Genomic DNA, 56,234 nt, shown 5'->3' with positions numbered 1-56,234 from the left:
TAATATTTGCCTTTCTCTGACTTACTTCACTTAGTATGATATTCTCTAGGTCCATCCATGTTGCTGCAAATGGCAATATTTCATCCTTTTTTATGACTAATATTCCATTATATATATAATATTCATATATATATATACACACATGTATATGTGTATATATATATATATGCACAACACTACATCTTAAAGCAATCACCTGCTGATGGGCATTTGGGTTGTTCCCATGTCTTGGCTACTGTAAATAGAGCTGCTATGAACACTGGGTACATGCATCTTTTTGAATTAGAGTTTTTGTCTTTTCTGGATATATGCCCAGGAGTGGGATTGCTGGATCATATGGTAGCTCTATTTTTAGTTTTTTAAGGAACCTCCATAGTGTTTTCCATAGTGGCTGCACCAATTTACATTCTAAAGGGCGATTCTTGATTGAGCAATTCAGCAGCCTCCTTAAGCAGTCTCTAAGCAGTCACTCCCTACCTCTCCAGTCCATGTCACACCTGGTGCGGAGAGGATAACTTCTTTGGTGATTTTGTCCCTTAGGTGATGAAAAGCTTGCCTACCCAAAGTTCAACTTGCTTTGTGTGGTATAACAGCCCTTTAAAATAGACCCTACACCTATCCTTGCAGACTTGGAGTGATACAGTCATGAGCTAAAGGATGCCAGAAGCCTCTACAGGTTGGAAGAAGCAAGGAACAGATTCTCTCCTGCAGTCTCCAGAAGGAGCCTGTGATTTGCTACTTTACATGGCAAAGGGGACTTTGCAGATGTGATTAAGGTTACTACAGACCTTAAGGTGGGGGGAGATAATTGTGGATTATCCAGTGAGCCCAATCTAATCCCATGAGCCCTTAAAGACAGAGAATATTTCCTGGCTGCTGTCAGAGAGTTGTGATGATAGGGAAGAGTCAGAGAGATGCAATGTTGCTAGCTTTGAAGATGGAGGAAGGGGGCCAAAAGCCAAGGAATACAAGCAGCCTCTAGAAGCTGGAAAGGCAAGGAAATGATTCTCCCTCAGAGCCTCTTGAAAGGAATGCTGTCCTGCCATCACCTTGATTTTAGCCCAGCGAGAGACCCATACCAGACTTCTACATAATCGTAAGATCATTAATCTGTGTTCTTTTAAGCCACTAAATTTGTAGTGATCTGTTACGGCAGTAACAGAAAACTAACCAGAAACAGTGACCAAAGATGAGGTGGTGTCTGGGAAGAAGAAAACCCTTTTCTATCATTCCTGATGTAGTCTGCCTCATCCAGGAAATACTTGGCTTCAGTACAATTCAGAATATTTATGCTGGTCATTCTTTGGATCCAGTATGTTTGACAAAAAATACATTCCTGAATTTCTACACTAGTTTTGTCTTGGAGTAGAATATATTCTGGGTTGAGCAGTTGGAATAGTGTTAACATAGGGTGTCCCCTAGAAAAATGTGTTGAATGAAAAAATGAATGTGATCAAGACAGGCTCTGAAAGGGATTGTAATCATTTGAATTTTTTTTTTTGCGGTACGCTGGCCTCTCACTGTTGTGGCCTCTCCCATTAAGGAGCACAGGCTCCGGACGCGCAGGCTCAGCGGCCATGGCCCATGGGCCCAGCCGCTCTGCGGCATGTGGGATCCTCCTGGACCGGGGCATGAACCCGTGTCCCCCGCATCGGCAGGCGGACTCTCAACCACAGCGCCACCAGGGAAGCCCCTCATTTGATTTTAAAGTGCTGTTTAACACATATTCCCAAGGATTGCTGACCTTAATGTCTTTTTGTTTCTAGTTTATGATGGTCATAGCTCTATAGGTAACAATGCCAAGCTGTATTTTTTTTTTTTTTTTTTTTTGTGGTACGCGGGCCTCTCACTGTTGTGGCCTCTCCCTTTGCGAAGCACAGGCTCGGGACGTGCAGGCTCAGCGGCCATGGCTCACGGGCCTAGCCGCTCCGCGGCATGTGGGATCCTCCCAGACCGGGGCACGAACCCATGTCCCCTGCATTGGCAGGCGGACTCTCAACCACTGTGCCACCAGGGAAGCCCCAAGCTGTATTTTTTTGATACTAGTGATATAGCTAAATCAATAAGTCAAAAAATGCATAAAATCTTAATAGGAGAAATAATTATCGAATCATCAAGCTAGTTCAAAATAAGAATACAAATACTTTTCAGTATATATCAAAAAAAACCTTATTTGACAAAAAAAAATGTTTCTTAATGGCTGTTGGTCAAGGCAGCATCGAGAAACTTGAATGCAAATTCTACCAAATGATTTATCAAAAAGGGGTTTTGTTCTTTTTTTTTTTTTCCTGCAAACAAATGTGGTTACATTAACACTGAGCACATAACAAACTGGTTTGCCTGGATGTTTAAACGTTATCAACATAAAACTAAAACATATTTATCTCAAGATCTATTCCTAGTCCAAATGTATCTATACTAAGGCTGGAAGACAGAATAAGTATAAAACCAAAATGTATCTGTAAAGTAATAAAAATAATTTGATTGTTTTTATGCTGGAAGTATGTTTCTTGTTAATACAGCACATCATCTTTCTGATCTGCTACTGCTTGGATATTCTTAAGAATATCTGTTTCAGGCCCTCATCAGTGAGCTCTATGGAAATGAAGTCCAAGAATAAAGTCAAGAGTTGCAAGTTCAGGATGGGACTGTACAATAAAGTCCGGAACATCCGGGATCCTGTGTGTAATGTATTGAATGACTCTCATTGGCTAACCTGATTGGAATTTTTGTCATTGGCACGGAATCGTCAACAGGAACAACTGCATTAAGTACTGACTTCTCTTCTGGGGAGGAAGGTGTATTGACTATTTCAGGTGTAAGGCTTCCAAGTTTTTGTTTTCTCTACTAAACCTTATTTGAACCTTATTCTAGGTTGTATGTATTCTTGATCTTGATGATCCTCCATATCCAAATTCACTTGGCCATTCTGAACCAGTTGCAGAAGCACCAGAGGAATTTCTTTTGCAATCTTCTGCCAGCAATAATGCCACTTTAAAGGATTTCTAATATTAGTTGCTGAATTTCAGGTATACATGCAAAGAGAGTCACCCTTCCCTTAACAGACTCAAGAAACTGAGCATTTGTTGGGTTTGTTGTAAGGTCTCAATTCTCCATCATCTAAACGGAAACTGTTGCTTCACAGTTTAAGCAGAATCTGATATCTTGAAGCTGATTTTCTCCACTGATGCATTCAGATCGCTTACAAAAGGAATGACCCAATCTGTATCCTCCACCTGTAGATGACTTAGATTTGTCATCACCCGAAGCTCTTGAGGCTTAATTCAGAGGGACAGTCCCATTTTCCCTTGCCTCTTTGAAAAGTTCATTCACAATTTTCCCAGTAGAAGGTCAAATTATATGTAATCCACTGTACCCATGTTCACCTGAATAGAACCTTACTATGCAATGATGTGGTGGTCAGAACCTTAAACAAGTGAACATCTCCCCAATAGTGGGAAAACATTTGGGGTGGCATTTGTGGGCTTTTAAAGGCTGTAATTTTAGGTCTATCAGATTAGGAAGATTTGCATTTCACTTCATACAGTTCTGCTAAGGCCAATTTATTTCTTGATACATCATCTCTTTGATTGTTTTCAGGTTTTATTTTTTGCAAGCTCTTCATATTCTTATTAAATTCTGCAAATCCTGTGCTTTTGGGGGCCACAGCCCTGGAGACCTCCTCTCCTGACTCTGCAGGCTAGGTGCTGCCTTGGCCATTTTCCACCAGCTCCCTGGCTTCTTACCCTTTTAATGTTTCTCTCCATCCCCTCTCCCCCATTTTGTCCTACTCTTTAGTGTGAACAAATTTACTAAAGTCTTTGCTCACCATTGCTTTTAGCCTCTCACTTTTTTTTTTACGGTACACGGGCCTCTCACTGTTGTGGCCTCTCCCATTAAGGAGCACAGGCTCCGGACGTGCAGGCTCAGCGGCCATGGCTCACGGGCCCAGCCGCTCCACGGCATGTGGGATCTTCCCGGACCAGGGCACAAACCCGTGTCCCCTGCATCGGCAGGCGGACTTTCAACCACTGTGCCACCAGGGAAGCCCTCACTTCTTTTTCTTGGGCTCCTTTTTCTTGGTACTGATCTATCCTCTTTTATTATTTATTTCAGAGCAAGTCTGTAGGTGATAAACTTTCTGAGTCCCCCACTACAGAAAAAGTCCTTTTATTTTTGCACTTGAATGATGGTTGGGCTGTGTATGTAATTCTAGAGTCAAAGTAATTTTTCCTCTGAATTTTGAAAAATTCTCTCCCTTTGCTTCTTGTATCCTGTTTTTCAATGAGACTATATGATTCTCATATCTTTGTAGTTCATTTTTTTTCCCCCTCATTGGAAGTTTTCAAGATTTCCTCCTTACCATGGCATCTGAAATTGCCTCACACTAGATCTCATGTTAGTTTGGAAAAGGATCCTAACTGGCATTCGGTGGGGCCCTTTCAAACTGAAGATTCTTGCTTTTCTTCAATTCTAGGATATTTTGTTCTTTATTTGACTATAACTTCTTCTCATATTCTTTCTATTTTCTTCTTCAGAACTTTATTATTAGCTGATACTGAAAGTGTTAGATCGATCCTCTGTGTATCTTAGCTTTTAAAAAAATAAAATACTTTGCATATTTGGTGTTGTGCTATGTGATAGAAAAACATATTTACTCAGTCCTCCGGGTCACACATGTACCCTTTAGCTGTGCTTATTCTGATCATTCTTTTGAGGATTTTGTTGCTTCAGAATCATGTTCAATTTTTCAGTTGATTTAAAACAATCAGTGTGATATCCTTTTCCACTCAAGAATGCTACAACTATTCTAAAGTCTTGGTCTTGCTCTGTGATCTATTTCACTGCATGAAAGCTCCTCTATGCACTGATATCTCTTTTAAGATGTTGACTTTCTCCCAATGTTTGGTAATTATTGGTTGGAAGCTCATCCTTTACCACAGATTCCAGTCTGATTGTTTGTACACTCCTTGGCAAAAGGGGTATGAGATAATGTCATGGTGTACATCAAAACCTTGTCAGTTACTGTTGGCAGGGGCATATGCTGTGAGGTAGGGTGTTCTGGCAGCTCATCTTCTGCAAATGGGTGCTCCCTTTACCTCCTACGTGTCACCAGTCACCAGGAACACTGTCCTTTCTCTCCATCTAATGATCTTATATCCACTGCTCCTACCTGAAGGCAGATAATCCTGCTGGAATTTCTTGGCCCCAGGAGACAAGAAGGGGGAGCGTGTGTGGAATGGCTGACGTGCTGTGGCATGCTGAAAAATCAGTGCGCTGTGGATGGCTCCTGAGCCCAGGACCTCTCAGGATCCGCCCTCTCTGGGCACAGAGCGCTCTTGCGGCTCCTACGGCACTCTGCTGCTATGCACATTTTGAGCTGTGGTTTTCTTCTCTGACCAACTTGCACCTGCCATCCTTCTTTCAGGGATTCCTCATGATTTCTGGCCCACCACGGGCTCTCCTTGTTGTCCAGGATGATTATGAATTTAGTTACTTATTGTTATATGTTTTCTGTTATTTCTAACCACTTGGGATGGGAGGTAGAGGCTGCAGCATGTATTCCGTTTGCAGTTTTGGACAGGAACCATCTCCCATAGTACTGTCTCTACCATAACATGCATCATGTTTGTGATAGACAGCATAACGGCCCCTTCCCCCAAAGATGTCTATGTCCTAATCCCCAGAATCTGGGCAAATATTATACCTACACTCTAAATTTACACAATGTTATATGTCAAATTTATTTAGTTAAAAATGTTATGTTATATGGCAAGGGAGAATTGAGATTGTGGATGGAATTAAAGTTGCTAATCGACTGACCTGAGAATAGGATGGTTACCTCGGATTATCCAGGTGGGCCCAGTGTAAGCACAAGGGTCCTTAAATGGGGAAGATGGTGGCAGAGTCAGTGTCAGAGTGATGTGATGTCAGAAAGACTCAATCAGTCACTACCGGCTGTGAAGATGGAAGGGGGCCATGAACCCGGGAAGCAGGCAGCCTCTTGAAGCTGGAAAAGACAAGAAAACAGATTCTCCCCTGGAGCCTCCTGAAAGTAACAAAGCCCCGCCGACACCTTAATTTTTAGCCCAGTGAGATCTAGTTTGGACTTCTGATCTTCAGAACTATAAGATAATAAATACGTGTTGTTTCAAGCAACTGTTTGGTGTAATTTGTTACAGCGGCAATAGGAAGCGAATACAATGCTGAGATGTGATTACAGGAGTCTCTCTTCCACCACACTGCCAGCTCTTGAGAACAAGAGCCATACTGTTGTCGCCGGTGTTTACCCGGAATCCAGCACAGGATCTCGCACATAGTCAGTACTCAGTAAATATTGGTTGAACGAATGAAAGAATGAAAGACTGCTCTGAATTTGAGGTTCTACAGAGGCTCTGAGATTCCCAAGCAGGCTCTGCCTTTCCCCTTCCCCTGGTCCTGGAGACCCTAATCCCTCTGATCTTGCTTGTCTGCAGGTTTTATTGCTATTCCATTTGCAGCTTCTTCCCTTGCTGTGGACCATTTCTCTCATCTCTTCAGCCCTGCGTGTAGGCAGAATTGAGATGGAAGACACTTGGCACATAAGTACCTCACTTTACCAACAGGCCTTCCCTGGGTTATGCCTGAAACAGTGACTTTTTCTTCCTCTCCCAGACTCTGCCTGCTTTCTTCTCTTCTCCATAGCTGCCTCCATTCACATTTCCAATCAGGCTTTTGCTGTTTTCCCACCAGCTGGAATGGGGAATGTAGTTTTCATCTCATCTTTTCCTTTCTGTGTTCTGAATTAAGCACAAGGCCGATCTTTCTTATAGCCCTTCTTAACCCCCTTCTCAGATGATTCCATGGGTTTCCAGGCTAGGTAATGAAAAGAATTAAAGGCACCCTCAGGTGACCTCAGGTCTTCTATAAAGCCACTCAGGGAATCCCTCAATGTATTTTGTGCAGAACTGCAAATTCCTCTTGGGCTGGGTGACCATGGCTGCTGTTGGGTCACTGAAATATTGTTATTTTGTGGCTTTTCAGCCAGCCATTCTCAGGCTCTGGCTTCTCTGATTTCGCATTGAGCTTGGCTTCTGCCTCTCCAGCTTTCCCTCTGAGCGCCTCACATTCAGTCTCTCCTGGAACCAGGCAGGATGCTTGGTCACGGTCCAAAGCAGAGTTCTCATGCCAGATCTCCTCCAGTACTGCTTATTTGTCCCATATGTTTGATTTTGGTGACTCGATCAATGCCTGCACCAGTCTTTTGTGGCTCAGTCTGGCAGCAGAGCCAAGAGACATGGTATGTGGTTACTAACATAGAAAGAACTGCCTCCGACCACTCAGTCCTGGGGCTGAGGGGGCCAGGCGCACAGACAAACTAGTGCAAGCTCTTTTACCAAAATCTGTTTTTGGAGGTGATATGCACCTCTTCATTCCTTTCCATTGTGCCCCCCTCCCCTGCTGCCTTCCTGATCCATGAAGATACCTAGTTGAGGAAACAAAGAAATCATGCAATTTCACCCTCCCTACCCACAATGCAATTTCAAGTGTGAAATTTTCATTATGGAGGAATCCTTAGGTTTCGGTTATCCGATCTGCTGCAGGAGTCTGTAGCACCAGAGTGGTGAGGTCCAGATCAGAGACAGTGGCTCATGTCCTAAAGGTGAACTTCTGTTCCCCCGTGGGCAACAGTCCAGGGGATTGCCTGCTCCAAGGCAGCAGACACAAGCAAGCTTTGGACCGGGATGCTGAAGTTTGTATCCTCCGGTAGCTGACTTTGTCATTCTTGTATGAAGATACCCTCTCTTTCCTTCTCTCCATTCCTGCTGCCTAAGTTATAACCAGCACACCTTCCCTTACCCCTTTGGTAACAAGCATTTTGCAGATGCTACCCCAGGGAACTTAGGGGTGGCAGGGAAGCTACCAGTGGCAGCCGCTTACAACTCACTTTCCTCCTCACACAATAACGTGGGGCTGAAACCTGATGCACGTTTCTGATTTTAGGTGGAGTGTTATTCCTGTGGAATAAAACTCAGAAGAGTGTTTGTCAATTAAGAGCATGATGTCATGACATTTCTTTGAGGAACATAATTTCATTCATGGTAACTTGAAATTATGCAGTAGCAAGCCCTGTATATTACTTTCTAAGGATAATTTTTTTTGAAATGGCATTGCATGTCTTTTTAATAAAGATAATAATTCTTTAAGAGGTGAATTTGAAATTCGAACTTTAAAGAGTCCTTTGATTTAATTTTTAAAATAATGTTTAGCTCTTTAATCCTCCTGGAATTTAATGTGTGTGGTGTAAGGGAAGGAACTTAGTGTTTTTCAGATGGACAGCTAGTTGTCCCAAAACTATTGAACAACTCACTTTTTTTTTATACCATTAAAATCAATTTTATCATGGATAGTAAAAAAAAAAAATCCCCATGTAATCTTGGTTGTTTCTGTCAATATTTGTCCATCTCTTTGTCAGTATCATGCTGCTTTGGTTACTGTGGCTTTATAGGACATTTTGTTATCTGGTAGGGCAAGTCCCCTCTAAGTGCCTCTTATTCTTTTTTTCCCTCAAAGTTTCTTGGCAGTGCTCATATGTTTAGTCTTCCAGAGGAATTTAAGAGTCAACTTGTCAAGTTCCAAAATCTTCCCACTGAAATTCTGATGGAAATTGCATTAAATTGATATCATTATAATACTGAATCTTCTCATCAGGAACATGTTATCTTTCAATTACTTAGGTCATTTCTAATGTCCTTAAAGTTCTCCAGTTTTCTTCATATATATATGGCATATTTCTCAAAATGTTCTAGGTTCTCTCTTTTTCTGTTATGGTGAACGGATAATTTTTTTCCCTTTCAGACTTTAAGTTTTTGCAAAGGTTTTGTTTTAGTCCAGGTCCTTATGGTAGCACTTTACAAAAATACACTCAAACTAACTTAGGGAAGAAAAAAGGGGTGGGGTGGGGAGAATTCTTTGGAAGGTGGCCAAGGCCCGCCCTGCAGGCCAAGGGCAGAAAGGGGAGTGGGCCTCACACAGGGCTGGAGAAAAGAACTGCTTGGTCTCTTCTTGTTGCTTCTCTCAGGAGATGGTTTCCTCTTCCTCTGTAGTTCAGCTTTCTTTGCTGCTTTTTGTCCCCCTTTTACATTCAAGGGGATGCAGAACGAATATGGCTATAGGAGCTACCCACATGAATGGTGAAAAACGATGTGGGCTGGAGAGGCACCTCTGAAATTGATTTCAAGGCACTACAATGTCAGAAACATCAAAAGAATCTGTCTCTTCTTGTCTAAAAAGGATAGAATTAGCAGTAACAGTATGGGAGAACCCGCCCTCCCGGGTTCCAGGCAATTGCTAAACAGGGACTGACAATCATCACCCTTATGGGATTAATAATTCAACAAAAATATATTGAAACCTACTGTAGAACACAGGGAACCCAATGCTCTGTGGTGACCTAAATGAGAAGGAAATCCAAAAAAGAGGGGATATATGTACAGGTATAGCTGACTCACTTTGCTGTTCAGGGTAAACTAACACAATATTGTAAAGCAGCTATATTCCAATAAAAAAATAAATATATATATATATATCGAGGTCCTACTTTTACTTCATATTTGTATACTGCTTCACTGATCATGACGTGCTTCCTCGTAGTCCCTTTCGCTGCCTTTTAGGGTTTGGGCTCAGACCACACAAAGTATGCCACAGTCGCCAAACTGTGTGCTTTAGTGGCATAACTTGCCATTTCAAATAATTTGTCTTCAGAAAAGAAGATCCTTCAAATTTTGCAACTTGGGATAAAGATGACTATGACCTTATTGCTACTCTCAACTGGCTTACGATTCATTTTGAAAATAAATCAGAAAATTGGGCACTACATTAAAAAAACCCAAGCAACAAAGCCTCCTTGAAAACAAGAAATTCTGTTAAGAGACATTATTCTTAATCTAATTCTGCAGTCGATGTCTGTTATTTGACCGGGAGCCAGGTGAAAGCTACAACGGGAACTTGGCAGTCTCGGCAATATCGGTTACTAATTGAACGACCTTCCCAAGTAACCTAAGCTTTGTGAATCCGTTTTCTCATTTTCAAACCCGAAACAATAACAACTCTTAAATTCAGGTGTTAGAAAACAAAGTAAAAACAACAACAACAACAAAAAACAAAGGGCGAGGCGCACGTGGAGGGCTAACAATCGCTAATGAGAGAGCCCGATATTGATGAAGGAAAAAACAAAAGCGAGTCTGGAGCGAGATTAAGTAAAAACTGTCAAAGAAACCCCAGAGATGGCACCTCCGCCAGCTCCAGCTCTTTCACACAGATGTCAAAAAAAGTCCCTCCATGGCGGACACGCTCTCCTTTAATTGAAAAAGGAGTGTTCACTTTGGACGAGTCTTTTTCTTACTAACAGAAAATTCCTTTTCTCTAATCTTTGCTTCCCCGCCCAGTCTGCAAACAAGGAGTCAGATTTTCCTCACTGGCTCGGAGGAGCACCGCCGAGCCCAGCGGGCGTCTCAGCACGTGCGAAGCCCACAGCTGGGCGCGGTCGACGGAGGCCCAACTTGCAGCAGTGGTCTGGGCTCAAGCAGCTGCCACCGCAGAAGGCCCGCCCTCGACAGAACCAGCGGGCACCGCCCCCCATCCGACACGTTCGCACGACTTAGGGCGTGGTTTCCGGCAGCGGAGGCCTGCTTTACGGCCGTCCCTCCCGCGCGCCTTTCTTCCGGGGCGGGACTTCCTGCCCATTATTGATAGGTGCCGGGCTGCAGAGCTGGTGGCAGGATTATACAGAAAGGTCAGTCTGGCTGGCCAGACCTTATGCTCCTTGAGAGGGCACCAAGGAGGAGCTCTTACTCGCCCTCTTTTTTGTTTGTTTTTCTCTCCGCGAGGCCTCGGTTTGCGCGGACGTCTTGGCCTTTTGGCACTACCACCCACCTGAAGCTCTTCCGCTTCCTCTTTGCTCAGGCTCCGCCCCCAGCGTCCTGTGGCCATGACTACCGCCCCGCGGGACTCCCTGGTGTGGAAGCTCGCTGGGCTGCTGCGTGAGTCCGGTGAGTAGACTTCCGGTTGGGCTGGGGCGAGGTGGGGTACTTCCTACCTTCCAGAGACACGCCCAGTAAGAGTCTTGGGGTTACAGCTGTTTAGGGTTCCGAGGGTTTGGGTGTCGAAGAATTCATTTCTTTACTCCTCTGGGGTTTGTTCGTTCTGTTGTTCTTTGTCTTTGACAGTCTAGACCTTAGCCATCCTTCGAGGCCAAACTCCAGTGCCACTTCCTTCATGCGTTCTCTGATACTCTCAGAGGGAAGTGATGGTTACTTGGCCGTAAGCCCCTCGAGACCAAGGACTGGTCATAATCATCGTTCTGTGGCAAAGCACTAAGTTTAGCATAATTAAAAGCACGAGATTTGAAGTCAGACCCACCTGGGTTGGAATCCCAAGTCTTTCAAACTTGACCAAATTGTTTAAGTTTTCTGAGCCTTACTTTTCCTCACCAGCAGAACGACATAATGATTGTACTTATCTCAAAGGTTGCTATGGGGATTAATTTTAATTCACATAGAGCATTTAGAACAACGATTGCATATATAGTAAGTGCTCAAAATTGGTAGTAATTATTATAATTTCTTTCCTCGGAGCCTGGGCACAGTGGAGCCATAGTCGTTGTTCAGTAATGGATGGCATTAGTTGTGGTAGAACAAGTCCTGGCTTTGAAATCAGATGGGCAACTTCCTACCAGCTGTATGATCTCAATCGAGATTCTTCTTTGAAGTCCAATTTCCTTATTTGTAAGAGAGTGTTAACAGTGCTTCTTAGGAGATTCTGATGACATTTAAATGAAGTAACATATGTCTGGCACATATTACTCAACGTTAGCTGCCTTCCATCACTCTGCTCTCCTATTGATGGTATCTGTGGAATCTCTATAGCATTTTTACTTTCTGGCTTGTAGTATTAACTGTGCACATGTCTTATCTCCGCTTGTAGACTGGGAGGCTCTTTGAGGGTGGGGAGAATCCTTGAACCTTGTCTGTATCTCCTCAGTGTTTAGTACATAGAAAATCCTTCATACAAGGTTGTAGGATTTGATAATTTATTCAGCAGAAATCTGACTTGGTTCCAGGGGTTAGGGCTGATGGTGTGTGTGTGTGTGCGCGTGCACGTGCAGGGACACAAGTGACTAAAGAGGTAGCAGGAGGGAGAGTGTGGCAGTGATGGAATAGATTTGTATCTTGATTGTAGTGGTGGTTACAGGAATCTACATGTAGCAAAATAGCATAGATCTATATATACACGTTGCACCAATGCCAATTTCCTGGTTTTGATATTGTACTCCATATAAAATATAACCATTGGGGATTACATTTTAAAGGTATGAGGGACCTGTCTGTACTATTTCTGCAAAATCCTTCTAGTCAATCCTTATTTTTTCAAAAAACTTAAAAAAAATTCTCTTTGCCTACCTTGTAGTTGTACTTTTTTAGTTGCAGTAATGAATACCAAAGATGCCCTCAAGGATGAGAGTTTCATTGGAGAAAGCAGTTTTAACATGGAGAGCAATAACAATACCTTAGTGCTGTAGAGTGGTTATTTCCATGACATGCATTTTCACGTTGTTTGAAAGTTTCTGTAAGTGCGCATGTTACTTTTGCAATCAGAAAAAAAATACAGATAAAGCAATCAACTTTAATGTAAAATGAGTGATTATGGGAAAAAGTTCAGCAGTGTTGTGTGTTGAGGAAGCTTCCGGGAGAGAAGGTACGTCTCAAGATGGGCAGAGTGGAAGGGGGTGTGTCAGAAAATGAGGAAGCTGGGAACCAAGTCGACTGTATTTCCAGCACTGTGAGTAGGCCTGGCTCTTTTGAGCAGAAGGTGAAGGAATATTTAGAAAAGTTGGAGTTTTGTAGCGAAGCCGTCTGCTATATCAGGCTGAAAAGTTAGGAGTTTCTGAAGGTAGAGGGGAGCCGTTGAAGACTTTTGAGCAAGAAAGAGGTAAAAAATTTGATCCTGTAGTGGAGGATCGACGGTACGGGTTGGAGTGGGTGTGTGCTGGGGTCACAAGTCTTAGAATAAAAGGAAAGAGCCTTTTCTTATGTGCTCCTCCTGTCTGCCCCCTCCCTGCAGGGGATGTGGTCCTGTCTGGCCGTAGCACCCTGAGCCTGCTCACTGCCGCACTGCAGCAGCTGAACCACGTATTTGAGCTGCACCTGGGGCCATGGGGCCCTGGCCAGACAGGCTTTGTGGCTCTGCCTTCCCACCCCGCCGACTCCCCCGTCATCCTCCAGCTTCAGTTCCTCTTCGATGTGCTGCAGAAGACACTTTCACTCAAGGTTCTGGGGTGGGAATGGGGTAGGATATACAAAAAGCCCAAAAGAGCAGTGGAGGTGGGGCTGGGGGTACGGCATGAGTGCACGAAGTCTGCAGGGCCCGGATTCAGATGAGGTGAGAGCTGTGCTTGGCCGTGGTAGGGAAGAGAGGCCAAGGAAACGGACATGTGCTGGACCTCAGTGACCTGAGTGTTTTTTTTTGTTTGTTTGTTTTTTTAGCTGGTCCATGTCCCAGGTCTTGGCCTCCCAGGGCCCATCAAAATCTTTCCATTCAAGTCCCTTCGGCAGCTGGAGGTATGGGGTGTTGGGGGATGTCGGTGCACAAAACCCAGCATGAACAGCCATTTGGGCCAGAGAAAGAGATGTGGCCTCTTCTGGTGGGGTGTGGGGGGCAGACCTGAGTGTGCTGGTTGCTCTGCAGGGATGTGCCACCCACTCTCTTCCACCTAATGCTGCCCTGAACCATAGGTGGCTTCGTCATCTTTTCCTGCCTCCCTGTTGGGAGGCGGGGATGAGACCTCTGTCTTCTGTGAAGTTCAGTCTTCCTCCCTCCCTCCCTTCCCTTGCCCCAGCTCCGAGGTGTCCCCCTCCACTGCCTCCATGGCCTCCGTGCCATCTATTCCCAGCTGGAGACCCTGATTTGCAGCAGGAGCCTCCAGGCATTAGAGGTGAGGAGGGTGAGGGGTGAACGTGGATGCCTTGTCCTGAGGGACGTGGAGGACCAAGCTCTGGGGTTCCCCCTTCTCTGCAGCCTTCCTGCCTCCTGCCTCCCACCTCCCTCTGGACCCAGTGTCCTTGCTGCTTCTGCTGTGTTCCCGCAGCGCTCTGTGCCTGTCCGTATGTTTACAGTCACACCTAGCATATCGTATGCAATACCCTCATGTCTGCCTCCCCGCTCTGCCCACAGTGAACTCCTCGGGGACAGGGCCCTGGGCTTTCTTTAAGTCTTCATCTCCAGACTGAGCTCAGTGTATAAAGAGTGAATGAACGGCCGGCTGATAGAGCGTGGTCTTGGCATGGTAGGGAGGGGAGAGTGGGGGTAACAGCACCTGCCTGCCTGCGCAGGAGCTCCTTTCAGCCTGCGGTGGTGACCTCTGCTCCGCCCTGCCCTGGCTGGCTCTGCTCTCTGCCGACTTCAGCTACAACACTCTGACTGCCTTAGACAGCTCCCTGGTGAGTGAGCCTCAGAAGGGGCTTTGGGGAACTGAGGAACGCCAGGGATGGGTTCTTAGGGAGGAGGGCCAGTTGGCTGCCTGGGGGCGTCCCATTTTTCACTTCTTTTTCCCATCCCCCCTCAGCGTCTCTTGTCAGCTCTGCGCTTCTTGAGCCTGAGCCACAATCAGGTCCAGGACTGTGAGGGTTTCCTGATGGTGAGTAGGAACAGCCTGGCTGGCCCCAGCCACTGGGGCCTCTGATTGTTCTACTCTGACCCTCTCTCCTGGACTCCTTTTGCTCCCACCTTGCCCTTGCCCTCGCCCCCAGGCCCCTAACCCCCTCGGAGCCACATTCTGGGAGGTGATACTGTTTGGAGGCACAGATTCCAGCATAAGACAAAGCAGTGTTCAAATCTCAACTCCTATCCCTGTGTGATTTGGGACAAATTAGTTAGTCTCTCAATTTTTTTATCTGTAAAGTGCACGTGGTAGGAGTACCTACTTTTATAGTATTAAAATGATTGTGAACGGTATCTGATGTTACTTAGCCCAGTGCCTAGCTCCAAAAAGGGTAGCTTTCGTGGTGAGGATGAAGGACACTTCTCCCATGTCTCCCTGTTAGATAAAGCTGGATACTAGTTAAAATGGTAATAAACTATTTGTGATATTTAATTAGTAGTAAAACTATTTTAATCAGTAATAAGCTATTCAGCGTGAACTGAACTCAAGTTTGATTTGTGCATCGGTGGGCGTTTTCAACGGAGAGTGAGCTAGTGGAAAGGGGGACGATGGGGGGCTTGAGCAGATTCTCTCCTTGACCAAACTCTAGACGAGTTCCTCTGAAGTCAGGGAAGTGGAAATTTACAAAAAGCAGGAAACGGGCATTGGTCTGTGTGAAACATGTCTGGTTTGCTAACTGGCACTTTTCGAAGTCCCATTTGGAGGCTGGGAGACCTGGACCCTATCTTCAGGCATTGGCTGGAGCAAACTAAATCCTTCTGGCAGCCTTGAGTTTTTTCTGGGCAGCAGTGTAAGGGGACTGGAGTTGTCATTCTGGAGCTATCAGAAACTGGTAGATTTGTGCAAGCCTTAATGTGGGGGGAGGTGGGGGGGATGAAATCATTTGTGCTGACAGTCTGCAGTCTTTATAGGCCAAGGTTGAGGCCTAGTCGAGAAGAGGGTTCAGAGGAGCCTGACTAGAGTTTGGTCAAGGAGAGAATCTTCCTCACCCCCGCCCGCTCCCAGGACTTGTCTGAGCTCTGCCATCTGGACATTTCCTATAACCATCTGCGTCTGGTGCCGAGAATGGGACCCTCGGGGGCTGCTCTGGGGACCCTGATACTGCGAGGCAATGAGCTCCAGAGCCTGCACGGTGAGTGGGGGAGATGGGGCGGCCAAGCTGTAGGGGAGGATGGGGCAGACGTGGAGGGGAACGGTGGCAGTGTGAGACTCAGGGCGGCCTGGGACCCGTGTGCCCCCAGAGCCTCTCATGCGGCCTTCGGGCAGGTCTGAGGTGCCCAGGCTGGCCTTTCTGCTGTGCCCCCCACCCCCTCCACTCTTGCTCACCCACATGCCCCTCCTCCCCTCTCACCCCTGCCCCAGGCCTGGAGCAGCTGCGGAACCTGCGGCACCTGGATGTGGCCTACAACCTGCTGGAAAGACACAGGGAGCTGTCGCCGCTGTGGCTGCTGGCTGAGCTCCGCAAGGTGAGGACCCAGGAGCTAGCTTTGTGCCCCTCCTTCCTTCCCTCCCTCCCCCCCATGCTGAGTCGCTCAGCATCCCTCCTCACATGGGGGTGCCCAAGGCCTGCCTCAGCCTCCTCTTCCTGTCCCCAGCTCTGCCTGGAGGGGAACCCTTTGTGGTTCCACCCTGAGCACCGAGCGGCCACCGCCCGGTGCTTATCACCCCGTGCCAGGGACGCTGCTGCTGGGGTGAGTGGTCTTCCCGCATCTGCTCTGCCTTCCCTTTCCTGCCCAGGCCTCCCCAGTCCCTGCACCCTCTTGCCTCTCCACCCCCATCCCTAGGCTAGGGACCAAGGCCTCGGACCCCCTGCGTATCATGCTGTTCCCCCTCGCCGACCCTGCTGGTGCTTACAGGGCTAGGAGGACCCCCAGCCCTGGCTTGGGGCTCCCCAGGGCGTGTGCTCCCCACCGACACTACCCTCCCCTTTTATCTTCACTCAGTTCCTTCTTGATGGGAAGGCCTTGTCACTGACTGATTTTCAGGTTCGTGTGGTGGGAATGATGGCGGGATCGACTTGGGAGGATGTGAAGGGAGGGCACTGGCTGAGGAAAATAGAGGGCTGTGCGGGAGGGGGCCGCCTGCTCAGCTGGCAAGTGGGTCCCTTCTCTCAGCTAGCTCGGCCGGGACAGAGGTGCTCCCTGGCTCCGACCTCTTTCTCCTTCCTGTTGCCCCACTCCAGACCTCCCCATCCTCAGGCCTTGGCCCCATGGCCCCACCTCTGCCCCGGCTGGTGGGGAGTACCACGGAAACCTCCGGCGGCGCTGACTTGAGTGACAGCCCCTCGTCGGGGGGCATTGTGGTCCAGCCCCTGGTTCGTAAGGTTAAGGTAAACGGTGTCCTAGGCTGCCTCGTGCCCGGGGTTGGGTGCCTCAATGGCGGCTCTGGTTAGCCAATGCACTGGGAGTAAGTAAGGGCTTATCCTTGCCTGTGGGTGGGTATTTTGGGCAGGTTGGGTGGCAGGCCCCTGGCTTTCATAGAATGTGGCCCCTCTACCCAACCTCAGAGCCGAGTCCGTGTGAGGCGGGCGAGTATCTCGGAACCCAGTGATACGGACCCGGAGCCCCGGACTCTGGACCCCTCCCCGGCTGGTGAGTTAGCCCACCGCCAGCCCCCCTGCCCCCGTCCAGTGCGCTCCAGTCTTCTGGCTGGGAGGACTTTTATTTTTGGTGGAGTGGAGCATTGTGAGGGGCCTCGTCCTTCCTCTTTCCTTTTAGTCTGGGGAAAGGAGAAGAGACTGCTCCTGGGCAGCACTTTCCAAAGGGTTTTTCAAAGAACACTGTTTTTGTTGGATGTCAGAGGTCAGGTGATGAAAGGATTCCGTGGCCCGATCAGTCTGGGAAAAGCTGTGTTAGACGAGAGTTAAGTAGTTTCTTCAGGACGTCTTAGGACCTTAAATGTGCTGCTCGGTCTGTCCAGTCTCCCAAAGCAGCAGGTGCTGCGTGCTTCTGAGTCGCACGTGACCACGGTGTCCCACAGAAGGCGCTTTGGGCCGTGCTCCCTCTGGCCTGGCTCTCCCCCTGCCGTCGCAGCCCCTTTTCCTTCACCCTGAGGGGCACGCTCAGGAGAGGCCAGGGCCGCCGGGGACTGTGGCGGTCCGGGCTCGCTAAGCTGCTCTCCCCCGCCTGCCCAGGGTGGTTTGTGCAGCAGCATCGGGAGCTGGAGCTCATGAACAGCTTCCGGGACCGGTTTGGCCGTGACTGGCTGCAGTACAGGAATCACCTGCAGGCCTCCAGGACCCCTGCCCTAGGCACCCTGCGTCCGGGCACCCCGAGCCCAGAGACTGTATGCAGCCCTCCACCCCCTGAGACGGAGTCTGCACAGGAAGAGGCAGAGGAGGTCGGGGTGGAGCCGGAGCCGCGGGAGGAAGAGGAGGGAGGGGAAGAGGAAGAGGAGGAGGAGGAGGGGCAGGAGCCACGCGGAGTGGAGGGTGAGTGCGCGGTGGGCGTGGAGGCTGGGGCCGGTGGTGGGGTGCGTCTGGGAGTTAGGAGACCCCAGGTGCGGGGTGGCTGACCCCTTGGGAATGGACGGCCACCCCACGGGGGGCAGAGTCTTGGCTGCCTGTGTCTCCTTACAGGGTCCCTCTCTTGGTCTCTCCTCAGTGGAGCTCTGCCGTCCCATGTTGGTGTGTCCCCTGGAGGGGCCCGAGGGCTTGCGGGGCAGGGAATGCTTTCTCTGGGTCACTGCTGGCCACCTGTTTGAGGTGGAGCTCCAAGCAGCTCGAACCCTGGAACGGCTTGAGCTCCAGAGTCTGGAGGCAGCTGAGATAGAGGCTGAGACCCAGACCCAGAACGAGCCGGTGCCCGAGGTGAGCGATGGGAGCCGGGCTTCTGGAAGCAGTGCTGGGCTTCTTCGGGCGCCGGCTCTGACAGCATGGCGTCGGGTGCCAGGCACTGGGCGACGTGCTTCCCACACTCTCTCTGAGCTTAGAGCCTCGGAGGGGCGCTGAGCTGGGCAGGGTGGGCCCCAGGCGGCCTGGGAGGCTGGGCTGAGGAGCAGAGCTTCTGGGCTGGAGCATGGCGGTCAGCAAAAGCATTCTGACGGAGTCCAGAGCTTTGTTTTCCTCCACGCTCTCAGTATAACCCTCATCCCTCCGACCCCCTCTTCCTGCGCAGGGCTCAGATCCACGCCCTGGGGGCCCCGTCCTCGTTCTCCGCTTCTCCTACATCTGCCCCGAGCGGCAGTTGCGTCGCTATGTGGTGCTGGAGCCAGATGCCCAGGCCGCTGTCCAGGTGACGGGGCCTGGCGTGGGGCCCAGGAGGCTGCGGGAAGTTGGAAGCCCGAGGGCTGGGGTCCTGCTCACAACGCTGTTTGGCCCGCCGTGTTTCAGGAGCTGCTGGCTGTGTTGACCCCAGCAGCCACCTCGGGGAAGCATCAGCTTGGGGAGGCGAGGGACCCTCCCGGCGGCAGACTCCAGTGTCTGCGCTGTGGCCACGAGTTCAAGCCAGAGGAGCCCAGGTCGGGACTGGACGGTGGGGAAGGCTGGAGGCCTCTGTTCCGGAAGACAGGTACCAGCCCTGCCCTTGACCTCCCTACCCACGCACCTCCTGCTGCTTCAGGGAAAATGGTTTTGAGGTGGGAGTGGGGAGGGGGAGCCCTAGGGCAGAAAGGAGCGGGGACCACCTTTTCTGCGTGGAGGAAAAATTAAAACCCAAAAAAGAAAGAAAAGAAATTACATCCTTTTTCCCCCTTTAAAGTCAGGAAATACCGTCTCTGTAACTGCTTAAACATACCCATTAATTTTTCATGACTTGGAGCCTTCCCCTCCTTCTTTGGACTAATTGTCAGAAACTCTGTAACCCTCCTGAGCCCCCGCTGCGGCGCTGGGTCGCCTTGCCGCTGAGTACGATGCTGTGGGAGTTGGCTTAGACTGTCCTTCCCTGACTGACCTTGTGAGCTACTTGATACCCAGTAGTGCCTCGTGGCGTCTCTTCACATCCTGTTCTCTAAGACGAGAGGTTTTTCCATTACAGACCAGTCAAAAACTACGCCTTTGAAGACACTGAAGAAGAAAGAAATATGTTTGGTAACACCTGCGTTGAAATGTATGATTTTTTTTTTTTGCGGTACGTGGGCCTCTCACTGCCGTGGCCTCTCTCGCTGCGGAGCACAGGCTGAGCGGCCATGGCTCACAGGCGCAGCCGCTCCGCGGCATGCGGGATCCTTCCGGACCGGGGCACGAACCCGCGTCCCCTGCATCGGCAGGCGGACTCTCAACCACTGCGCCACCAGGGAAGCCCAAATGTATGATTTTTATTAGTCACTTTTCCCTTCTTGGCAGCAGCTGGAGCAGGGGTTTAAATTTTATTCAGAAAATTGAGCCCTCTCCATCCCGCACCCTGAATTTGCCCTGGCAGCCGCAGGCCCCCAAGGCCCAGCAGCACAGCGTGTGCAACGGAAAGAGCCCCACGCCGTCCCCGACCCTGTCTGTACACCATGGGTCATGTGGCCCTGGGAGTCCTTTCGGTGGTGGCATTCGTCATGAACATTCCTATGTGCTTCATTCTCTTTTGATTTGAGCCTCAGTCACCTCATCTGAGCAAAGAAGAGAACGGACTTGCCCCGTGGCGTTAGGAGGTTTAAAAGTGACAGAACAGCACCAGGCACAGTTGCCTGGCACAGAACCAAGGGCCTCCACAAATGGTAGCTGCCGCTATGACCCTCCAGCCATGTGGTCTTGGGCAGGGTGTGTCAGTCATTTGATCTTTGCTCTCCTCACTTGCAAAACGGGCTCAGGAGAGTTTTTGTTTCATTTTTTGTTTGCTTTTTTTTGCGGTATGCGGGCCTCTCACTGTTGTGGCCTCTCCCGTTGCGGAGCAACAGGCTCCGGATGCGCAGGCTCAGCGGCCATGGCTCACGGGGCCAGCCGCTCCACAGCATGTGGGATCTTCCCGGACCGGGGCACGAACCCGTGTCCCCTGCATCGGCAGGCAGACTCTCAACCACTGCGCCACCAGGGAAGCCCTCAGGAGAGTTTTGATACAACGTCAAAGGGTCTAGCACGTCCCCAGTGCGTTGTAGCTGCTCAAAGAATGTTTCCTTTCTCATCGCTGATCTGTGTCCTGGAATCTTTACCCGATTCCATTCCCTCGTCCTGACCACCCTCTAAGATAGATACCGTCATCATCCCCATCTCACAGATGAGGCACCAGGCACAGAGCACTTAGGTGACTTATCACAGTTGCTTGGATGACAGCCTTCATGTACTGGAGCCTGGAATCGGACCCTTATCTGTTGATTTGGGGCTTTCAGACATCAAGTATACGCCCAGCCCAAGGCTGTGAGAGGGACCCAGAGCAAGGCCTGGCTGAGTTTGGCCCTCTTTGAGACAGCCTGAGATGAGAAGGCAGGGTGTATTGAGGTTGTGGGCCGAGGCTCCGGGCTTGCTCATCCCTCACTGGGGCGGGGAGCGATTGGTCAGCAGCCGCTCCTGCATAGGGCATCAGGTGGGTTGGGAGCGCCTAGAGCTAGCGTGTGAAGCTGGAGATGGGGGAGTGGGAGGGAGTGCTGTGAGCACAGCAAGGGGGTGTGGTGCTGTGTGTGTGATTCATGGGACTGTGCCCATCCTTCCTCCAGAATCGCCTGCTGTGTGTCCAAACTGTGGTAGTGATCACGTGGTTCTCCTGTCCCCTGGAACCCCCAGTGGGAAACGGAGGCAGGGAGAGCAATCGCCGGCCCCCTCGCAGTCTCCGAGCCCCGTCCATGGCCCTCCTGGCCACAGTGCCTACGGCACCAGGGCCGGCAGTGCCCCATCTCAGGCACCGGCCTCCCGTGACCGCCACAGTTGGAGCCTCAGCCCCCGTGAGTCTAGGCGAACAGAGACGGGGATGTTCGGGGGAGGGGCGCTGGAGCCAGGGTGGCCGGTGCAGGCTGACGGCCCACTGCTTGCCCCCAGACCCTGAGCGCCGTGGCCTCCGCTCTGTGGACCACCGACTCCGGCTCTTCCTGGACGTCGAGGTGTTCACCGATGCCCAAGAGGAGTTCCAGTGCTGCCTCAAGGTCTGTGTCAGCCTGGCTCTGCCCTGTGCCCCCAACTGACCAGGGTTCGCGCCTGTTTCCACCACAGCAAAGTGTGTCCAGGCGGTTGTGCTGGAGCCTCCAGGTCTGGCTTCTGGTTTAAACTCCGGCAGCTGCTCTCAGTGTGGCTGTGAATATGTTTCTTGGTATTTGAGTCTCCGTTGTCTCCCCTCTACCACGGGGAGGATACTGCCTACCTCACGGGGTGTGGAGCACACGTGAGAGCCGATGTCTGCAGGCTGCGTGGTGCAGCCCCTGGCGCTTAGTAAATGGGGTCTCCGGCCATTATTGTATATCCCCCACGCCATCAGACCCTCTCTGTGAAGCTCTGAGCAGTTGCAGGGCACTAAGTATCTAGAGTACATGGGTCTCGCCCTCCATCTTCTCCTCTGGTGTGAGGAGCAGTCAGTCATGACGCGGTGTGAAGGTGCTGGAATCAGGCTCAGGCCGTAGAGGGGCATCTGACCCAGGCTGTGTGGGCCAGGGAAGCTTCCCCTTCCTGTGGTGGTGGCTAAAATAAGTCTTGAAGGATGAGTTACAGAGGAGGGAGGAAAAGAATGTTCTAGGACAAGGAAGCAGCAAATGCATGGAGGCCTGAGAGAGTAGCTAGTGGGGAGAACTGGCCATGATTGGGACAGCCACGGGGTGGGGGTCCTGAGAGGAGTCTGAACAGGCAGGCAGGGGTCATTCAGGAGCATTGTCTTGTGTCGGCCACGGAGTTTGGACTTGATCCTGAGTCTTGCGGGAGCCACTGCAGGCCTTGGAAGCAGGGGAGTGGCAACTGGTTTTTTGTTTGGGCACAGTTGTTCTGTCAGAGGGTGGATTGGAGGGGGCGAGATGACAGGCAGGGAGACCTGCTGAGAGCCTGCCGTGGGTCTGAGTGCAGGCGGGGCTGTGGGATAGAGAGCAAGGCTGATGCGCCTGGGATGGACGCGCAGTGTCACCGGTAGCTCGACCCTCAGCCTGGCAGCCGCCTCTCTAGTTCTCTCTGTTTCACATCAACGTCCTCTTCTCCTTAGGTGCCAGTGGTGTTGGCAGGGCACCCTGGGGAGTTTCTGTGTCTCGCGGTTGCGTCTGATCACAGGCTCTACGTGTTGAAGGTGACAGGGGAGATCCGGTGAGTGAGCGGGGCCATGGCCAGGGAGGGGTCCGTCCGGGGCCCCATGCTCTCACTCTGCTCTCACTCATTCCTGCCGCTCTGCCCTCACTGTCTCCACAGCGGGCCTCCGGCTGGCTGGCTGCAGCCGACCCTGGCCATTCCCCTGCAGGATCTGAGTAGCATAGAGCTGGGCCTGGCAGGACAGAGCCTGCGGCTGGAGTGGGCGGCCGGGGCAGGTGGCTGTGTCCTGCTGCCCCGAGATGCCAGGCACTGCAGGGCCTTCCTGGAGGAGCTTACGGGTGAGAGAGGGAAGGGGGAGGAGGGAGGGTGGGGTGGGGGCCGAGGGCCACAGCGCCAGCTCTGGTGCCCGCAGCGGAGACAGCCAGGTAACGGGACCCATCCCTCTTGGAAGTTCCGCAGTGCAGAGGATGGGAAGGTGTTGAGAGGTTGGGATGGAGTCTTTGAGGGCTCCCTGTCCCTGGCTGGCTCTGTCCAGATGTCTTGCAGTCTCTGCCCCCCACCCGGAGGAGCAGCGTCAGCGCCACGGAGGAGGAGGTGACCCCGAAGCATCGGCTCTGGTGAGTCGATAAGGAGGCTGAGGCCAGGCTGAGGCCCAGATGGCTGCTCGTGGAGCACAGGCCCTCTCTCCACAAGCCCCTGGTCGGGCCCTGAGCGCCCATGCCTCCTGACCCGGGCCTGGCCTTCTCCCCACTCTACCCCGTCGTGGTACTTCCCATCCCCTGGCTGACTACTCCTTCCTGGGCCTGCCGCCTTCTCCCCAGGCCGTTGCTAGAGACAGACCCTTCCTTGGAGCCTCTCCGGTTCTTCTATCTTCGGGCATTCCTGGTTGAAGGTGAGGCCACCGCCCCGGCCCCCCAGCCCCCCAGCGCCTCTCCATGCCTTTGTAGCAATTCTCAGTGCTGGGATGTGGACTTCCCACCCAAATAACAGCCTCGGTGTTCCTGGCCCCTCTCAGAGGGGCCAGGAGGCGCCCTGGGGCGTCCGTGGCTCAGAGACCTTTGCTTCTGGGCCCAGATCATCTGGGTCTGCTCCACCTCTTCCTTGTGGTGAAGATGAGAGCTGGTCCTTTCCGACGGGGAGGTGGGGTGGTCGGGCAGGTCCCCTTCGTCTTGGGCCTCAGCGGTCTTGGAGGCTGGAGAGCCCTGGCGTTTGGGAAAGGGGGGGCCTTGGCCCCCAGAGGCACAGGCCGTGTTGTGGCTGCCTCAGTGTGGTCACTCCTCTTCTGAGCAGCGCTGGGACACTGCCCGGGGGATCTGGGCTCTTCCATGGCCTTCTCCTCCGGGCCTCACCCTGCCTCTTTCTCTCTAGGGCCTTCTACCTGCCCTGTGTCCCTGTTGCTGACTCTGTCCACCCTGTACCTGTTAGAGGAGGACCCTATAGGGTCCCAGGCAGAGACCCCTCTTCCAGCGGCATCGGGCGAAGCCTCTGAGAAGGCCCCACCCCCCGGGCCAGGCCCTTCAGTGCATGTCAGGGAGCAGCAGGCACTCAGCAGCCTGAGCTCCGTGCTGCTGTATCGCGTGGCCCCGGAGCACCTGCGGCTGGTCTTCTACGACGAGGTGTGGGAGCGTGTGAGAGGGACAGGGGCTGTGTGTGTGTGTGTGTGTGTGTGTGTGTGTGTCGGGCTGTATGGAACTTACCACGGGCAGTCAAGGTAGTGGGGAACACAGAGGATTAGGGTGCAGGGAACCGGGAGGCTGTCACGGGGGGGTTGGACAGTAGGGAGGGAGGCAGTTGTAGGCAGCAGAAACACCCTGGACTTGAAGCCCAGCCTTGTGTTAGCTGAGAGGCCCTCCGGAAGCACCCGGCTACTTGGAGCTCGTGTCTGCTGGGGCCCGTGTGCCAGCCGCGCGATCTTTACAGCCTCCACGCGAGGAGGCACTGCGATTATTAGTCCAGTGACAGTTGAGGACACTGAGGCTTGGGGATGCCAACCAACCTGCCCAGGTCACAAGTGGCGGAGCCAGGACTGAAGCCCAGGCAGTTCCTTGGAATTGACTCCAGAACTGATGATATTCTGGAAACAGGAAGGATTAAAGAAACCAGGTGGTAAATGCGAAAGCCCTTTTGGGGCCTTCAGTCAAGGCTGATTGGGTTCTGTTTAAAAAACTGAGTCAGGATCTTTTATGGGGAGTGACACAGGCTTGGGGATGAGAAGAGGCCATGAACCAGGGAGGGGCAGTGGGTCCTCCTGAGGCCTTCCCTGCCTCCCCTGCTCTGGTGTGGCCCTTGTGAGTCTCACCTCACTACCGGTTGTCTGCCAGGTGTCCCGGCTGGAGAGCTTTTGGGCACTCCATGTTGTGTGTCCGGAGCAGCTGACGGCCCTGCTGGCCTGGATCCGGGAGCCCTGGGAGGAGTTGTTTTCCATCGGACTCCGAACTGTGACCCAAGAGGCTCTAGACCTTGGCCAGTGAGGCTGCCATGCTGGCCCCGCCCCCGGCCTCAGGAGCCATGGCTACAGATGTTCTCTCTCCAGACTCTGGCTGCGGACTTCTCTGGCCTTTGGGCACTGGTCAGCAAGGCCCCAAATGACCCACAACTCAGAGGCAGGGTGAGAGGACTGGTCCAGCCTCCAGATGACCTGGCCCGAGGGAATGGGCTGAGTGGTCAGAAGGAATGTTTCTCCTGCACTTTTTCTCAGGTATCAATAAAGTTGTTTCCATTCCGGATGCCATGGGTGCAGTTGGATGTGTCACTCGTGAGGCCTGCTGTTCCCCTACTACTTCTAACAGAAACTGCCCCTCCCATGGCTCTTCCCCAACGGACAGGCCAAGCAGCCTGTTTGAACTGTGAGACCCCATCTTCCAACCCTGCTTTTTGCCCCCGCTGATGGGATCCAGTAGGACTCCTACTGGAGTCCTCAGCCAGCAGCACCTGTCATGAGGCCTGGTGTGGAAATCACTGCCTAACAAAGAGCTGGGACACTTAACATTGTCACTCTCCTGAGTTTCAGCTGGGAACTAACGAGACTCTCAGGCCATTGGCAGTGGGAGCTGAATACGAGTGCGACTGGGGAGCGAGTTCGTGGAGCCGGGCTTTGGAGGGAGGGCAGCCACCTGGTGGTTTCCGTTCCTGCCTTCTTGTCAGTACTGCCTCACTCAGCCCAGGGGCCTGGTTGGGTTGACCCCGCTCCTTTCCCTGTGTCTCTGTGGCTGTGGTGATCGGTTCAGGAATTCCCATGTGGCCCGGTTTGGCCTACCAAGGCCCAGTCCTGGCCTTTTGCTGGAACAGCCGAGAAAGACGCAAGTTTCCCCCAGGAGGGCTGAGAGGATGACCCTGCAGCTGCTGGCCCTGAGGGGAGGTGGAACCATGCCGAGACAGGGAGGCAGAGCTGAGAGGTGGGGCAAGCAAGGCCAAGTCTGGGAGGTGTCCGTGGTGTCCTTGGGTCCAGAGTGACCGCAGGCAGATAGCCCTGGAATTTTAGGTTATGTGAGCCAAAGGGGAGCCCCTCCTTTTTTCTGTTCGGCTTAATAAGCTAATTTGAGCCGAATATGAGCCGCTGAAAGGGCCCTAACTACATACACCCCTATTCTGACTTGACCCAGCCTGAGTAGGGATCTGTTTCCTGCACCCAAGAATGAACACAAAGGGAGTAGTGGCTCCCACACGTTCGTGTAGAGAGGTCCTGGTAAAAGGGCTTGGGAAGGGAGTGTGGGGATTCCCGTTGAGCCCCAAAGCCTGGCTCTGGTTGAGTGTGTGTGTGGTTTTGAGAACTAATGGGTGGGCCTTATTTCGGGAGCAGGTACGTGCCAGGCACTGAGTTCAGTGTTGACAGTCTGCTCCACGCAGGGGTCCTGGGAGGTGGTGGCATCTTGTTACAGGTGAGGAAACTGAGGCCTAGAGGAGGTGGATGACTTGCCCAAGATCTCGTCAGTAAGTAGAGGAGACCTGATGAGTCCAGGCTAGTGTGACTTCAAACCTGCGCTGTCAGCAAACCACTGGGCGCACTGCCTGCCCCTTCACTGCAGTGCGTGGGCCTCTGTGCCAGCCCCGCTTAGAGAGGGATCACTGCGCACTTTATCCTGGGCTGGGGATCTCTGAATAACCGTACGCTTGTCTAGGACGGGGAGGCCCAGATGCACCATATTTGAAGTTTTTCTTTCCTCCAGAGTGTGGTGAGATGTTAGGAGAAGTATTAATTTATGGGTGGTTTTCACCCCTCCCAGCTGACTGGAGAGAACAAGATGCTGGATCTTGCAGTTTTAAGTGAAAGGGCTAAACTGTAAGAAGAGATTTGAAAGGGACCTTAACTAGATAAGAGGTCTGGAGGGGGAGAGGGGAGGGTTTTTAGAGAAGAGCATTAGAGGCAGTGTCGGTGCAACTCCCCTGACATTGGGGGGCTCTCAGGGCGGAGGGCCCTGTGCCTCGCTCCCTGTTTGGAATTAGGAAGGACAGTGACCTGTCAGATGCTCCCCAGGCCACTGGGGCAGATGGAGATACGGCAGTTGGGAAGGACCTGGAAGAATAGGGCTGGTGAATAAAAGCAAAAATAAATGAGACCTAATTAAACTTAAAAGCTTTTGCACAGCAAAGGGAACCATAAACAAAATGAAAAGACAACTCTCAGAATGGGAGAAAATACTTGCAAATGAAGCAACCAACAAGGGATTAATCTCCAAAATATACAAACAGCTCGTGCAGCTCAATATCAAAAAACAAACAACCCAATCCAAAAATGGGCAGAAAATCTAAATAGACATTTCTCCAAAGAAGACATACAGTTGGCCAAAAAGCACATGAAAAGATGCTCAACATCACTAGTTATTAGAGAAATGCAAATCAAAACTACAATGAGGGGCTTCCCTGGTGACGCAGTGGTTGAGAGTCCGCCTGCCGATGCAGGGGACATGGGTTCGTGCCCCGGTCCGGGACGATCCCACATGCTGCAGAGCAGCTGGGCCCGTGAGCTGTGGCCGCTGAGCCTGCGCATCCGGAGCCTGTGCTCCGCAACGGGAGAGGCCACGGCAGCGAGCGGCCCGCGTACAGCAAAAAAAAAAAAACTACAATGAGGTATCACCTCACACTGGTCAGAATGGCCATCATCAAAAAAATCTACAAACAACAAATAATGGAGAGGGTGTGGAGAAAAGGGAACCCTCCTACACTGTTGGTGGGAATGTAAATTGGTACAGCCACTATGGAGAACAGTATAGAGGTTCCTTAAAAAACTAAAAGTAGAACTAACATATGATCCAGTAATCCCTCTCCTGGGCATATATCCAGAGAAGACCATGATTCGGAAAGATACAGGCACCCCAATGTTCATTGCAGCTCTATTTACAATAGCCAGGACATGGAAGCAACCTAAATGCCCATCAACAGATAAATGGATAAAGAAGATGTGGTACATACATACAGTGGAATATTACTCAGCCATAAAAAAGAACGAAATAATGCTGTTTGCAGCAACATGGATGGACCTAGAGATTGTCATACTGAGTGAAGTAAGTCAGAGGAAGACAAATATCCTACCACTTTAATGTGGAATATAAAAAAAGGGTACAAATGAACTTATTTACAAAACAAATAGAGTCACAGGTGTAGAAAACAAACTTATGATTACCGGGGGGAAAGGGGTGGGGGGGATAAATTGGGCGATTGGGATTGACATATACACACTACTATATATAAAGTAGATAACTAATAAGGACCTGCTGTATAACACAGGGAACTCTACTCAATACTCTGTAATGACCTATATGGGAAAAGGATCTAAAAAAGAGTGGATATATGTATATGTACAACTGATTCACTTTGCTGTACACCTGAAGCTAACACAACATTGTAAATCAGCTATACTCCAATAAAAAGTAAAAACAAAAACAAAAACTGAGCAAGATCAAAAAAAAAAAAAAGAATAGGGGTGGTGACATTTGCTCAGACTTCTCTTGACTGGAGAAGGGAGGTGGCCCAGAAGATCCTGCAGGCCTGCAGTGGGGCCTGGAGGTCAGCTGAGAGAGTGCTGCAGGGGTCACTTCAGGAGAGCGGGATAGGCCTGGCCCCCATGTGGGGAAGTGACCAAGTTAGACTTGAATTGATTGAGTTTAAATCACTGATTGGGCTGAGTTTATCAGAATGTTACCAGGCTGACTTTTCTGTCGGTTAGAAATGGGGACTCATCACGAAGATAAAGTTGAGTTATAGAGGAAAAAGTTCTAGTTTTTTGCACACCTGAATTTGGGAGACCACTATGTTTCTGGAATTCCTATCTGTTACCTTTGGAAAGGTCAACACTGAGTGTTTGGAAGGTGTGGCCCTAGAGGGCAAGGGAAGTGGTTCTTTCACAGTGGTCTAGGGGGTGACTCCCTACCCATGACTAGAGGCATTCAACTTAGGGTTCCCCAGGGAGGGATGTGTTCTGATAACTTAGGCCTCACTGTAAAGCTTTGTTTTGGGGAAGTCCAAGGCGGGGGGGTGGCTCCTGGGACTGGGGGGCAGGGAGAAGACTTAAATCCTCCTGGGATCTTGTTCCACCCTTGACCCAGCCAGCCCTCTGCAAACCCTGGGCCCCGGCAGGATGGAACCGTGTGGGAAAGAATCAGTGCCACTGGAGGACAGTTACTCAGCGTCAGGCCCTCCTCATGAAGGACTGAAAGTCCCATATCGAGGTCCCTGGATTCCAGGGAGGGAAAAGAACGGCTGGGCCCCAGCAGGGGAGAAGGCGTTAGGGTGTTTAGGGCCACTCTGAGCAGCTGTGCCTTTCCTGACCTCCATGTGGGTCGGCTTTGTTCCTCTCCTGAAGCATGTGCATTACATACTCATTCATAAACCCACTGAATGGATGCATTTATTCATTCCTTCACTCCACAGAGATTAATAGGACACAGGTTCTATCGCAGAGTCCATTAGAGCATATGTCAGGGCCAAAGGTGTTCCCCAGTGGCTCATAAACTACTCCCTCGAAACAACTACATTCTCTGGGCCAGGACTGCAGGGAGGATGTGGTGGGGCCAGTATTTGAGGCTCCGTTAAAGATTTATAGAGGAACACTCCTAAATACTGATGAAGGTAACAACCTAACAGCTGTGGCTTAGTGAGCCCTTACTGTGTTCCATGCATTGTTCAAAGCATCTGATCTTAAGTGTTTCTCCTGTTCCTCTGGTTGTAAGATACAGAGCCAATAAGCTCAAGAAAAGAACCCTGAGTGTATAGACATGACCCAGACCTGGAAGGCTGGCACTGAGGCCCCAGAGACAGGTTTTTCCTGTCTCTTGGAGCCAGATGGTTTCTCTCTCCCATCCCCAGCAGGGCCCAGGTCTGATCTGGCCGGAGAATGGGGAGGAAATGGTGTGAATCTTGGAACTGGCCAGTTGGGAAAAGCTGGCCGGGGTGGAGGTTCTCTCAGCGACAAGCCTCCTTCTGCAGGGGTGGAGGGGCCCAGAAAGGATGGTGCAGAGTTTCAGGAAATAAGTTCACCTACTTCTGTTTTGTGCGGAGCTGGCCTGAATTTTTAATTGAAGCAAATTAAAACTTCCCAAAAATATTAGTCCACTTTCTTGGCAGTGTGCACACCCCCCTTCCCCATCAGTGATTTTGCACCATCTGCAAACAAGAGCCTGTGCTGGTCCTGACGAAAGCCTTCCCCAGCCTCTGGCCCAGAGCTACCTTTCGTGGAAGCCGGGCCCATCAACAAGCACATTCCCAGAAGCCCCATCAGGTCATGGTCCGGATGGGGCAGAATAATCTCCAGTCACTTTAGGGTCATCTGGAAAGCCGTGTGAGGCTGGGGGACTTGAAAGAGGAGCTTCTTCCATTTCCGTGTGCTTAAAATCTCTGGGCACATCTTTGTTTTCTGTAACAATTCAACGAAGTCCTCTGCGCCCTTTGTCCTGAGGATGCTCTTTGTTTGGTGAGCCAGAGGACAGAGGTGCTGGTGTTGCCTGCCGAGGTCATTACCACTCCTGGGAGCGTCTGACCTTTAGCTCTGCACCCCACCTGGAGGAGTTGCCGGGACACACCTCCTCCTCAGACCCTGCTACATTCTGAGAAACTGGGGCTGCTTGCCACTGACACTTGAGCACAGACGTCAGTCTGCAGGACTTGCCTTACACACCCTGGACTGACACCGGAGATCGATTTGTCCGCTCAGTCTGGCCTTTCCCCTCCAACCAGTGCCTATCGATTGCCTGTCTGGCCTTGGGCTTGCTGGCAGTGGAGGCCCAAGGCAGTGGAGGGAAAGGATTCGCTCCCTGAAATTGTACATAACAACATATGTAGAAATAAGCTGGGAGGGGATAAAATATACATTCACGTTTGCTTCTATTTGTGTAAATAAATTCTGGAGGGAATAAACAGATATTTGTGGTAGGGGATGAAGATAAGAATGAGGCAGAAGGGGGAGGGGGTGGAATTGACTTTTATTTTTTATTTATTTTTTACTTTTTAGCTGAAAAGTATTTTAAAAAACTCTCAATGTGTTATGATTCAAAAATTATATTAAAAATTTATATGAAGCCCTGGGGGGCGGTCAGTGGCCCAACTGAGTGGGGTAAGCTTTGATTCCTAAGACTTGGAAGAGGGGAACAGGTCAGCCTGAAGACCCATCCCTCTTTCTCCATGGGAGAGGGTCCATCTTTGCTGATGAATTATTTCATGAGGAGTGAGGGGTGATGTCCTTCTCTGTTGCCAAGATGCTGCGGTAGCTTCTGAGAAGACCCCGCCCAGATTGGTTAGCTGTGGCTGAAATTTCACGCGCCGTTCTGTATGGCTGCTTTGCCCATCTCTGGGTGCGTGCAGCATTTTGCATGCACCTAATCAAGAGTCAGTGTGTGTGATGGTCATATAGGAAAAGGCACAGGGGATTTAGACCCAAAAGATCCAGGATTATGGTTTAGTTTTGCATCTCACTATTTAACCACAAGCAAGCAACTTGCCCTTGCTGCTCTGTGGCTCCTTCATCTACAGTGAGGAGAGGAGACTAATCCATATCTTATCCAGGTCACCAAATTGTTGACTGCAGTGATGTACATGGAAGCACTATGTGAATCATAAAGCCGTAAATAAATGCTGTTTTTAAAAACCCTGCCTGTTTGTTATTACAACCTGCTATGTTGCCTAGAAATGCCCTTTGTAAGCGGAGAGGGAAAGCCTGCATCTTCCTGCCTGTGTGTTTATGAGTGGCTATTTCTCCAGTGTGCTTCAGAGGGAACCTCAGACACTGCTGGGGATGTGAGCAGACCATGGCATGCTTTCTTCTTGGCCCATCTTCAGTCATTTGATCATCTTGGACTCAGTGACTTCTACGCCCTCCACAAAAACATTCTTCAGTTTATTAGTTACTATAACTACTTGTGTACTCGCCTTCAATGCCACAGACATTACTGAGCTCCTAAAGTGTGCCAGGCTCTCTGTGAGAGGAGGGGGTGGGATATGAGGATGAACCAGACATGCTCTGGCTCTCAAGGAGCTTACCGCCCGTGGAGGGAGTGGGAAAAAGCACCTTGGAGCTGGGTCATGAGGACAGGAAAGATTATGGAAAGAGACTATCATCCTAACAGCCGTTTTGGAGCATCTACTTTGTACTAATCATTTCATTGACATCATTGCACTTGGTACAACCTTGAGGGAAAAGTGTGATCTCTAGTTTACAGGGGAGGAAGCTGAGACTCAGGTTAAGCAAGGTGATTGTCACCAAGGGGATGCTGGATCTCCAACGCCAGCCCTTCTTCTCTTTCCCTGAAACCTTATTGCCTCTTAGACCTTCCAGGGTGCCTACCCTCTAGTCCTTTTCAATCTGCCCCCTTGTGGCACCAGGTTCCAGGGATACCGCATCCTACCACCATCCAGACCCTCAGCACCCAGATACCTGTGCAGATGCCAATCTTTCCTGCCACGGGGCCTTTCCCGAGCTCATCCTTCTGCCCGGGATGCTTCTCCTGCTTCCCCAACTCACCCCTCTTTGCATGGCTGATTCTTTTGTACCCTTCAGGTCTTAGTTTAATTGTCTCCTGTTTACAGAGCACGTTCTTAACTCTGCTACCTGAATGTTCCCTGTAAATGGGCTTCCCCCCGTGGCGCTTGCCACATGTCATAATTATAATTTATGTTTTTGCTTGTTTGTTGTCTGTAAGCTGCCCCAGGGCAGGGACCATGTCAGATTTTCTTCACTGATGTATACCCAACACCTGGAGTAGAGTGTAGAGTGAGTGTGTGGGTCTCAGTTTACACACTTGGGAGTGAAAGAAACATTACAACATTTTCAAAACAACCTTTTATTTCAAGCCCCCATTCCATGGGGCTGGCAGGACTCACTGACCTCCCCCCATCTCGGGGAACGGGGGGTAACCTCCTTCTGCTTTGCTGATCGGGGAGGGCAAAGGGTGGCTCCTCCACCCCTCCCTCCCCTCCCCAGTTTCTGGCCAAGACACTGAGGGTCTTGCTAACCTTTTCTTTTTCTTCCTCTGCAAACCTCCCTAGGTTTCCTGAGATTTCGGCTCTGTATGAACAAAAGGCAAAAAGGCTTGCTGGCTTTCCGTCCCACCCATTCCCCCAAAATGACAAAATCCAAAGCAGGCTAACTGTTTGGGTGGGGTTGGGGGAGAAGAAAGGACCTAGACTCATATGTCAAAATGTCACCCTAGCACAGATGAATCTGTTCCTCTGGAGCTGAAAGGTGGGCTCCGCAGGGCGAGAGAAACTTCAAGGGCAGGCGGTGTTGTCCTGGGATTGGGTTTGTTTCAAAACTGAGTCCAGGCTTACTGATGGACACATGGATTATGACAGGATAAACCACTGCAGAGTAACAACAATAGTAAACAAGAAGAATGACATTTATTGAGCACATATTCTGTGCCAAGCATTGAACTGGCATTTATATACAGTATCTCTAACTCCAGAGTCTAGGCTTTTTATCAAAGCCACGTTACTTCTCTAGTAAAAATAAAATAAGGTCTTACTCACCACGAGGCCAGTCAACAGCATACGGCACTGGGTGCTCTGTTCTGGGAGACAGGGAGGAGGTACCGTTGGCAAGAAAGAATTCCAGGTCAGTCTCAGTGACAACCTGGGGCTACCTGAACCCACACCCTATCATCTTCCAGAAACTCTTCAGCCTGCCAAGTTAGGATTATAATTGCAAAGATTGGTTCATTGGCCAAGGACTGTCAGAATCTACCCTGATGGAGTTAGATCTCGGATCTTTCTGTCTTTGAATTGGCGTGGTTGGTATCTTCAGTTTGGCTGGAAGACTTACTGCACTTTGAGATATAAGCCAACTTCTACTTATTTCAGGTGTGTACATTTCATCATTTTTCAAATCTCAGGTTACCTGAGGGCTTTTGTGTCTCTTTGATTTGTAGTAATATTGAAACTAGCTTAGCGTTTATTGAGCACTTACTATGCGCCAGGCACTGGTCTGAGTGTTTCACACAGATGAACTCATGTCATCCTCTCAACAACTCTGTTCTTACTGCCATTTTGCAGATGGGAAATCTGAGGCCCATAGAGGGTGAATAACTTGCTCCAGGTCATGCAAGTATCAATGGCAGAGCTGGGCTATGAACTTGTGCTGCTTGATCACTCCCCTATATGGCTTCTAGTAGCAAAGAGGAAGTCTCCTTAAAAAACTCATCCGGGGAGCGAGTGGTATATTTCAGTTTGTGCTCATGGCACGGAAAGTTTAACATTTGTGGGAAGGCACCAAGGCGTAGTGGGGGTGGGCACGGGGCACTGTAGGTGTGCGGATAAACATGAGACATGAAGCCAGAAGCCCTTGGTTTCAGTCCTCCGTTATGCTGCCTATGAGCCTTGGACCTTGGCCAAGTCACTTAAACTTCCTGAGCCTCATTCTTCTCACCTGTCAAATGGGATTAAGATGCTCTTAGGCTTCCCTGGTGGCGCAGTGGTTGAGAGTCCGCCTGCCGATGCAGGGGACACGGGTTCGTGCCCCGGTCCGGGAAGATCCCACATGCCGCGGAGCGGCTGGGCCCGTGAGCCGTGGCCGCTGACCCTGCGCGTCCGGAGCCTGTGCTCCACAAAGGGAGAGGCCACAACAGTGAGAGGCCCGTGTACCGCAAAAAAAAAAAAAAAGATGCTCTACCTTAGAGGGTTGCTGTGAGCTCATGAGAATATGAATATTAAAGTGGCTTGTACCGAAATTTAAGGTAATAAGATGATCATGGTTGTTATCTTTAGGACTGAAGGATGGAGTTGGTGAGGAATGACGTCGTAATAAGAGAGGCAGGGGTTACCCGGGCCTGCTAATAGGATATTATTCTCTCTCTTGCTCTCCCCCAGCTCCCTGACATTGGTACCATTAATGCCTGGTGCCTGTACAGCTCGTGCCCTGGACTCAGACCCCGTTTCTCTGATTCTATCAGTCAGGATGCCGAGCTGCAAACGGCAGCTACTCTAAGCTGGAAAGGAATTTATTAAAGGGAATAGTGAATATTAGGTGGTAGTTTGGGGAGGAAGAGAGAGCTGGGAATAATGAGCAGCCACATCACCAGAGCTTCTATCTTCTATCATTGGGCAACAAAACCTCCACCACACACACACACACACACACACACACACAGACACAGACACACACAGACACACACACACACACACACGACATGCATACAGAGTGGCCATCCTTTGTGCATGCAAGGAGCACTCTTTTGTCATAGGAATGAAGACCTCATTGGGCACTTTCCACAGGGGACTGACAATTACAGATGCACAGTGAAAAATCCTCCCGGATGCCAGCAGATCTGAGTGGGAATAACGAAGGCACACACTGCTGTCTAATAGGATGAGTTGGTATGAAACAACTGGGGCCATCAGCATCTCTTTCTCCACCCTGGAAGGAGAGATGAGCATGGGTGTCTAGAGATCCTTTGAGGGGAGATTTCACTCCATCTCACGCCCCAGGGGTTAGGGGATAGAGGAAGGGGCTTGCAAGGCTAGAGACCAAGGCTGCTGACTGGGCATGGGGTGGGGGGAGTCCCCAGCTGGGAAGAGAATGGGAATCTGAGGGCCCCAGGAAGATGAGGCTTGTGCTCAGGCTGTTTCCTGGGGAGGGTGGGGCCTCAGAGGGATGAGTCATGTGGTAAGGCATCAGTGTCCAGGACCCAGGTTGGCAAGACCCTCCCCAGGCTGTCTTGGTATTAAAGCAGGTGCTGTCCGACTTTACAGGCTAGAAGACAGGGACGGAGGCCATAAGCAGGACAAAGGTGTCAAAGGTAGACTGAAGGTCAGAGAGCCCTGGGAAAGGTTCCCAATCGGGGAACTCCAAGTCTCCTGTGTGTCTCTGAGCAAGGGCAGGCCCTGCCAAAACACTCAAGGTAGAGACTTGGAACCGCGTTACCTAGCTCAGAGCGATAAGGGATTGGGCCATGTATTAGTGTGCTAGGGCTGCTGTAACAAAGTTCCACGAACAGAGCAGCTTAAACAACAGAAATCTGTTGTCTCACAGCTCTGGAGGCTGGAAGTCTGAGATCAAGATGCCAGCAGGGCCCTGTTCCCTCTGAAGGCCCAAGGGAAGGATCTGTTCCAAGCCTCTCTCCCAGCTTCTGGTAGTTCCTGGGCTTGTGGCAGCACAACTCCAGTCTTCACATGGCGTTCTCCCTGAGTATGTCTGTGTCCATATTTCCCCTTTTTAGAAGGACACCATTCATATTGGGAAAGGAGCCCACCCCACCCCACCCCACCCCAGTATGACCTCATTTCCAAATAAGGTCACCTTCGGAGGTACTGGGGGTTGGGATTTCAACCTATGAACTGGTGGCGTGTGTGTGTGTGTGTGTGTGTGTGTGTGTGTGTGTGTGTGGTGGAGGGGGACACACAATTCAACCCATAACAGATGGGTCTCACATCCTGAGTTTTGGGGCACAGTTCACACACTCTACTTACACACAGCTGGCTCTCAGGTGGGCATTTTGGTTCATGCTCTGCACACCCTGTGAGACGGGGAGGCCGAGCACATCTCTTTCCCTGAAAGAGGCTTGGAGCGGTAAACGGCTGTGGCTGGGACATACACCCATGATGCCCTGTCAGCAGCCTGCCTCCCAGCTGTGACCATAACAGGGTAACAAGGCTCCATGAATCTCTGTTGTGGTGAAGCCAAGATGAGTATAGAGAGGGCCCAGCACGGGGCTGCTGGTGCAAAGCCAAGGGCTCAGCAGATACTAGCTGCCTTCCCCTCTTCCCCCTGACGGCTCTGAATGTAGAGAATCTTCCCTCAGGTTGAGCTGAGACCCAGGAGAGGACAGGGCTGGGAGAGGGTAAATTACATGCCCAAGGTCACAGGGTTAAACCTCTTTCCCACACAGAGACCATCGTGTCCAGCATCCTGTCATCCCCTGCCCCTCCCCCCCGGCCCCCCCGCCCCCGCCGGGGCAGGCGTTGGTTTCTCTCTCCTGGGCCTGGCCCCTCTCCTGCCCAGCAGCTCCACCCTGGGTTCTCCCCCAGCATCCTCCTAAGTTCTCCTCAGGATTCAGGGACGTGACTCCACCAGCTATTAATGAGGGGTTGTTAGGGACATGGCATTGTGCTAGGTGCTCAGTTTCAGCGAGACCCCCAGAAGGTCAAATTGGGATCCAGTCGTTCCTTCCAAACACCTTTGCCCTTGGAAAAGATGTGACCTAGGGGGGTGGAGGAGGGGGAGAGAGGGTGTAGAAACTGAGGTGCAGAATCTTAGAGCTGGATGGAACTTCGGAACACCCCGTTTCCAGGCCCCTCTGGCTACGTTGGGGAAACCGAGGCCAGGGAGGTAACTGCCAAGGTCAAATGTTGGGCGCTGCCTGGTGGCAGAAGCCAGGCATCTGAGGCTATACCGGAACCGAAGGGACAGGTGGTGGGTGCTCCCGTAGGCCTGCGAGCTCAGTTCCCAAGGTTGGAGGGGCTGGCGTCTGCGGAGGGGTCGCCTCCACGGCTCTTGCGGGGAGAGGAGGCTAAAAGCAAGGTGGTGCGTGCATCTGGGAATTGTGGGAGTGGAGGGCGGCGCACCCGCCTTCGGCAACGCGTGGGGCGCCGGAGAAGGGATTGCGGGGCAGGTGGGGTCCTGCGGGGGCCCGCGCGTGGGGGCCGGGCCGGCCGGGGCGGGGTGAGTCACCGCTCGCCCGCTCCCATTGTGCGGCCCGGCGGCGGCGGCGGCGGCGGCGGCGGCGGCGGAGCTGCGGAGCCGAGCGAGAGGAGGTGGAGCCGCGGGCTGCGGGCTCCGGCGCCTGCGTCCGCCCAGCCCGCCAGGCTCGCTGCCGCCGCGGGCGCCCCCAGGCCGTCCGGCCCTGCGCAGCGACAGGCCCCGGGGCGAGCGCGGGAAGGAGATGGGGCGCGGCGGTCGGCCCGAGCCCCGCACGCTCCGGAGCCCCGAGGTACCGCAGGGCGGGGCAGGGAGCGGCGGGCCGGGCCCCGGGGCATCCCGGGCGCGGCGGGGCCTCGATGGGAGCTCGGGCGGGCGGGGGATCCAGCTCCGGGGAGGGGGAGGGGGGGCGGCCGCGCGAGGCTCCTGACCCCGCCCTCCTCCCCCAGGGCTCCCCATTAGGTCCGCGCAGCGCCCTCTTCTCACCCGGGTCACGGGTCCCTCAGTGAGTCAAAGTCCCCCCAAGCCGCCTCTCCGGACATGGCCAATGGAGTGATTCCGCCGCCCGGGGGCGCCTCCCCCCTACCCCAGGTGACTGACGCTCGCGGGGGTGGGAGAAGAGGAGGGGGAGGGACCTCAAGGAGGATAGGGGGGTCTTCTGGTCGACCCTGGGACCCCCAGATCCAGGGATAGAGCTGGGCGGGAGATACGGAGAAAGAGGGGGTCTTTTGGTATTTCTCGGATCTGTTGCCCCCTCTCCTCCCAAGCCCTGGAAGCCTGGGAGGTTGACCCCTGCCTGGGCCACAGGGAGTAGAAGACGAGTCTGCTGGTCTCCCCCATCTCCACCTAGGGCTTGGAGTTGGGGTGGGTGTGTGGCGTTCATGCGTCAGGGCTCCTTAGAAGAGGCTGTTGGGTCTGCAGGTCCGGGTGCCCTTGGAGGAGCCCCCTCTGAGCCCAGACATGGAGGAGGAGGATGATGACTTGGGCAAGACCTTGGCTGTGAGCAGGTTTGGGGACCTCATCAACAAGCCCCCGGCCTGGGACCCCAAGAAGCCCAGCCGCAGCTACAGCGAGCGGGACTTTGAGTGTGGGTAGCCTGGGGACCCCTAGTGTGGCCGCCCTCACCGCCATCACCTTCATTGCCACCATCACCGTGCTCACCACTGGCTTGGTCACCCGGTGTCATCTTATGCTGGATGCTGTGCTGGATGCTGTGCTGGGCCACCATGCCATGTTAAGTCATCCTGCCTCACTTACCCATCACCTGTCTGCCTGCTAGGGGAGCTGAGCCCCAGACACAGGGGAGATGTAGGGAGATGGGCCTGAGGCCTCCCTTGGTGACCTTCATCTTCCTCAAGGCTCTGTCATACCTCTGGCCCTGCTCTCGTCTCTCTGCCACCTCTCCTCTCCTCCTTAGCTCTGCTGACTCTACCTTTCCCTTCCTTGCTGTGTCCTGTCCTCTCATCCCCGCATCCTCCCTGTCACAACCTCCCCTCTCCATCACTCCATCCCCCCGACTCTACCAGGCCTTCCCAATGACAGGCTATGGGTACAGGTGTTGGGGGGAGCCTGACTCTGGAGGAAGGACTAGGGTGCCCTTGTTTGAGGCCTTGAGCTAGAATAAGGCATGCGTCCCTAGGGTGGTGAGGGGCCCCCTTCTGCTGTGGGGGCCCCAACCAGCTCTCCTGCACCCCCAGTTCACCGGCACACATCCCACCACACCCACCACCCGCTCTCGGTGCGCCTGCCTCCACCCCACAAGCTGCGGCGACTGCCCGCCACCTCTGCCCGGCAAACCAGGAGGAAGAGGAAGAAGGAGAGAACCTCTGCTCCCCCCTCTGAGGGGACCCCTCCCATCCAGGAGGAGGGGGGAGCCGGAGTGGATGAGGAGGAGGAAGAGGAGGAGGAAGAGGAAGGGGAGTCTGAGGCAGAGCCTGTAGAACCTCCACCCGCAGGGTCCCCACCCAAAGCAAAGGTAAGGTCTGTCCCCAGGGAGGGCTGGCTGCTCAGGGAGAGAAGGGGAGGCCTGGAGGGGGGAGGGGAGGCCCGGCAGGGTTAGGGGGAGGCGGGGCTGAGTGGGGTATTGGGGCTGAGTCAGGGCAGGGACCCAGGTCACACGGGGTTTATCCACAGTTCTCCATTGGAAGTGACGAGGACGACAGTCCCGGCCTCTCGGGGAGGGCCGCCTTCACCAAGCCCCTGCCCGCGGTGGGCCCGCGCTCCGACAAGAGCCCCCAGCACTCGGTCAGGTAATGGCCTCCAGCCCAGCCCAGAGCAGGTCCCAGGCTCCTTCCTAACCCCAGTGGAGAAGCTAGGAGGAAAGGAGGCGGGGCGGAGGAGCCGGGGAGGGCGTGCCCCTTCTCTGCATGATTGGCAAGGAGGAGAGCACCAGAGGGCGGGCAGGGAGAGTCCTCCAGGAGAGAGGTGTCTGGGTGAAAAGGAGGATGGGGACAAAGAAGAACTGGGGACCAGTGCGGCGGGGGCAGGAAGGTGGAGGTAAGCTTTTCTCTCTGCCCAGGAGGAGCCTGTGTGTAGTCCCCAGGGGGCCTCTCCAGGCCCTGCCCCAAGCTGGGGGAGGGCAGAGGAACCCCCTCCCCTGGCCCATCTCCACCGAGGGTCCCTGCCAGTTTCAAGGCTGCCGTGTTGCCTCCTCAGCTCCCCTAGTCCCCGGGCCCGGGTCTCCCGAGTCGCCGGAGAGAAGAGCCGGCCACGGAGCCCGTCAGCCAGCTATGACCTGCGGGAACGGCTATGCCCAGGCAGTGCCCTGGGCAGCCCGGGTGGGCCGGAGCAGCAGGTGCCCACGGATGAGGCGGAGGCCCAGATGCTGGGCTCCGCGGACCTGGACGACATGAAGAGTGAGTGACACCCACTTCCAGGGGTGCCCAGCCTGTGAGGGACCTTGGAGAGGCTCTGTGTTCTCCCCCACCCAGGGCTGAGCTCCTCTGCGGTATCCCTGTCCGCTGGAATGTGGCCAGTGATGGGGAACTCACTACCTCACCAAGCCATGCCTCGGGTGCCAGAGCTGAGACTTCCCCTCACGATGCCTTTGCCCTTCCGTCCTGGTTGTGTCCTCTGAGTCACCCCTGGAATAAGGCAGCCCTTTTTCCACATGACGTTTGGAGACATCATTGTACCCCCCCCTCCCCCGAGGCTTCTTTTCTCAGGGCAAACTCTTTTTACCCGCTTGGAACCAGGGCCCTGAGTCCCAGCCACTCCACCAGGCCCTGCCTCTCCCTGTGTCAGGAGCCTCCTACTCCCATCACACCACCCTCGGCCGGGCCTGGCTGTGATCTCGGCACGTTCCTTCCGTCTTATCAGTGCCCTGGTTTCTGTGCCACCTGTCCGCACCCATGGGGCTCTGTGCCCAGCCAGGGGCATCACCGACCCCGCCCTCCTCCCCTTGGAACCACAGTGTGTGTGCAGGGGTGGGGTGGGAGGGGGGAGGGCTCTGAGTGTAATACGTCATGGAAAGTTGCCAGGGCCTGAGGACAGGGACAGGAACAATCCGATGGCAGCAGCAGCGGCGGCTGTGGCGGCAGCGGTGGGATGGGGGGGTGGTCAGGGAGAGGGCGTGTTTACAGACCTAGGGTGCAGGCTGGAAGCAGCAGGGAGCAGGCCTGGGGACCTGGGGAGTCGGGGTCAGGAGGCCCGGCCACTTTCAAGCTCTGGTTGGACCAAGACCACTGCTGTCCAGGCTCCTACCTCTCAGGAGAGCCGGGGCTCTAGGAAGGAGCAGGGGCTGAGGCCTTGGCCATCGGGGGAATGATGAGCCCGCTGGAGGAGGTCACAGAGCCCAACGGGGCACTGAGCCCTGGGCCCGGGGACGCTGAGGGTCAGAGCCCTCAGAGGGCTCCAGCCCCCAGCCCTCGAGACCCGCTGGCCTCAGAGGACTTAGAGATGTTTGTGCTGGACCTTGAGGACTATGACCTGTGGGAATCCATCAGGGGCCAGCTGAGCCCCATGGTGGGCAGACCGGCTTGTGAGTAACTGGGCTGCTGGCCTTCCCCCAGCTGTGGGCCTGGAAGGGCAGATGGGAAGGAAGGGAGAGAAGCTCTGCCTGAGTCCGTCTGGATGTGTACCCATGGGGGAGTACACGTGGGTGCTGAGGGGCACAGGCAAGGTGCCGAGGGCGCGGGGCCTGGTGACTTAATGTGGGTCCTGGCACTGCCGAGTAAGAGACAGTGGCCGTGACCGGGGCTGTGGACTGAGTTGGGGGTCTGCCTTTTACTGTGGCTTAGCCAGTGTCCCCGTGTGACTTTGGACTAGTCCTTTCCCCTCTCTGGGCTTCAGTCTCCTTATGTATGAAATGGCCCAGCTGGACGATATGGTTTTGTCCGCATGGTCCCTGGGTGACTGTGGCGGCCCCCCCGCACTACCGAGTAGAATGGCTGAGCAGAGCTGGAGGGGCTGGCAATGACCCCGAGGCCCTGAGCTGGAACCCTGGGACCGCCAAGCCCATCTTCTCCACAGGTCACCGGCTGGAGGACAACCCTGGCGTGCGCCGGCACCTGGTAAAGAAGCCGTCTCGGACGCAGGGCGGGAGGGGCAGCCCCAGTGGCCTGGCCCCCATCCTGCGCAGGAAGAAGAAGAAGCAGCAGCTGGACCGGAGGCCTCATGAGGTACCGGACCCCGAGGAAGTGGGCCTTTGGATTCTTCTCGCCTCTCCTCCCCCCTTCTCCCTCCCTCCCTGCCTGGCCCATCGCCATGTCCCCAGGACAGCTGGTCCCACCTGGCGGCCTCCAGGCCTTCACCCTTGGCGCCCACCCCAGGTGTTTGTGGAGCTGAATGAGCTGATGCTGGACCGCAGCCAGGAGCCCCACTGGCGGGAGACGGCTCGCTGGATCAAGTTTGAAGAGGACGTGGAGGAAGAGACGGAGCGCTGGGGGAAGCCGCACGTGGCCTCGCTCTCCTTCCGCAGCCTGCTGGAGCTCAGGAGGACCATTGCCCACGGTAGGGGCCCTGCAGGCCTGTCCCTAGAGCTGCAGGCCCTCTTCACAAACCACAGAGCTCAGCCTGTGCTGGGCTGCCCAGCTCCAGGGACTGCTCCCTGGAGCCCTGGGGCCAGGCGAGGTCTGGCTGCCACTTTGGGGACATGGGGTCCAGCTGCCTGCACAGCTATAAGCTTTGAGGGGTGGGGCTGTGCCCAGGTACCTAGCACTGTACCTGGGGCACAGTAGGTATCTGTCCACATGCAGTAAATCAACAGATGACCCCCTCTCTGGGCAAGGAGGGGCTGTGCCCTCACCCCGTGCTCTCTTTTTGCATCCCTCTCGGGCGGGGCTGGGGCCACATGGAGCTGTGTGTGCACCTGGGCACATCAGGTGCTTGGCTCACCCAGCATGTCTGCCTGTCCTTGGGGAGCAAGCCGCTGGGGGGTGGTTTTTTTCTACCTGACGGGACCGTGCTCCCTCCCCTGACTGTGCCCCCAGGAGCTGCCCTCCTGGACCTGGAGCAGACCACTCTGCCAGGCATCGCACACCTCGTGGTGGAGACCATGATTGTGTCTGACCAGATCCGGCCGGAGGACAGGGCCAGTGTCCTTCGCACCCTGCTGCTGAAACACAGGTGCCAGGGTGGGGCACCTGGGAGGGCGCCTTCAGGTTCAGCTGCCTTCCAGGAGCACAGACTCTACTGAGTGGCTCTCGAGCCTCTGCTTGAATACCCCAAATGATGGGGAGCTCATTCCTTCTTTATCTTTGGACAGTACCAACCGTTAGAAAGTTCCTTCTTACATTGAGGCAAAAAGGATGGAGGCCCTGACCTCATTTCCTCATGACCTCAGGCCACCAAGGGGCTGTCTTCCTAACCTGCCTTGCCCCCTCTGCCCTCTCCTCAGCCATCCCAATGATGACAAGGACAGTGGCTTCTTTCCCCGAAATGCGTCCAGTTCCAGCGTGAACTCGGTCCTAGGGAATCATCACCCAACCCCCAGCCATGGCCCCGATGGTGCAGTGCCTACCGTGGCTGATGACCTGGGGGAGCCAGCCCCACTCTGGCCTCATGACCCTGAGGCCAAGGAGGTCAGTCACCTTGCTCTGACCTGGGCTGGGGGATGAGGAGGGCTTCCAGTTTCAGTGGAGGCCATGGATGGCTTCATTGAGTGGGTCAGGAAGGTTGGTTGCCGGGCACCATACTAGGGATGTGGGGGACCTACATTCAGGAGGGACCCCTGCCCTGGAGAAACAGAAATTTAAAATGGGATGATGGGGCAGACCCAGGGGAGCCATTTAAACAAGGTAAGGCTGAGATATAGGAGGGGGCTTGGAGGAGGGGTCCAGATCCTGCTGTGGGGCACTTCACCAATAGTCTCCACCCTGGCTGGGGAGGGAGAAAGCAGGGCCCAGATCCAGGGGTTGGTGGGCAGAGTCCAGGCCTGGAACAAGGGATGGGAGGGCCTGCCATGGCCTCCGGTCTGGGTCCCAGCCCTATTCCAGTTCTGCGTCCTCAGAAGCCCCTCCACATGCCTGGGGGAGATGGTCACCGGGGGAAAAGCCTGAAGCTGCTGGAGAAGATCCCTGAAGATGCTGAGGCTACTGTTGTGCTCGTGGGTAAGGAGGGCTGGGCCCTGGGGGCATGTGGGCTACAGGGCATGGATGCCCCCACCATGGTCTGCTTGTCTTGAGCTCTGGCCTGCAGGCTGCCTCGTCCATCTCCAACCAGGCCCCCACCTTGCCCCTGGTCTTCCTCTCAACCCATCTTCCCTAATCCTCTGCCTGCTTCCCATCCAGCTTTCTGCTATCTTGGATTGCTTCTAGTCCATATAACACCATTGTGAGAATTAGAAAAAAGCACCCCTTCCTCAATACCCTTGATTTCCATCTGCTGGTAAATTGTAATAAATGTACAGACATATAAGCAAATAGGGCTTCTTTAGATTGGGGTTTCTTTGTGCAGTGCACAACCTGCTCAACTGTACATGATGGCCCCAGATATCCCCCCAGGGCCTGCCTTGACTGCGCCCCTTTGCCCAGCACCCTGTGCCTTACTGTCCCGCCAGGCTGTGTGCCTTTCTTGGAGCAGCCAGCGGCAGCCTTTGTGCGCCTGAACGAAGCTGTACTCTTGGAGTCTGTGCTTGAGGTCCCTGTGCCGGTTCGCTTTCTCTTCGTGATGCTGGGGCCTGGCCACACCAGCACCGACTATCACGAGCTTGGGCGCTCTATTGCCACCCTCATGTCTGACAAGGTGGGTCCGGCAGCCCCCAGGCTGGGCATTCTAGGCCTGTTCCCCTGAGCCCTGCTTGTTCTCTGTCCCACTCGCTGCCCCCAGTGGTATCCATGGGTACAGGGGTGCTAGTGGCCCTTCGGGGTGGAGGCAGCGCTCTGGAGTGGTGGAGGGAGGGGTGAGCTGAGAGGGAAAAGGGAGCCTTGGGCTGGGGCTATGGGAGGGGACAGGGAGGTGGATGCAGGAACGAAGAAGCCCAGACGCTGAAGCTTTGGATGTGACATGAGACTCGAAAGGGAAGCTGGGCTTGGACAGGAGGGTCCTCTAGCCAGGGGTGATGTTCGAAATATTTCCCAACCAACAGGATGTGGGCACTCTCCAGTGAGGATGGAGATTGGATTGGTAGCGCTATGCCAGGCGTCATCCCTTCAGTTGTTGCATTCTGGAAAAGTCTGGAGGCTCCCAGGGGAAGAGCGCGGGCAGTCATGGGGGTTTGGGAGGTGTTCAGGGCCGTGGCTGCCTGCCGGCCAGCAGGGACATGAGTCAGAGTTTTGATAAGTGGACTGGACCTGTGTATGTGGCTGACCGTCCACCTTGCCTCTGGCTCTCTGATGGCCCAACACCTCCTCCCCAAAGCCCCCCGTCCCAGGGCCTCCCTGGGCTGTGGGCTTAGCCCCTGGCATTCCTGCCTCCAGCTATTCCACGATGCTGCCTATCAGGCGGACGACCGGCAGGACCTCCTGAGCGCCATCAGCGAGTTCCTGGATGGCAGCATCGTGATCCCCCCGTCCGAGGTGGAGGGCCGAGACCTGCTGCGCTCCGTGGCTGCCTTCCAGCGCGAGCTGCTCAGGAAGCGGCGGGAGCGGGAGCAGACCAAAGTTGAGATGACCACCCAGGGCGGCTACGTGGCCCCTGGGAAAGGTCAGACCCTTTGGGGCCCGGAGCCCCCTGAACATATGCCCCCTCCGCGGCTCCCACGGCTCTGACCCCAGCCCCATCCCGACTCTTGAGCCCTGCACGTCAGCTTCCAATCCCTGACCCAGGTCTCTGCACTGCGTCCCAGGCTGGGAAGGATTGGGCCCAGGGCCTGCTCCAAGCACGAGGTTCCAGCAGCCTCTTGTTCCCCCAGAGCTGGCGATGGACTTAGGGGGCTCTGAGGTGCCCCCTGACGACGACCCCCTGCTGCGCACTGGCTCGGTGTTTGGGGGGCTTGTCCGGGATGTGAAGCGCCGGTACCCGCACTACCCTAGCGACCTGCGGGACGCCCTGCACTCCCAGTGCGTGGCTGCCGTGCTCTTCATCTACTTTGCTGCCCTCAGTCCCGCCATCACCTTCGGGGGGCTGCTAGGTGAGGGGCGGGAGGAGAGGAGGGGGCTCACTGTCACCTGCAGGGTTGCTGGGTCAGGGTGTCCCAGTGGTCACTTCTGGGATGACAGTAAAGTGAGAGGGGGTGGGTGCAAGGGGTGGGAGATCCGGGGTGGGGGGCTGGTGGTGAGAGGCAGGAGGGTTGAGAGTGGTGAGGGCCCCTAGCTACCACTCTGGGGGGCTGCTCCGCTTTTCTTGGGTCCCCAGGTTAGGGGAAACTAGACAAGAAAGAGGGGCCAGGTAGAAAGAGCCAGGCCAGGGCCGTCCCACTGACCCTTGCCCGCGCCAGGGGAGAAGACAGAAGGACTGATGGGTGTGTCTGAGCTGATCGTGTCCACGGCTGTGCTTGGTGTCCTCTTCTCTCTGCTGGGGGCCCAGCCGCTGCTCGTGGTCGGCTTCTCGGGGCCACTGCTCGTCTTCGAAGAAGCCTTCTTCAAGGTGACAGCCACCCCGCCCCTCCCCAGGGGTCACCTGCTCCACCCTGTGCCCCTGGCCCAGGTGATGGGCCCCTGCGGTCTTTCCCCCTCCTCTCCCTCGGGGTTCACCTCCTGCCCGTCCCGTGGGGCCCTGAGGGCCAGGTTAGATGGCTGTGGGTGACCACCTCTCTCTCCCGACCTCTAGTTCTGCCGAGCCCAGGGCCTGGAGTACCTCACAGGCCGGGTGTGGGTTGGCCTCTGGCTGGTGGTCTTTGTTCTTGCCCTGGTGGCCGCGGAAGGCAGCTTCCTGGTCCGCTACATCTCACCTTTCACCCAGGAGATCTTCGCCTTCCTCATCTCGCTCATTTTCATCTATGAGACCTTCCACAAGCTCTACAAGGTGGAGGCCCTGAGAGGTCTTGGCGGGGTGGGGTGTAGATGGGGGCTGGGCAGCACCCTGGGAAGGAGAGCCTGGGGGGAGGAGGGACGATGAGGAAGGCTCTGTAGGCTGTGGGCGTGGGGGTTGAGGACGCCCTAGGGCTACGTCTGAGCTGAAGGGCAGGGAGTCAAACCCAGAGGTTTGAAGTCCAGGATTCACCTGAACGGGTATGGGACGGAAAGGGGGCATTGTCAGGGCTATGGGTCTGGGGGCCTTGGGTCACTATGTAGAGGAAGGGCGTCTGTGTGTGAGATGGAGCTGCATGTCCTGTGTTACGTTGCCTGGTTAGGTGTGGGAGGGGCCAGCCCTCTCCCTCACGGGTGTACTGACGCTATGAAATCAGGCATCTGCCCAGGTGAGCGCTAGGGCAACCTCGTAACCCACACAGGTGTTCACGGAGCACCCACTGCTGCCATTCTACCCCCCTGGGGGAGCCCTGGCAGCTGAGCTGGACCTGAATGGGAGTGCCCTGCCCCCCACCGAGGGGCCGCCGGGCCCCAGGAACCAACCCAACACGGCTCTGCTGTCCCTCATCCTCATGCTCGGGACCTTCCTCATTGCCTTCTTCCTGCGCAAGTTCAGAAACAGCCGCTTCCTGGGCGGCAAGGTGCGTGGCCGGCGGGAGTAGGGCCTGTGGACCCCCTGTGGGTGTCCCGCGGTTCCTGCTGTCACTGCCAGGCTCCGCTCAAGAGAGGGGCTGTCCCCTTCTCCGGGTCGTGGGAGACCTCATCCGAGTCTGTGCAGCCTCTGCCCCTGTCTGAAGCCTCAGAGAAGTGTAATCAGGAGAGGAATGCCCTCGTGGGCTGGGCTGGGCTGGGCTGGGCTGGCACCTGCGGGGTTTAAAGGGACAGGCCAGGGGACCTCTGGCTCCTGCTCAGGCCCAAGAGGGGTCCGGGTAAAACACCCCCACGTTAGTCTCCTGACCCTCCCCTCCATCTACCTTTTGCTCCCTTCCCCTCATTGGCCCCTCTCAAGGCTCGCCGTATCATCGGGGACTTCGGCATCCCCATCTCCATTCTGGTGATGGTCCTGGTGGATTACTCCATTACAGACACCTACACACAGGTGAGTGAGTCCCGACCCCCTCTGGCAGCTGGTTCTCACCCCAGGGGCTTGAGAGGCAGGCCATAACATGTCCCCATTGCGCCAGCAGCCGGTCAGGGCTGGAACCCAGCTTTCCTAGTGGAATGGCTATGTGCTGGGGCTGCACAGGGGTGGGTAGGCTGGGGGTTTCAGAAGCAGCTGCGTGGTCCAGCTGAGGAGGCCGGCCAGGGAGTCTGGGGCTGTGTGTGGCCCTTAGTCAGGACTCCTGGAGGACCAGGTGTGGGACTGGGGGCAGAATGACAGGTGCCCCTGCAGCAGGTCTCCTGGCAGCTCTGGGGCTCAGGGAGAAGGTATATCATTTCCTCATTTGCTGCCAGACCCCTTGGAGGCACAGTGACTTTGGAGGATACAAAACTGATTTTCCCCACACCTGTTCACACCCATGTTCCCTGGAGCCCTGGTACTGGGGACACAGAGCTGGTGGGGGGAAGCTGCTACGTGGAGTTGCTAGCGGCCCTGAACCCGGTCTTCCTTCTGGTCATGCAGAAGCTGACGGTGCCCACGGGGCTCTCAGTGACCTCCCCCCATAAGCGCACGTGGTTCATCCCGCCCCTGGGTAGCGCCCGTCCTTTCCCGCCCTGGATGATGGTGGCAGCCGCTGTGCCCGCCCTCCTGGTCCTCATCCTGATCTTCATGGAGACACAGATCACTGCGTGAGAGGGCTGGGGGGGAGGAGCGGGGAGCCGTGGGATTGGCGGCCGGAGGGTGTCCATGGGCCTGGGGCGTGGTTTCCCCGTGGTGCTTTTTTTTTTTTTTTTTTTTTTTTTTTTTGCGGTACGCGGGCCTCTTACTGTCGCGGCCTCTCCCGTTGCGGAGCACAGGCTCCGGACGCGCAGGCTCAGCGGCCATGGCTCACGGGCCCAGCAGCTCCGCGGCACGTGGGATCTTCCCGGACCGGGGCATGAACCCGCGTCCCCGGCATCGGCAGGCGGACTCTCAACCACTGCGCCGCCAGGGAAGCCCCCCAGTGGTGCTTTGACATGATACCTGTCTGTTACTACCACCACTTGCAGGGTGGCACTTGACAGTCCTCAGAAAACCCTGGCAGCATGTTCTCTCAGTGACGCTCACATGTATCTCATTTTGGTTAAACCACAATGATGTGGTGAGAGCTGGCATCTGGCTTTTGTGGTGTTTTAAATATCCACAGTATGGGAATTTGCCTCAGATTTGCTTAAACATGAGAACTTCAATTTGAGAACCTGAAAGAGGAAGCTGGCAGGTCCTGGGAGAGTTCTGCTCTGCATGTCCTTCCCCCTCTACACCGTCCCTGCTGTGTGTGCCTGACCCTGTCGCTGGCCACCCCCCCACCCCCAACTCACCCCCACTTCCCATCCTCTCCCCGTAGGCTCATCGTCAGCCAGAAGGCGCGGAGGCTGCTCAAAGGCTCCGGCTTCCACCTGGACCTGCTTCTCATCGGCTCCCTGGGTGGGCTCTGTGGCTTGTTTGGGTTGCCCTGGCTCACGGCCGCCACCGTCCGCTCGGTCACCCATGTGAATGCGCTGACTGTTATGCGCACTGCCATTGCTCCCGGCGAGAAGCCCCAGATCCAGGAGGTGCGGGAGCAGCGGGTCACTGGAGTGCTCATCGCCAGCCTCGTGGGTGAGAGCGCCCACTTTGCACGGCCCCGGTCCCCACCCCCCAGACTTGCGTTCTTGGACCTTAAATCCTTTCTCCATCCCAGGCTTGACCCAGATCCCTTCTGAGTTTCCAAACGCATCGTGACTAGCCCCTGCTCTGACCCCCAGACCTGCTTCTTGACACTCCATGTGCCTTTTTGCTTGAGCCCTTTCTTGGTTCTCTGTCCTGTTGCATCTTCTCTTGGTCACAGTGATGAGGCCCGGCTCATCTCCTCCCCACCAGGCCCTTCCATCCTCACGGGGGCTGCCTGAGGGGTCACGTAGGTGTGTGTCACCTCCTCCAGGCCTGTCCATTGTCATGGGGGCTGTGCTGCGCCGGATCCCACTGGCTGTGCTCTTTGGGATTTTCCTGTACATGGGGGTCACATCACTGTCTGGCATCCAGCTGTCCCAGCGTCTGTTGCTCATACTCATGCCAGCAAAACACCATCCCGAACAGCCCTATGTGACCAAGGTAGGGCCAGGAGGCACAGAGGTGGGGCGACGGGGTGATGGGGAGTGGCGGGGGGGGGGGGCGAGGGATCTCTGGGCTGGAGATGGACTCCAAAGGATAAGTTGGGACCTGGGGACCCGAGTTCCTAAAGATGTGGTGAGACCTGACACCTGTTCCCCAGGTGAAGACCTGGAGGATGCACCTGTTTACGTGCATCCAGCTGGGCTGCATCGCGCTGCTCTGGGTGGTCAAGTCCACGGCGGCCTCGCTCGCCTTTCCCTTCCTGCTGCTGCTCACGGTGCCCCTGAGGCGTTGCCTCCTGCCCCGGCTCTTCCAGGACAGGGAGCTACAGGCGGTAAGGGAAGGTGCTTGGGGCAGTCTTAGGGGCTTGGGCCCTGGGTGCCAGTCTTTGCTGTTGTGTGACCACAGACAAATTACCTAACGTTCCGAAATCTCATTTTCATCTGTATGACGGGGCTAATAGGTTCTCCCTTATAGGATCGTGGTGAGGATTAAACACAATTCCAGGTAAAGCAATGAGAACGGTGCCTTGGTGTGAAAGAAGCACAGGGCTGCTGTAGACAGCTGTGCAGGTTGTGTCCTGAGCAAAGGCACACAGCTGAGGGATGAGCGGGCGCGGGGCGGTGCTGAGATCCATTCTGAGCCCTGTTTCTGTCAGCTAGAGGAAGGGACATCTTTTTGAAAATCCTCTGCCCACGCATGGTGTACAAAGGTACCACAGGAGCTCAGAGCCCCAGGAAAGTACTTCTGTGTGGTAGCTGCTATCATCATTATTATTATTAGGAGGTATCGCTGGGGGGTGACCCGAAGGTTTTGGCCAGAGGGAAGTGCTTCAACCTGGGGCCACAGTCCCTGTAGACAGTGAGGCTTGGAAAGGTCTAGGGGCAGTGAGGGCTGCCGGCCCAAGGAGGAGCTGGGGAACGGGAGGCGGTGAGGTGCCGGCCTCTCCCAACCTTCTGCTCCCTCTTGCAGCTGGACTCTGAAGATGCTGAACCAAACTTTGATGAGGACGGCCAGGATGAGTACAACGAGCTGCACATGCCCGTGTGATCCTCCACCATGGTGCCCCTTGGAGACCCCGACACCTTAGTGATCGACACCAGGCCCCAGTCAGAGCCCAGCCCTAGGGCCAGCGGGCTCCTCATGACCCAGAGACGTGCCTGGAACCACTACTGATGCCATGACTAGAGTGGCCCCCTGACTCTGCCCTGGGCACTGACCTCGTCTCACCCAGGCCCTTTCACAGACCAGACCGGCACAGGCTTTGAGCTCATTATAACCACACTCCTTGTCTTGTGTCTGCCTCACTTTCTTGGTTCCATCTCTGGTTTCTCGGGTCATACTTATCCATCTGGAATTGGAAGAATTCTATTTTCAGGGTCGTCAAAATCAGGGAGAGTTTTGAGGCAAGGACAGAATTCTTGGAGGAAAGGGAGAGAATCAAGACCACAGAAGGTCAGAGCTGGATCTTATCAGCACCCCCTCGACCCCCCCCTGAAGTACAGTTGAGGAGCTGGAGGCTCAAGGTCTGGCTCAAGGTCACATGCTGTTAATCCAGTCCCTGCTGAGAAGGGGGAGGTTGGGGGATGGGAGAGGGAGGAGGTTGCTCTGCTTTAGCCACTAGGGAAATCAGAGCGTCCCAACGGCTGTGCGGCTACAGAGGGGAATGGAAAATGTTTATTTTCTTTTCCTGATCCTTGGCAGTCCAAAGGGCAGGGACAGGAGCTGCCCAATCCCCTAGACGCCAGGGTCGTGCTGGCTTAGGGGTCCCTGGACCATTTTAGAGTCTCCAGGCTTAAAAGAGAGGCAGTTCTGGGATTCCTGAGGCCACTCCTTGCGTGCAACAGTCTTTGTTACGCCAGAAATAACCTGGGAGGCCTTGCAGAGGGTGCAAACTGGGAGCCCATTTCGTCACAGTTGCTAGGCAACCAGCTGCGTGGTTGAGCGTCTGTCCCTGTGTTGCCCTCTGGTGGCCGCTCTCTCACTGCAGGCTCTGTCTGGACTGGGCCCGGGTAACACTGCCACCTGGTGGACCCGCTATGATCAAAGATCCCATTCAAGCACCTTTAGTTCCTCATTGGGATGCAAGGGGGTGGGGCAGAGAGGTTCCATGGACTTACAAAGCCCTGGGCAGCTCTGAGCATCCAGTGCCAGGATGCCTCAACCCTACGTTACCCATTTACTCTGGAGGTGGCCCAACTTCTTCCTTACCTTTCCCCAGTTTCCTCCCAGGTGTTCAGGCCAACAGCTAGAGCCCTGAAGTTGGTCAGGAAAGAAGGGACAGATTGCTGTGAGGCTATTTGTTTTGTTCATAAGGAAGAGAGATGCCCCTCCAGCTGTCCTGGATTGTCATTCAGATTTAAGTATTTCGGTCCAGTCGGCCGCTTCGGTCTCTGGCGCCGCGATAGCCTCCAACTGCATCTGGCCTCTGACTGATCCTCCTGGCTTACATGAAGGCAAGATTCCTTTTCCCTTAGATTGGCCAAGGCCAGGTGGAATTTCAGAGGAACTTCGCCAAGGAGCAAAGTGAAGGTCAAACACAAAAAACTAGAACACAGACGTGTTCAGAGCAGATTCCAAACGCAGAGATGGCAGGGGCCACACGTGTAGATAGATAGGCTTGGCTGAGAAGCTTTGCACGCAGGACTCTGTTCCTTTTCTGAGCCCTAAATCAGGTTGCCTGGTCCCCCCATCGGGGCCTTGGTGTGGGCGGACTTCCCTGTTGGGTCTGTGGGATGCTGAGACCCCACAGGAAAGAACCTGCTTCTTCCAGAGCCCCTGAGAGAAAGTAGTGACCTGAGCCCTGAAGACTCGGCTCTTCATTGGACACAGGTTGTGTCAGTCATCTCTGCTTAGCGAATAGCTGAGAAGCATGGGTGTTGCTCAGCTGGAACGTGAGAAACAAGAGGGCGGGGGCTTTTGAACCTGAATGAGTCTTGGTCCTGGCTAGTGGGTCAGGGCGGCCTCCAGTATGACAGGGCCCTGAGGCCCCAGTTGGAACAATAGGTGAACAAATTTCAGTGAAAGATCGAGCCAGACATAACCTCGGGCTATCAACATGCCCCCTCCGCTCCCCCCAATGGGAAAGGACATGAATAAGCCCTAAGAGCTTGGAGTCTTAAAGACCACGGCCTGTAAACCACCCTCCCCCGGCCCCTCTCCCCAAGGGAAGGCAACTGCAGTTCAGTGCAGTACAAGGCTGTAGTTGACCAACACACGCGCTGGGCTGGGCCTGGTTAGGGGGGGAATTCTTTGTCACCCAGGGTGGAGGCCTGTGGGGGCTCTGAGAGCACTTAGCACTTAGCACAAAAGAGCCCAAACTTTTGCCAGGGATGGGTCCCTGGAAGGATGGCAGAGGACAGAATGACAGTGGGGGCCAGGGAAAGACAGGGGTGATGGGACAGTGGCAAACCCACCGGAAGACAAGTGGCCTGGCCTTTCAGAGATCATCACATTTGGGGATATTCAGAGTTTGTCCTGAAGCCTTGGTGTTTCCCCTGACTTTCTCTTCACTGACCCTTCAACCTTATCTTCCTGGGGGGCTGCAGCTTGACTGAGGCTGCCTTCTTCCAGGTGTGGAGGGGAGCCAAAGGAGAGGAGCCGCATCCGGCCCTGGTGGCACAGCTCTGGGGGACTAAGGGAGGGTAGAGGCCATGGTACTTTTGAGTGACAGGTGCTGCTACCGTCTGCTTTACAGTGGAAGCAGCTTGGCGAGTGGGCACATCCCAGGTGGCACAGGACCCTTCCAATAAGGAGGATAGTGGGCCCGTCGCCATCTTAGCCTTCTCCTTGTGGCTCTCTGTGCGGGGTTAGGGCCGCATCCCGGGCAGCTGCCCCGAGCTTTCAGTATCCTTGGTCTAGTTCAAGCCCACTTCAGGCCCAGAGAAGTGCTAATTCATTCTTCTGCTTTGAGCAAAGACAGCAGCTGGCATTTCCTTGCTCTGTGCTGAAGATTCAGCTCACTCGTGGTCTGATACCCCCGTGAAAACTTCTGGCTGTCGAAGCTCACAGACCATCTGCTTGGATTGACCCTGCCCTCTCCCTTAGGGCACGGAACCTGGCAATAATAGGTCCCGTTTGGCAGCCGGTGTGACATCTCTTCTTGTATCAGGTGACTCAAATAATGATCGTGCCTGTTGACACTTAGAGCTCTCAAAGGGAATTCTGAAAGCGGAAAGACGAAACAGAGCTCAAGGGCACTTGCAGCAAACGCTGCCCGTACAGCTGGCGCTTAAGCCGTCGCTGGAAATAGCAATCAAACAGGTTCCAGGCCAGCATCGAGCCGGGGATTGAATCCAATGTGGCAGATAGGAAACTCGGAGTGAGGAGTTTGGGTTCTAGATAAAGAAAAGATATAATCATCTGAGAGAGAACTTGATCAGTTGTGTGGTTCACCACTTGTGCCAAGAGCAAACTTCAATATTTGTAGGGTTTATGTTCTAGAAGGAAGATTTAATATTTGAAGCCTCTGTTTGGATTATTTTTGATTTAGTTAGAAATGTTTGTCTTGAACGACGCTTTATCAAGTGCTGACTAAGCACACAGCTGTTGGGATGTTCTCTGGGTGGTGGGTGAGTCCCACTTGGATCTGGGGGCTGAAAAGAGGAGCAGGGAGCTCCGGGGACAAGGCTGCCTGGACCGTGGGAGGGGAGGGATAGAGAGCAGGCGGGGCACAGCTGGAGACGGAGCAGGGGCTGGACGCTGCTGGAATGACGGAGGGAGATGGGAGCGCTGAGGAGCACGCGAAACAAGACTTTTTAAAAAAAAATTTTATCAGAGTATGGTTGATTTACAATGTTGTGTTAGTTTCGGGTGTACAGCAAAATGAATCTGTTATACATATATCCACTCTGTTTTAGATTCGTTTCCCATATAGGTCATTACAGAGTATTGAGTAGAATTCCCTGTGCTATACAGTAGGTCCTTATTAGTTATCTATTTTATATATAGTAGTGTGTTTGTGTCAATCCCGATCTTCCAATGTATCCCTCTCCCTCCCTTACCCCCCAGTAACCATAAGTTTGTTTTCTACATCTGTAACTCTATTGCTGTTTTGTAGATAAGTTGACTTGTAGCCTTTTTTAAGATTCCACGTATAAGCAGTATCATATGACATTTGACAAGACTTTCTTTAGAGACTGTTGACATGCCTGCCAAGGCGCCTCTCCGGCTGCACCCCCGTGACTTGTACTTGTCTATCTCCCTTCTCGGCCGTAAGATGGGCAGAGACCCAGCCTGTGCCTTTTTTGTACCCTGAACAACAACAAAACAATGCCTGGGCACAGGGTGCTCAGGGCCTACGGCTGAGCAGGTGGCAGAGGAGGAAGGGCCAAGGGGTCAAGGACACTGCCCCGCCGAGGATTCAGTGACAGCCAAGGTGACAGCAATAGAACTTTTAAAGAATTCTGAGAATGTTTCGGTTTTCATGTTTGTTAGTTTCAATTACAGCTGTCACTTTCTCTGTGTCTGTTAGTAAAAATCCCCTCAAAACCCAAAGAGGCATCGTGGGTTTCTTTCCCAGCCAGCTGGAGGGAGAGATGCTGGCGAGGCTGCATACCAGGCTGATGAGCAGACAGTGGCCGGTGGGAAAGAGGAAGTGCCATCAGAAGCCCCAGGAGCTGTAGGAGACAAGATGGGACATGGACGGCAGCCCGGGAGATGGCCCTGGGTTTCCAGCGGCAGGAAGGTTTGCGTTCTATCTTAGCTGTCCTGTTCCTTCTCCACCAGTGGTTCTTCAAAATGCTAATGACGGAGGGACCAGAGCATCATCAATCCGGCTTTTGGAGGGCCCATTGTGTACAGGGCTTTTTTGGTAAGAGTTT

At 53.9% G+C, this 56,234-nt stretch overlaps 2 protein-coding genes across 6 annotated transcripts; both read left to right on the top strand.

Moving 5' to 3' along the window:
• The first annotated feature begins 10,713 nt into the window (after positions 1 to 10,713).
• Positions 10,714 to 25,499, top strand: STK11IP (serine/threonine kinase 11 interacting protein). 5 transcript variants are annotated; one of them, XM_022567783.2, is made up of 25 exons: positions 10,714 to 10,774; positions 10,945 to 11,030; positions 13,102 to 13,307; positions 13,524 to 13,598; positions 13,877 to 13,972; positions 14,370 to 14,477; positions 14,603 to 14,674; positions 15,704 to 15,830; positions 16,061 to 16,164; positions 16,294 to 16,389; positions 16,642 to 16,683; positions 16,881 to 17,027; positions 17,205 to 17,289; positions 17,832 to 18,128; positions 18,301 to 18,506; positions 18,814 to 18,930; positions 19,029 to 19,206; positions 21,275 to 21,499; positions 21,594 to 21,697; positions 22,735 to 22,832; positions 22,935 to 23,113; positions 23,311 to 23,392; positions 23,597 to 23,667; positions 24,144 to 24,391; positions 25,097 to 25,499. In XM_022567783.2, exons 2-25 carry the CDS (start codon positions 10,970 to 10,972, stop codon positions 25,244 to 25,246), a joined length of 3,174 nt encoding a protein of 1,057 aa, XP_022423491.2. In that variant the 5' UTR covers positions 10,714 to 10,774; positions 10,945 to 10,969; the 3' UTR covers positions 25,247 to 25,499. The 5 variants fall into 5 exon arrangements, 4 of the variants coding, with proteins under 4 accessions (XP_022423491.2, XP_022423493.2, XP_022423494.2 ...); XM_022567785.2 differs by lacking the exon at positions 10,714 to 10,774 and having other exon boundaries at positions 13,102 to 13,315; XM_022567786.3 differs by lacking the exons at positions 10,714 to 10,774; positions 10,945 to 11,030 and adding an exon at positions 11,076 to 12,969 and having other exon boundaries at positions 13,102 to 13,315.
• A 12,795-nt stretch (positions 25,500 to 38,294) lies between these two features.
• Positions 38,295 to 52,318, top strand: SLC4A3 (solute carrier family 4 member 3). The gene is given in 23 exon segments (XM_089916328.1): positions 38,295 to 38,424; positions 38,755 to 38,920; positions 39,531 to 39,808; positions 39,967 to 40,082; positions 40,389 to 40,464; positions 40,466 to 40,688; positions 42,304 to 42,452; positions 42,603 to 42,783; positions 43,263 to 43,398; positions 43,670 to 43,853; positions 44,282 to 44,381; positions 44,831 to 45,015; positions 45,690 to 45,915; positions 46,124 to 46,342; positions 46,649 to 46,797; positions 46,981 to 47,175; positions 47,603 to 47,821; positions 48,190 to 48,279; positions 48,805 to 48,971; positions 49,667 to 49,920; positions 50,243 to 50,412; positions 50,573 to 50,746; positions 51,385 to 52,318. Coding segments are annotated over 23 exon segments (3,786 nt in total). The 5' UTR covers positions 38,295 to 38,373; the 3' UTR covers positions 51,463 to 52,318.
• The last annotated feature ends 3,916 nt before the right edge of the window (positions 52,319 to 56,234 follow it).

This window comes from Delphinapterus leucas, chromosome 8, assembly GCF_059928025.1.
Source record: "Delphinapterus leucas isolate spDelLeu-1000000601 "Yukka" chromosome 8, BTC_Dleu_Yukka2, whole genome shotgun sequence".
Classification (NCBI taxonomy): Eukaryota; Metazoa; Chordata; class Mammalia; order Artiodactyla; family Monodontidae; genus Delphinapterus; species Delphinapterus leucas.
The sequence above is the reverse complement of the archived record's forward strand: the minus strand, read 5'-3'. Positions and strand labels throughout refer to the sequence as shown.

Coding starts and splice junctions, on each gene's coding strand:
- STK11IP (XM_022567783.2), top strand. CDS start 10,970: ATGACTACCGCCCCGCGGGACTCCCTGGTGTGGAAGCTCGCTGGGCTG. Junction 19,207..21,274: donor GCCTCTGTTCCGGAAGACAG/GTACCAGCCCTG, acceptor TCCTTCCTCCAG/AATCGCCTGCTGTGTGTCCA. Junction 22,833..22,934: donor AAGGTGACAGGGGAGATCCG/GTGAGTGAGCGG, acceptor CTGTCTCCACAG/CGGGCCTCCGGCTGGCTGGC.